A 72,089-nucleotide genomic window follows, 5' to 3' on the forward strand; every position below is an offset into this window, starting at 1 on the left:
CGCTAGCCTATATCAAAGTATAGTTTCGACCCTTGCCACATCAAAACCATTTTTCTTGGCTCGGACCTGGCGCCACCTAGCGTAGATCACGAGTTAGGCCCCTTGTAATGAAAATGCGATATCCAATCATTGCTGTTCTTATCTGGTATAGCTTCAAAAAGATGGCGACATCCTAGTCGATCATTTCATCCCATTACACAATCGTTGAGGGGTTTAAAAGAATATGACTAATAAGGCGCACATAGTGATCAGATCTGACATAATATAATTCTTCCCCCTCGAATCCCCCTCACGGCCATGTCAAAAGAGGTGCTCTGTTGGGGAAAGGTCAGGACTCATGGATGGCCATTGTATTCTGGTAATGTCTTGCTACTGGATTTTTTAAAACCTCGCTTCTGATTTTTTTACCCTGGTGTTGTTGACCAAAAGCGCCCTATTTGGCCTAGCATTAACAATTTGCGTCCGCACAAACCTGATCCAAATTCTGCACATCATCGTCTGAGACACATTGCACATACTAGCTACCTCTCACTAACTTCTAGCAATTTGCAGCATGCCAACGAAGACGGCACATTGTTAACCTGATCCCGAATACTTCACGCAAGAGTAAAGCTTACGTGTTACTGTGAATAATGAAAATCATCAATTACCAATGGCTCTGAGACATTTGACGACATTTCACTGGAGAGTTAACATAAAAAATGACCCCTGTCTACGTGCACGGAGGAATTGCATGGTCCGCGTGCAATGTTTCGGGTGTTTTGGGATGTTAGGATTTAGTTCCGTTCTGGTTCTGACAGTCATGCCAAAGCTGATGTTTCTCCTGACGACAGAATGTAACATCTACGTTTCATGATCCCCTACTCTTTTTGGAGCGTGTAGAGCGTAGAAACTATATATATTTACGCATGATTACAAATTTCACAGGAATAACAACCCACGCTTTCATTAATATTCATAATAAAAAAACTGATAACAGCTGTAAAATGTTGAGGATCGTCATTTAAGACACATTCAGAGAAATATTCCACATACACGTACTTCTAATTGCCCTTTCAGTTGGAGAAGGAGTCGTCCCCGTGATGTTGCACGGGAAGTGCAGTTGGACGGACTGCGGAAGGTGTTTATTGATGAGACCACTTCCTCAATAGCAGATAAAGATAAACAATAACATATTTGAGAGGCTCTACTCACAAAATATCAAAGACATGTTTCTGTAGAATCATAATTATATCTACCTGATATTTCCTTTATGGTGGCTCTGGATTATATCCTCAAGTTGAGTTCTGAGGCTGAATCTTCAAGGGTAGCCATGAATAGATAGAGGATATTTCAAGTGTCGAGTTTCTTTCATCGAGTGACGGGAGAAGGGAGTAGCCCCGAATAAAACTTTCCCAGCGTCACGAGACAACATATCCACTGTCAAACCTTTTGAAAGTTTAAGTGAGGCATTCAATGTTGTAACTTTGATCAGAAGAGTGAGTGAGTATGGTTTTACGCCGCTTTTAGCAATATTCCAGCAGCAATATCACGGGGGGGGGGGGGGGGGGTGGGCGGGGGGACACCACAAATGGGCTTCACACATTGTACCCATGTCGGGAATCGAACCCGGGTCTTCGGCGTGACGAGCAAACGCTTTAACCGCTAGGCTACCCGACCGCCTCTTGATCAGAAAAACATTTGAGCAAGAGTCGTACGATGTTCTTTAAAACCTTGGTGGACAGAGAATGTTCGATTGTCCATTGAACGTTGTGAAATGTAAACACCAAAGACTGGAGCTGACAAAAAAAGGAAGTTTGACTATTCGAAAGTAGTGGAGTTTTTGATCACTCTGTTTGTTTGTTGTTCAACGTCGCACTCAGCAATATTCCAGCTATATGAAGGCGGTCTGTAAATAATCGAATCAGGGCCAGACAACCCAGTGATAGCATCGATCCACGCTATTGGGATACGATGACATGCATCAACCAAGTCAGAGGGCCTGACCACCCGATACCTTTAGTCGCCTCTTACAAACAAGCATAGTCTCCTTTTACGGCAAGCATTGGTTGCTGAAGACCTATTCTACCCCGGATCTTCACGAGTCTTTTGTTAATCTGAATCTTTATGCATAGATCTAAATATGAAACAGATGAAGCGGTTTCTCTGGTGTATTTTATTTCCAGTTTAGGCGGGTAAACCAGTGAAGGGAATAGGCTATTTGATCATTACAGCACCATATCAGATCATCGCTATGCCTGAAGCTTAAGTTTAACTTAACCAAATTCACTTGTTGTGATTTTGCCAATCCTATAAGAAATTCCGATTCATATACTACAGCAAGAAGGGGAACACAACTAGTGCCATACTGATTATGTAACATATACTTTAAACGTAACAAATGCTTGCATAGGAATGTATTTGAAGAATGTTTGGTTGATCCCCGAGTAGACACAAAATCTCGTGTTTGGGTTAAAAGACACATGTTTCACTTGACGATAGCAACTGCCATGTTGCAAGACAATTTCAGCAACCATCAAAGTAGAAATGACATACTGATTGTTTCATGGATTTGCGAAAACCAACATTCACAGTTAGTTGCGTCCGCCCCTTCAAACATGTAGCTCTATCCTGTCCTAATATATAGTGTTCCAAAGTCTGTCTGAATGGTAATGGCAAGTCGTTCCGTTTGAAGGTGTCGTTAAACGGATCTTTCCAAACCAACAATGTCATCGCGTTAACGACGTATTGGTGTAACCACCAGGTAGATATGATATTGTCCTGTCAACTATAGACTCCTCTTCACCCCTGTAATCGAACTGCATAGAAAAAAGTACTGTGATCGTCCCAGTAACTGTTGATTTAGATTGATAAACATCCCACGCCTACGAGTTGCAGTCGTGGAGGATTGGACTAATCAATAACACTGTGTCCGTTAACCATCAGTTGAGGGGAAAAGATGCATAAACCTATCTTGTTTGCGGTTTGTAGTAAATATGTTTTATTGATTGTAAACTTACATTCTGCATGGTCAAAATACAGCACTCAACTAGTTGAATGTATATCATTCGTGTATAAACGTGTCTAAGCATTTCGTGAGACTTTACCTATTTGATACAAACAGCAGTCAAGACATTATAACTATCGTGTTGTATTGTGTTTGAGAAGACATCCAAAGAGAACACAGCAGAATTGTACTTACAAGGGACATTAAACATCTCTCAAAATCTTTTCTACATCTCATTTATATTGAACGAATACATTGAAACTAGCTTCATTTAGCCATGCGTAAATGTTCATCAGATAAGACAACCCACGTTATCATTAATAATAAAACCACAAGACGAAAACAGTTCTAAAATGACAAGGAATACTTTTTTAATGCTTAAAGTGACATAATTAATGGTCCGTTGTTTGAGGATCTGGTTTATTCAGGAAATATGCATCATTATGTGACAGGGTGAAATGCTCGAAAAAACCCTCTGTCTCAGGTCTTTACCCAGGAAAATAAATAGTTCCTATGACGTGCTGGATGTTGTGAGAAATGTGTCGTGGGTAAAACAAATATCTGTTGTTCCTCCCCCCAGAGAAATAAATTGTATAGTCCCATGCACACGCAGAGTCCAAACGTTTCTTGTTGGAACTCTCCTCGTGAACCATAACAGGTCTCACTGCTGACAACGCCGCTGTGATTAAACATGTTTTGTATCATTTTAACCACGGCAACCATACAACCTAATTTATAGGAAATGCATATGAAAGCCTTTAATATTAATGATATGGAATACGTAGTGCAATCTTCATTCATATGCATGACATCCAACCTTTGAAAACCAATTCCTCAGATGACAGAACAACCTCACATTTGTTTTACAATTACATTGAAACATATCGTTTCTGAAGATTACTACTGACATATTATGTTGTGTGTATCCATGATATTGATATATTAACCGAACAAGCATCTTGAACATAATCATTATTTACAAAATGTAATTTCAATGTGACCTATCAAAAATAACTTTTGTTTGACTTTGGGTGTGTATCCATGATATTGATATATTAACCGTACAAGCATCTTGAACATAATCATTTTGACAAAATGTAATTTCAATGTGACCTATCAAAAATAACTTTTGTTTGACTTTGGGTGCCAAAACGTAACCCGCGGATTGGGCAGATGTAGCAGGTGACACATTTGAATCTAATTCTTTATGACTTCAATTGATGGCGCAAGGTCCAATTTAGCCACTCAACGCGGGGGATAAGTAAACCCAATGGCATGAGGTCCCGCTGTTTGCTCATCTCCATACATCCTATCTCACTCTGAAGAAAGCAAACTTTGTCAATTAACGTAAGCTCTTTAGCGGCCATCCTTTCCAAATTACCGTGGACTTTACAAGACGTCTGTATCATGTTTGCCAAGGCAGTGTTACACGAACATGGCAGCCACACATGGTTACCGGGTTTTTTCAAAGACACACGCCGACATGTGGATGAGGGGGTTTCATGACGACAGTGTACACATTTGTTTTGAAGGGCGCCTAAGCCCGAGAACTAACAGGGGAGAGAAGCTGACATGGATGGGTCGCTGATATGTCCACACAGGGGGATTGTGGCTTCCATATGAGGTGCTTTACCAGTCTATAAGTCTGATCGATCGTCTAGTCCTGAATATCTCCGCTTCTCTAGAATCACAGAGTACTGAAGCGAGCATCCCACATGTTTTGTTAAATGAAAGTGTTTTGGAGATATATATATCGATATAGAGAGTATGGTGTTTTCTGCTTCCTTTGTTAATAATTGCATACTATCCAGTGTAGACAATGTTAACGAAACGTTATTTCTGTATTTTCCTCGTTAATCACTCATTCTTTACATTTCAAAGTTATTTTTACCCTAACAGAAAATATTCAAATGTCAATCCCGGGAATATTAAAACATGCTCACGTTAAAGGTTAAATAATTACTGGCAACACAAATATAACTTTGAGATATATTGATAATAAAGGATGTCATCGTGATTTAAAGTGTCTTTGTCATATCACGTAATGTTTAGTTCTTTTCAAACCTTGAGCTGACACAGCTTATATATGGAAAGCCCGGACCACAATCAGTCCAGCATATTATGTTGATATAGCAATACTGTTTAGATTCACCGACGGTTGCTGCATGTCCTAGATCCCAGTTGCGTGGATCGATGCTCATGATGTCAATCACTGGATTGTCTTGTCCAGACTCGATTACTGGCAGACCGCCATCATATAGCTGGAATATTGCTGAGTGTGGCGTTAAACAACAAACAAACAATATTGTTTAGATGGGTGAACGGTAAACATAGAATATACAGTAAATCAGGTCTTCTGTTAACTGATAAAAAGCACACGTGTCACTTGGAAGAAATTTGATCCAGGTTACATAATATATTTGTGCATCCCTGATCATTGAGAAGCAGTAAAGGTCATCTCGTCGTTGCCGAGTTAGCGAGACTGGAAGTGAAGGGAGGAGGATAAAACGATGTAATTACTCTGGGTTAGTAAGAAGAGGCAGCAGAAAGTGGGGCTAGTTTGTCGTGACGCATGTGACATAGCAAGCGGACTGGTTGCGTCACGTATCGTCTAAAATTGTTCCTTAAAACCATCAGTTCATGCATTGTCAATATAGTGCGTAGGTATTTTCATGATTTCGGTTGTATTAACGTCTACAGCTTACTGTGGGAGTAAAGCTGTCAGAAATTTAGATCGTAGCCTTCAACAAAATGGAATTAACCCTGGATCAGGGTCACACACGCACGCACGCACGCACGCACGTACGCACACACGCACATACACACACACACTGCGAATTACGGATCCTCACACACACACTGAAGAGCGACTTGAGGATCCAGACAGACAGACAGACAGACACACCACACGCACTGAAGAGCGAATTGTGGATCCATACAGACGGACATACACACCACACACACTGAAGAGCGACTTGCGGATCCAGACAGACAGACAGACAGAGAGGGAATTGCGGATTTTGACACACACACACACACACACACACATTGAAGAGCGCATTGCACATACTGACAACACACACCGTGACGAGTGGCGGACCCGGACACAGTCACCCGGAAGAGCCAATTGCGGATTTCCTTTTTTCTTAAGAAAACTCCGATGACATACACAGACTTAGCTTCATTAATTAATCATCCGTGTTCGTCATAGGACACCTGAACCTTGTTTTTCCCCAATGTTATGAGATAACCGCCATACGTCCTGGCATGAAACAGAAAGTAGGTTAGTGCGTTGAAGGCGGCACAATCCAGGGGGAGATAATCCATGTACAAACATGATTACTGTTGGAATATTCTCGGCGGGCCATGGGATCGATTATGTCTTTCATCATATGACTTCTTCATTTCAACTATAACAAATTAATCAGAGACATCCTTCATATCCGCTTTGACAGAGATAGTGGTCGATTTATCCTCTTATAGAATACGACTTAGGTTTCAGAAGCAGCACACACTGTTGTTCTGTTTCCAACATACGACCTGGGCCATAAGGCAATCAGTATTGCAATATTGGTTTTCTATGTACATGTCAGTTCTTCGAATTCTCGAGTGAATACTAGAATCATAAATGTGTTAACAACCGAACAGCATAAATGTTTTCTTAAGTTCCCTGACTGCAAGTAATTGTCTGGAAATCAGAAACTCACATCGCCAACAGTATATATGATGTTCATCCATGTTTGGCTATAACAAGTTGTTTTCCCTAATGATCATGGGTTCGAATCCCAAATTCGCCCTTATTTTATTTCAGTATGCAGGTTTGTCATCACCATGCAGTTTCCCATCCCCTTTGGCGCCAGATTGGCGCAAGGGCGACACAGTCGACAAGGCGTCTGCATTTCTCTGTGCAGAGTGTCTTGCCTTAGACAAAAAATCTGTCTTTGGTTCGAATCCAAATTCGCCCTGATTGTTTCTAGGTTTGTCATCGCCAAGTCCTCCAAATCCTTCACCTTCGACACCACATCTACTAATGTGTACGAGTATAGTTGTAAAAAGAATATTTCATAATTCATATGCAAATTAATGGCACATTATTATTTTTTCGTGAAACAATAACTTTACCACATTTCCTTCCCTATCTGAGTTGACCTGATGTTTACAGAGTTTATCTACAATTTACAGGCTGAAGAAACTGATGACGACGCATCTAAACACATGAAGTAACACATCAATATTTAACAAACGGTACTTTTGAAAAGTAATGGACGATGTGTTGATACAATTTGCATATTGTAAATAAAAATTAAATTCGACACTCTCAAAGGAAAACGTATGCTCCCAAGTGGGTAAGTTTCCCAAACACAAGATTGGTGCTGCCAATAGCAGCAAACCGCCGAGCACGTCGTTTGTGAATGTGTTTTGCAAAGTCCAAAGGGAATATTCTGCGTAAAGTCATAGAAGCTTTTACACTTTATATTTTCGACATAAATCAAACACATACTTCAAAGACTGGCAGACAATTTTATAAAAAAATGCAATCGATTTTGTAAACTTGTTTGGCTTGTTCTAGTTTATCAACATTAATGCTTTAACTAAAAACACACCCTCTTAAATTGAGATGAGTTTCCTTTCTTATTGTCTGTCTCTCTCAAAGCAAGCCTGCAAATGAATTAGTATCAATGTGTGAATAGGCAAACACACCTCTTTCAAAGATGCTATCTATTCTTTGATGTTAGATGCATCTGCAAGGGTGTGGTAGAATTAATTTTGTCAGTCTAAACAGACATTACGACCCTAAAGTATTGATCAATCATTGATCCTTCATTATCCAGTGCTACATTTGTTGTAAAGAATGGCGGAACAGAAAGGGATCTTGTTTGTCGGTGTCTGATTATTTGGCTAACATTTGACACATTGTAAACCGATATTTGCTTCAACCTGTCAAAGACATCCCCAGACGATAATGAAACGACTGCAGTGGCACAATAAGCCAAGCAGAACCGGACAGCACACTGCGGTACACACGCCTGCATTACACCCAGCAAATCATAGGACAGATTATGAGATGGACAAGTAATGTGATATATGTATGTATACATGTGTGTATGTGGTATGTGTGTTTATTTGTATGTAGATAATGTGTATGTGGTGTGTATGTGGTGTGGTTGTATGTTCTGTGTTTGTGGGTGTGTGATGTGTGTTTCAGTGTGTGTATATGGTGTGTGTCTATGTATGCGTGTGGTGTGTGAGTTGTATAAATGTATGTATGCATATATGTATGTAGTGTGTATGTTTGTGTGTGGTGTGTGTGGTGTGTTTGTTTCTGTAGTGTTTGTTTGAGTATGTATCTGCTGTGTGTATGTGTTTTGTGTGTATGTGGTGTGTTTATGTATGTGGTGTTTGTGTTGTGTGTATGTTATGAGTTTGTATATGTGGTGTGTGTATGCGGTGTGTGTGTGTTTGTGGTGTGTTTGTGTATGTGTTGTGTGTGTATGTGGTATGTGTGTATGTGGTGTGTGTATGTGGTGTTTATGTTTGTGGTTTCTGTGTATGTTGTGTGAGTGTATGTGGTGTATATGTTGTGTGTTTCTGTATGTTTTTTTGTTTGTTTTTTAGGTGTGTATATGTATGTGGTGTGTGTGTATGTGTTGTGTATGTTGTGTGTTTGTGTATGTGGTGTGTGTGTATGTTGTGTGTTTGTGTTTTGAGTGTGTGGTGTCTGTGCTTGTCTTTTGAGTCTGTATGTGGTGTGTGTGTTTGTGATGTGTGTATATGTGGTGTGTGTGTATGTGTTGTGTTTGTATGTGATGTATGTGTATGTGGTGTGTTTGTGTATTTGGTGCGTGTTTGTGTTTGAGTGTGTATGTGGTGTTTGTGTATGTGGTGTGTATATCTGTGTTGTTTGTGTATGTGGTTTCTGTGTATGTGGTGTGTGTGTATGTGGTGTGCTTATGTATCTGGCGCGTATTTGTGTGTGTGGTATGTTTGTTTGTATGTGGTGTGTCTGTATGTGGTGTATGTTTGTGTTTGAGTGTGTATGTGGTGTGTGTTTGTATTTTAGTGTTTACGTGATGTGTGTATGTGATGTGCGTGCGTGTGTTTGAGTGTGTATGTGGTGTGTGTATGTAACTGGTGTGTATATTTGGTGTGTTTATATGGTGTGTGTATGTGATGTGTTTGTATGTGATGTGTGTATGTGATGTGTGCGTTTGAGTGTGTATATGGTGTGTGTATGTAACTGGTGTGTGTATATGGAGTGTGTGTATGTGATGTGTGTGTATATGGCGTGTGTGTATGTGATGTGTGTGTATATGGCGTGTTTGTATGTGATGTGGGTGTGCCTGTGTGCATTGACTATGAACTAAAAGGAATGTCCCCTGTTTCGGAATGCGTTTAATTTGTTGTCACGATTGCGGAGTGCCTCCAGGACATTGCGATTCCTCGCCCACGTGTTCTAAACAGGAAGTATTTATTGAAAGAAGAGCCAATGATGTTGCGGATATCAATTTCCTTTGACACAAGTATACAGCTTGTGGTATTACCAAGATAGGAAAGAGGTGGTGTTAAATTATTAATTTCAATGAATCTTGTTGGCTGAATAACAAAGTACGTAAACTGATTGGTTAAGAAGTATATGACGTCCTTTCATTTTATTCATTCTATAAATAGATATCCATCAAGCACCTTTTCACGGTTGTGAGTCGAGTTTCTCCTTAGGTCAAGTATCTTTTCACGGTTGTGAGTCATGTTTCTCCTTAGATCAAGCACATTTTCACAGTTGTGAGTCGAGTAACTCATTAGGTCAAGTAAATTTTTATTGTTTTGAGCCTAGATACTCTGAAGGTCAAGTTCCTGTATTTTTGGGAAGTCTAGATCTACGCATTCCCTGCTCAGTCCAAGCGACTTTAGTCTATAAAACTAAGCTTTTATTTAGGCTTGTCCGTCTATCTTAATTCTCCAAGAGACATACTTTAGGGACAGACCCTCAGTGCCCATTTCTCTCATCTAACCAAGCCGTGGAGTGTTGAGTTTATTAACTCCCAGGTGTTAGTTGATCACAGCCGACTTATTGACTGTCTATGCGTCTTGTTAGTTTCGCTGGTATACTAATAGTGAGGGGGGTTTGTGTTACAGATCATCCTGAAACGTTTGTCACGATTCATGTCGTGTGTTATGTTCCTGTGTAGAAGTGTCTTCAACTCACATGTCACGACTCGTTGTGGTGTCGCCTCACTACAATGCCCTCCCACGTGGTTCAGTACAGGAAGTTGACTTCACCGTCGGCCAGTTATAGTCTAGACCTGTCTTTATAGAGAGAGAGAGAGAGAGAGAGAGAGAGAGAGAGAGGGTGAGTGAGAGAGAGAGAGAGAGAGAGAGAGAGAGAGAGAGAGAGAGAGAGAGAGAGAGAGAGAGAGAGAGAGAGAGAGAGAGAGCATACAGGAAACCACTTGTAAGGGCCGAGAGACCAGGGTGGCTTCATGCGGTTAGAGTTGGTCTTCTGCAACCCATGCCTGTCGTAAAGGGTGACCATGCTTGTCGTAAGAGTCCACTAACGGGACCGGATGGTTAGAGAGACAAGGGCGGTCGGGTAGGCTAGTGATTAAAGCGTTCGCTCGTCACGCCGAAGACCCAAGTTCGATTCCCGACATGGGTACAATGTGTGAAGCCCATTTCTGGTGTCCCCTGCCGTGATATTGCTGGAATATTGCTAAAGGCGGCGTAAAACCATACTCACTCACTCACTCACTCACTAGAGAGACAAACAAACAATCAACCAATCAAACAAACAAAGTCACACAAAAAGACAAGCTGCTACTTTCCCTTTCAACTTACTGCACGTCTTTCATATTGGGAAAAGATTACCGAGACAATTCATCTGAACACGAAACATACCATTACCAGACAGATAAATTTATAAAATCTTAATCATTCGAAGTCATATGGAATTCATTTTCTGCCACATTAAACAACCACAGAGTACACATTAAACAGTTACACCAGTACATTTTATCACGTGATCACTAGGTCACAAATTAGGTCATGCTCACAGTTGCCGTAACTGCCTTCGAGTATATAATTTGACGCTTTTAAGCAATACACAATACACATGTATAACATATGCTAACTTTTAAGCAATACACAATACACATGTATTACATATGCTAACTTTTAAGCACTACGCAATACACATGCATAACATGTGCTAACTTTTAAGCAATACACAATACATATGTATAACATATGCAAACTTTTAAGCAATACACATTACACATGTATAACATGTACTAACTTTTAAGCAATACACAATACATATGTATAACATATGCTAACTTTGAAGCAATACAAAATACACATGTATAACATGTGCTAACTTTTAAGCAATACACAATACATATGTATAACATGTGCTAACTTTTAAGCAATACACATTACACATGTATAACATGTGCTAACTTTGAAGCAATACACATTACACATGCATAACATACATGTATGTTAACTTTGAAGCAATACACAATACATATGTATAACATATGCTAACTTTGAAGCAATACAAAATACACATGTATAACATATGCTAACTTTGAAGCAATACAAAATACACATGTATAACATATGCTAACTTTGAAGCAATACAAAATACACATGTATAACATATGCTAACTTTGAAGCAATACAAAATACACATGTATAACATATGCTAACTTTGAAGCAATACAAAATACACATGTATAACATATGCTAACTTTGAAGCAATACAAAATACACATGTATAACATGTGCTAACTTTGAAGCAATACACATTACACATGCATAACATATGCAACTTGAGAACACACACTGAGAAGCATAGTAAATTATTCCTCTATTGATTTTATCAAAGCTTTGATATCTTAGATCAGCGATATTATATTCAAATGATGATCTGTCCTGGCGCTTCGTCAGCACTCAGAGGATATTTTTAAAAATATAATTTGATTTAAAACATAAAAAACTTCACAAAAATCGCATACCACACAACTGCTGATGAATATCTTAGACATCTTATTTTTGGAAATCAGAAAACTTGCTTTTTCGGCAGATATTGACAACATTTCAAACATGGTACAGGGTCATGTGGTTGCAAATTCATTTCTTACCCTAGAACTAATTTATTTTCACACGAAATTACCCAGCCCCAGATTATATTTTACGAACTGTTGCAGGAATGAGTGATGGTTAGATAGATATAATCAAACTGAGCAACACTTCTTTCAATTTACAACTACATAAAAAGCTAAGTCGGTAAACATTTTTGGCCCCTCAGTACAATTTCAGAGAAATAGAGTTCCGACTCATTAAATTACTCCCTCAGAGACCACGCGCAGTTATGCACGTACAACAGTGCGCTTGTACATCCACATGCGTTCATTATTAATTGATTATGACAATGACACATGAAGCACGACACGGGGAGTAATGACGCGCGCTTTATTCTTACAGTTTTAATGTCAGGGAAGGGTTATAAATATCATTTAACCTTTACTTTTAACTTGACCCTAGGGACGTCCATGCATGTACACCTGAAGGTCAAGTTCCATGCATTGCGCACAGGTGACGTGAACGAGAAGCCAGTCAAACACGGCCAGGTTACTTTAATGCATGCGTTGAATGACATGGACAAACCGCTTGACAATAGACAGTCTGGTGTCAGTCCTCTATAAAATTTAGTTTACTTATTCCGAGTGACGGTGTTGAAGGCGTTGTCGATATCGCGTAGGGGGATTTACGGCATGACCTGTCTCAGAGTATTGCTGGGTGCGGCGTTAGGCAAGAAATAGAGAACTGTTTATGCATATGGCGGGTTCTGCCGGTGGAACGGGACGGACTTACCCTTTTCGCGCACCCTCGGTGTCATCACTGATTTTCCCTTTTTTGTACCAATGTGTTCCCGTGTTTTGTCAGGGGACAAAATTGGCTTGCCTTTGCATGTCCTTATGACGGGTACCACCGGTAGGCAGGATACGCTCACCTTTTCGCAAACACCTAGTATGATCACTATTTGATAATGATTCTTAAAAACACATGTTCATGACATAGTCAGAATCGTACTATCGACTCTGAATTATGCAGAGACCTCTATTGAAAATGCAAAGGGTTTTGTCGATATATATTACGTGATCCATCATATGACTTTCGCAGTTTATGTTTCTGCAGATAATAGAGTATTTTCTTTGGTGTTAATGCTGCATATTTACATCTCAGTAAACAACGCCAACTAAGAAGAAAAAACCGACGCACTTTTTGACTTTGGTGAGTCCTGGCTGAGGACCAGGTGGCCCAGTGGGTGTACAGAGTTGTGTTGGGAAACCAAGGCGAGTTTGAATCCTAGATTCATCCCAATAGTATCCGTGGTATCTGAACTCAATACCACTGTCGCTACTCACAAAAAGGAACGGCCTGTAGTCTTGACAACAGGTTACTGGTTGAGGGATTCTGAAGTCCTTGTACACAACACTAACACATCAAGGCTAAATAACGAACACCTTTGTGAAACAATTTACGCTGGAGTTAGCAATAGTCGAGTAGCCGCAACAGGGAGGTAGATGGATAGATCGCACATTCATCTTTGATTTACGACTTCAGGTACTCGTTACGCGGACATGTGGATATGATTATTTACCCAACGTTCTGCTTTTATATATGTAGATTGATCGAACACGTACACCTAAACGAATCTCAATTTTATTACATCCAGTGAAATCGCATCATCTGTTATATTTTTAGGTATAAGGATAGAGCCTTTAGTGACTCTAGACTTTCGAAAAGACTGTATGAAAAGAGGAATGGGTACGCCTTCCCAATAGTCAACTTTCTCTTTTTGTCCAGCAATATTCCAGCATCTCCAGCCTTTGGTGTCTACATTTCACAACTTTTGAAGTTTAATCGAGCATGCCCCTTCTTCGAAGATTTCGAAGAGTGTCACTCTTGCTCAAAGGTTGCTTGATCAATGTTCCAGATATTGATACTCATCTTTCAGCAGGCATTTCTTATGATTTTGGAAAGGGTTTTGCAGTCTTTATTCATATGGTCGTGATATGACAAGTAAAAACCCAATTGTAGGCAGTGTGACGTTGGTTGCGTAGAGCCCTGATGTAGGCTGTGTGTCGTTGGATACGTAGAGCCCTGATGTAGGCTGTGTGTCGTTGGATACGTAGAGCCCTGATGTAGGCTGTGTGTCGTTGGAACCCTGATGTAGGATGTGTGTCGTTGGATACGTTGAGCCCTGATATAGGCTGTGTGTCATTGGTTACGTAGAGCCCTGATGTAGACTGTGTGTCGTTGGAACCCTGATGTAGGATGTGTGTCGTTGGATACGTTGAGCTCTGATGTAGGCTGTGTGTCATTGGTTACGTAGAGCCCTGATGTAGGCTATGTGTCATTAGTTGCGTAGAGCCCTGATGTAGGCTTTGTGTCGTTGGTTGCGTAGAGCTCTGATGTAGGCTGTGTGTCGTTGGTTGCGTAGAGCTCTGATGTAGGCTGTGTGTCATTGGTTGCGTAGAGCCCTGATGTAGGCAGTGTGTCGTTGGTTGCGTAGAATCCTATCGTAGGCAGTGTGTCGTCGGATACGTAGTACCCAATTATAGGCAGTGTGTCGATTGATACGTAGTACCCAATTGTAGGCAGTGTGTCGTCGGATACGTAGTACCCAATTGTAGGCAGTGTGTCGATGGATACGTAGAACCCAGTTGTAGGCAGTGTGTCATTTGATACGTAGTACCCAATTGTAGGCAGTGTGTCGTCGGATACGTAGTACCCAATTGTAGGCAGTGTTTCGACTGATACGTAGAACCCAATTGTAGGCAGTGTGTCGTCGGATACGGAGAACCCTGATGTAGACAGTGGGTCATTGGATACGTAGGAGACTGATGTAGACTGATGTAGACTTGTGCCGGTGGACGAGCAGTTCTTATCATCATAGACGCAATTTTAATTAAATTGTCTTTAAAAATATTACAAGATCCCTTAAATGGCTGGATCAGATCAATCAATAGTAGAGGCTAGATCTTGGATATATGTGTCATATTAAAAGCAATCATTATCTCAAATTTCTATATTTTCATTATTGTCTGTTCCAATAGGAAATGTGCCTCTGACTCCTGATCCGCAATTATCACATTGTGACTTAACACAATCAATATCTTTTGTTCATAATTAACGAGATAACGCGACTGGTAATAAAGGTATAATATTGACATGCCCCCTACCTCATTAAGCCATCCACCTACAGCAAGATCAATGCCACCGCACCAATCCTCATTACACAAAATATCATAAACGACACAAAAGGCATCTCAGCTTGTTAACCCTCTAACAAGTTACAGAGCAACAACTGTTACCGAGTCGCCAGTTGATGGCCCCACACACGCGACAACTGTTGTCTTCCAACACAAGCGATCGACAAATCATTCCGAGGACGAATTCCCCGGACAGCTGCCGTACCGCAACGCCGTGGACAAACCTGCTATGTTGTAGACTAATGAAAAACCATTACACCGACCGTTTCCATTGAAAGATCCTGAAAAACCAGTAACCCTACCCCGATTGTGTCCTAAACGAAACTGCAGTGAAAGAAAGCCCCGACAATTACATTCATTAATCGGTACCTGTTCTGTCTCACCAACCATCCAAACCAGTGCCATTATGTTCTGAAAATGAACACATTATTAAAGTATTATGAAGCAATACACGATGCTTTCAGCCTCTCTGCTAGGCAGAGTCTATTATGACAGTGGCGTACTCGCTTTGAGTCGTCCAAAGAAGAGCTTGCTGAACATGGGACGGTGCCTTTCTCTATGACGCACTGTCACGTGATCAGACCATTAGCATTTGTTTCCGAGTCTTACGCCTCCAAGGGTTGAGGAAAGTTTTATAAACCACGGGTAAGATCGTGCCTCGTCCATTCCCTCCTCAGACCGACACCAACACACATCAGGTAGGAGACGTTTCTTCCATGCAAAAGTCGCCTAGCTCCAGGGTAGCGCTGGCGCAGACATACCTTACTCTTGTTTGTTAGTATATCAAATGGCTTTTGCAGGATTTTATGTCTCAGGTGAAATCGGGTATGTTTATTGTCAGCGATGTGTCTGGAGATAAGTCTAGTTAGAAATTGCCTCATTTTAGGATGTTAGGGGAAGGGGTTTATATGTCAGTACTGAATGGTTTTTTTTCATATAATCTGAGAGCATTTCAAAGTATTTGAGGATATTCAAACAAGAAGCGCATCAGGTTTCGTTTAGGATGTGGTCGAACCTCATTATTAATCTATGTGCCATGATGAAGAACGATCTTTAAGTTCCTGAATATGGGTCACGGATTACGATTTGTGAAGGCTGATTTTCTAAAACTACAATGTATGATATATTAACGAAAGGTAAGTCTACGATTGATGGAAATATAATAAAACTTATTTGGACTTTTCTATAATAACTTCGTTTTTTCGTTCACATTGTAAGGATTAAATATCAAAGGAAGACGAGAGGTAACATGATATGTAAGTCTCTCTTCTGTGGTTCTAACGTCGGCGATTACAATTAGAATTTAATTTGATATCATTTTTGATTGATTCATGGTCGTTTATTTTCAAAAGAACATGATTTATGCTCTTAATGGCCTCTTTATATCAAATTATATTTGAATGAAACTTTCTGGTTTACAAACATTAATATCATTCTGCATTCAAAAGACGTTTATGTCTAATGGTAGCCTGTTAGTTTGCGTGAGTAGGGTCCAGGGAAGGATTAGCTTGTTGGATTGGACTTAGTGGCCATGATGGGGGCTTTGCGACGGAAATCCACATTTCGTTTATACAGCCTCTTCGTGTTTTGATACTTTCCTTGAGAACGAGTGTAAATTGCCACAGTGACTTAAGTCCGAATCCGCTGCATCCACATAAAGAGTACTTTAAAGGGGTCGCAAACTTAAGTTAAGCCTTCAACATGATGTAAATATATTCAGCTCAGAACCTAGTCTACAAAACACGTAGCTGTCAGTATACGACAAGTTCAAAAGAACAGCACTATCAATTACGAGGAATTAGAGTTCTCTGTAGACCAACAATGCCCTGATACACATTTCCGTAGCTAACGTAACGACTATGGAAGGCCAAATTGGTCATGATCTTCGTATAATCGTGGGCATGTGAGACTGACAGAAATAATGTTCAGTGTCTGCAAGTGGCTGGTGTGGATTACCGTGTTTCATTGTGTGGCATGAACTTCAATTTGAGAACACATATTGCTGGCTACTTTTAGCACATGTACATTTGGGGCGTTTATGTTCCAGCATTCAGAATGACGCACGGCATATTCAACCCTTATGTCAGAACTGTAGCAAATAATAATTTAGTAAAGCGATTTCAGAGTTTGTAGTTGAGTATCTACCTAAGGAAACACGAGGTATTATGGCACTGGTGTAGGCCTAAGTTAGCTGTATCACTAAAGACACGAATCACGCTGGTGAAGTTGTTGCAGAAGCATTAAGGACAATGTAAATCATAGAGTATATGAATAATCGTTTAACTGTAAGAAATTTAAAGACTTTCCCCGTAGTTTGATGCCAGGAACGTTTGACGTCTATGTCCGCTTCACGCCCGTTACATGCATCTTGCACGGCCACCATCACGCTTGGCCTGTAGGGACTGAAGTTGAGCAGTTGTCAGTGTCATATTGATTTCATTGTGTGAGACAATCTTTCCAGGAGAGCCGAGGATTAGCGCGGTAAACTGTTAAACATGGTTACAGCAACTGAGCGTGTTTCAAAATGATCTTCGATGGCAAGTCTTCGCGCACTTAATGAGCTGATTTTAATTTACCAACTGTCCGGCGGGCCACTGTTTGCCTGATGGTGTTTAAAACGGGAAGCGTACAGACCTGGTGTCTTCGTTCTTCTGCGACTATCACACGCTACCCCATAAAACAAACAACTTATATGTACAAGCATTAGAAACTTATTATTCCAAGAAAGAAATGTCTATATCGTCGTATTTGAAAGAGCAATAGAGCAATATATGTAACCTTTTTAAAAAAACTCACACATGCAATTAATTCTGTCATCAAACGCCCGACTCGTGAAGATCTTCAAAAGATGTTCTTTATTCTTAATAGTATTTCATGTAAAATGCCCGGTAAATCCCTCGATGGCCTTATTTCTATATATATAGGACATGGGGATTCGATAGAGGATCTCTAGTGATTATACACCATTCCTGTTTGTGACGTGTGTTTGATGTCCTTGTGCTGGCGGTGTCTTCAAGACGCAGCATCACGCACGTCCTTACCAACTGGAACAATGCTGGAGATCCTATTGGTTTGCAACTCAATTTCTACATTTCATCGACATTGTGCGTTCACGAGGGTAGCATTTTTTCAATTATTCATGCTGAGGACTGAAGGCATGTCTCCTTTCATCCGTATATGTAACGGTAATGCTGGCCGATGTTCATAAATAAGCTAGTTCGTGTGTGCTTATTGTGCAACATACTTTTGAAAACATACGATCTCGTGACAGTGAGTGACGTTCCATGATATTCCACTGACAAAGGAAACAGAAACATGCATTTCATCGAGGAGGAAGGTGTCAGTATTGGTTTCGTTCCAATCTTGGAAAAACTTTTATCACTGTCTACAAACATTTATATATTTTCACCCTACCCCCGCCAAACCAACCGACCTCTAACCGCCCCCCCCCCCCCCCCCCCCCCAATGGTACATATACCTTGGGTTCTTACTTTGTATGAGATTGTATGAGACTGTATGAGATTTCACAACCATTATCTTCTCCTGTCCTGTACGGCGTCGGCTGATTTGGGCCTGGTTCTGACTGTTGCCTCCAAATAACGTCATTCTATTTCTCTTATCCAGATAGTTTCCAATGTGCTTATTTTTGCCCCTGTCGCTGTTCCTCATTGGAAAATACTCCCCCCCTACCCCCCCCTCCCCCCCCCCACACACACCCCTCCCTTGCGACTGTCTCTTGACCCTTTTGTTTCCCTGTCCCCACCCCCCCGATTGCCCATGTCTCTATTGTCGCCTCGTTCCCACACCCGCGATTGGCCATGTTTTCTATTGTCGCCTCGTCCCCACCCCCGCGATTGGCCATGACTCTATTGTGCCTCGTTCCCACCCCTGCGATTGTCCATGACTCTATTGTGCCTCGTTCCCACCCCCGCGATTGACCATGACTCTATTGTGCCTCGTTCCCACCCCCGCAATTGACCATGACTCTATTGTGTCTCGTCCCCACCCCCGCGATTTTCCACGTCTCTTTTGTGCCTTGTCTCCCCCTTAATCACCCTCTTCCCTTCCGCATCACAGTGGTACTCTTCACTACCCTCTTCCTCTTCTCCTTCTCCCTCTCCGAGACAGCCTCCGCCTTTAGCGGAAGAGCGTAAGGTGGTTGGTTCCAGCCATTGGCCGGATCATACCAAAAGACGTTAGGAGCAGATACTTGTTGTTTCCCAGCCTGATGCTCGTCATTAATGGGATGAATCAAGGACTGGCCGGCTAGGAGTCAGTATGATGTGTCTGAGTGGGGTTTTCATGATAAATCGTACGCTGTAAAAATAAAGTCCAAAAAAACAAACCTAAAGACGATCTGTGGAAATGTGTTTAACACCTAAACATGTTCAGGGTCAAAGTGTGTGAAAGATCCTTTATCCAACACATCCCTCCCTCCCCTTGAAATTCATTGCAGATGATTTAATAAAAGGGTCGCTTTTTATGTGTTTTTAGCCTAGGGATGCAGAGGTAGGGGGAGGGTTAACTAAAGAGGTTAAAGGTCTATCGTCACAATCAGATATACTTTATATGACAGCTTCCGTTTCCTGTATGAGAGAAATACTTTTAGTCTTACAGCAACGTCCCAGTTATGAAAACGCTTATTAAAAAGTCGGCGGTACGAACCTGCAACCTCGTTATTTTTAGTCCTTCACGCGACCACCCGTGCTACGGAGACAATTATCCTAGTCATCATTAAGTTAGCTTGGTTGATTTGTGAATGTGTACGTTGATATTGCACCAAGTTCGTTGTTAATCCCGGTGGTGTGTGTGTTATGCAAGTGCCTGTGAATCAGATTTGCACATCTAATTTCAATGTATATTATCCATCTCATCCATATTTGACTTCATGCCCAATGATATGCCCTTTCTTTAAAATCATGATGAGATTATAAGGATCCAGACAGTGATATGCATTTTGTCGTTAACATGTTAGACACTAAACATATGTAAATTCTAAACATGTTTAAACGGCCAAAAAGTACTATGGTCTTGTGGTGAGGTGAAATGGGTTTAACGCCGCGTCCAAGATTATTGCACTTATATAGCAACCTACATGCACGTGTGTGTGTGGCTGCTTGTACTAGCCCGGGCTGAAGCCGATTTATAGTGCTAGCTCACTGAGATACCATGCCCAAGTTAACATGAATACCCCACTCAGACACAGTATACTGACTCCGAGCCGACCAGTCCTTGTTTCATCCCCTTAATGCCGAGCGCCAGGCAGGGTAACAACAACTACCATCTTTTAACGTCTTTTGGTATGACGAAGCCGGGGATCGAACCTCGGACCTTCCGCTCGCAATGATCTAGAACGCGAGGTTAAGCCCCAACTCGCTTCCCTGGAAGATAATGTAACCCAAAAGCACATTCTTCCTGGAAGCCTAGACTGCTTCACTACCCCTTCCTCTGACCCCCCCCACCCCCCTGAAGGCTGGGGCGTGGCTAGCGTATAATGTACTGTTGCAGTTCCTTTGTTTCATTAAACACTTATCAAACACAGACCAAACACAAGAAGGTCCGTACATTTATATCACAAAGATATCCGTACCACCTTCTGGACCTGACGTATTGTACGCGTAGAACAGTTAGATCATTAAAAAAACTAAAACCCTAAAAACAAGCAAAAGGCAAGAATATCGAACCAACTTGTTAAAGACAACATTATGGTAGTCGGGTCAAGCTGTAAACCAACCACTGATCATGTAAACGAAAGAACACATTATAGTCTTTTGTTTTATATTTTTGTAAAGATTTGTAAGTGTAAGCACTTGCTTTTTGTGTTACATAGTAGCTACTTATTTTCGCCATGCAGACACACGCCAAGGGACCCTTCCTGTAGATATTTTATCACATCACATTATCGGTCCATGAAAGCTTACCAATATATCAGTCCACCCTAACAAGCCAACCCATCAGGCACGGGGATTTTAAATGGCAGTACCATCCCTCTTGTCGGATCATTATATAGCTATAAGGAGATAAGTGCAACAGATGACATCATTAAGGGGATTTCAAAGATGCAGGCTTTACCGTGATCCCTCGTAACATTCACTCAACATCCAGTGTTCTAAGTAAGCAAGGTTCAACATTGAATAGTTTCGCTGTTATTTATAGAAGACACGAAACATTCTATACAACCCCCTCTGTAAAGAGATGAAAATCCTAGAAGCGCATCTCGATGTTGTGCAGCCGTACGACTACTGTCCGCAGTTCCTGCGTCGGTAAAAAAACAAACATTGTACGAAACATTTGTGGAGGAATTATATTGTACGAATCATTTGTTGAGGAGATTATATTATATGAAACATTTGAGGAGGAATTATCTTGTACGAAACATTTGTGGAGGAATGATATCGTACGAATCATTTGTGGAGGAGATTCTATTATATGAAACATTTGCGGATGAGATTATATTGTATGAAACCTTTGTGGAGGAGGTTATATTGTATGCAACATTTTGGGGAGATTATATTGTAAAATCATTTGTTGAGGAGATTAAATTGTACGAATCATTTGTTGAGGAGATTATATTGTACGAAATATTTGCGGAGGAGATTATATTTTATGAACCATAGTGGAGATTATATTGTACAATTCATTTGTGGAAGAGATTATATTTTACGAATCATTTGATGAGGAGATTATATTGTACGAAACATTTGTCGAGGAGATTATATTGTACGAAACATTTGTGGAAGAATTATATTGTACGAAACATTTGTAGAAGAGATTATATTGTACGAATCATTTTTTGAGGAGATTATATTGTACGAAATATTTGTGGAATAGATTATATTGTACGAATCATTTGTGGAGGAGATTATATTGTACGAAACATTTGTGGGGGAGATTATATTGTACGAATCATTGGTTGAGGAGATTATATTGTATGCAACATTTTGGGGAGATCATATTGTACGAATAATTTGTGAAGATTATATTGTATGAAACATTTTGGGGAGATTATATTGTACGAATCATTTGTGGAGGCAGGGTAACCAAGTAGTTAAAGCGTTCGCTCGTCACGCCGAGGGCCCGGGTTCGATTCCCTTCATATTCCGCCGTGATGTTGCTGGAATATTAAAAAAAGACCGGCGCAAAACCTAACTCACCATAGGTAAATGTTGTTTACTCGGTTGATATTTCCCATATTAAAAACATGAGTCGTGATGAATCATCTATGTATGTATTATGGACTATAGTATGTTATACCCTGGAGAAAGTATGTTAAACCACGAAGTAGTACGCTATAACATGGAGATAGTACGCTATAACATGGAAATAGTACGCTACAATATGGAAATAGTACGTTATAACATGGAAATAGTACGTTATAGCATGGACTATGGTGTGTTATAACATGGAGATAGTATGTTATACCATGGAGATACCATGTTATAACAGGGTGATAGTATGTTATAACATGGTGATGGTGTGTTATAACATAGTATGTTATAGAAACCATTTGTCTGGCAAGTTGCAATGTTTATCCTTAACCTGGAGCGGATGCGGATGACTCATCTCAGTAAGGGGTCGGCAGATGCACGACAGCCTTACACTTGTCTCCGTTTACGGATTCAAGGATTAGTTGAACTCACTACTGAATCATCGATTACTTATTCGAAACATACATGATACATTAAAACATTTCCATGAAATGGGAGTTTTGCAAAACATTACGAATGTAAGATGCTGCATATATATTGTGCTGTGCATCTTTATGAAATGAATACCTATAAAATCCTTGGCCTTTTTCATTTCGGGTAACAGATCAATTAAGAACGTAGAGTCATTAAACATTTACCATTCACGTCTTCTGTCTTAATGTTATAGGTTGTGCTGGGTGGTTTTAGGGCGATTGAATACCACTGACTCTTATCTTATTCAGTAAGCGGTATGTTTCTGCATGATTAAATTGCTTTTAAATTTCTACAATGAACTCGACCTTTATTAAGTGTGGGAGTATGAGAACTTTCAGTCGGATGTACACAATATATATGATGTGTGCGGGCGTATGCATGTCCTAGCTAGTAAAGGGGCCTTGAGTAACCTTGTGGTTATGCCGATAACTGGTTTCAGCTCGTATCTGCACCCGACCACCCCCTACCCCCCACCCCTACCCCGACTTGGCCACAATAAGGCCAAAAGCGACGTAGAACGTTGAGGTTCACATATCGCACCGATGTCGGATATCAGGGCTTCTGCATGACGAGGATTTGACCTTAAGAACACTCATTAACTTGAAGATCGACGCGCATTATGCCAATCACTGGATCGTCTGGTTCAGACTCAATTATTTACATACCGCCGTCATATAACGACTACTGCCGAGAGCAAACAATAAACAAATAAATCATTGGAATCGTTTGACCTGAAACTACCCAAAGTTTGAGACAATCGTAATGCCGACCACTGTACCTTCATGACGATGCAAAGACAATAATGTTGAACCATAAGAGATTTAATGAGTTAAACACATGAAGTTTCACTGTTTTATAATCCAATTTAAACTAGGATCATTTTACATCTCCTTTGTTCTTTGAAATATTATCCCTCAGTTATCTACGGAGTTATCAACGGTGATCAAATTTCAAACACAGACAAAGCCTGCTTGAATATTGAGGCGGTTAATTGATTTGATGGAGATATGTCTTCTAGCACTGATCTCAGGATATGTAGCCTTCCCCAAATCGATTTACATTTCGCTAGAGGTTCGTGTATTTTAATCTCCCAGGATCATACATTGATTCAACACCAAAACTATTCCATTAGATTGGCTTCACATTTGTTCCAACATTGAAAATTCAAAATGTTCTTTGATTGTTAACTGTTGAGCACGTGGTTAATAAAAAATGAAAACTTAAAACGATATATTTAAATATTGCAAAGCATTCCAGGAGAATATCCCATGGAACATGAGTGTAAATATCAGGAATTTAAAGCATTAACTGTATTAAAAATAGATATAATAAAATTTGCGTTTCTCTTACGCAAAGAACATTTTGTGCTGAATCAAAATATATGTTTGTACATCACGTGTATTTTTACGTTGGAATCAATTTTAAAGTTTAAAGGAACTTTACCTTCTCAACCAATAACATTTAATTGAGCGGACGTGCTGAATAGTTCTTTTCCTGCAGAAAACAGACAGTCCAGTGACTGACATCATGAGCATTGATCTGAGCAATTGGGATACGATGACATGTATCAACCAAGTCAGCGAGCCTGACCACCCGATCCCGTTAGTCGCTTCTTACGACAAGCATAGTCGCCTTTTACGGCAAGTATGGGTTGCTGAAGACCTATTCTACCCGGATCTTCACGGGTCCAGTCACGAACTAACCCAGTTGGAGCACTAGATTATACGGACTGATTTCATAGACTCGGTGACATTTATTCATTTTTAATAAGTAGACATATGTCGCATACTCATATGAGGTTTTAACGGATTAAACGCTGGAGAAAATAGCAAGCTAAGCTGTATCTATTATTGACCTCCTTGCAAACTTAAATTAAAGCCGTGCCCGCCTGTCTTTCATTGAATCGTTTGAGAGACTGTCAGCATTTACCCTGTTGCGACAGAGTAGCCTTCTGGTTAAAGCGTTCGCTCTGAACACCCCAGACCCATGTTTGATTCCCTCAATGGTGACGATATGTATAGGTCGTGTTGATGTCCCCCGTCTGTCGTGATGTAGTAGGGATATCGCCATCGCGGAATACTTGGTCACTGAGTCATTCCTGTCATGAATAACGTGTTGAAAGGGATCTTCACATAAAGTATTTTTACAAAGTGCAAAGGTGACTCAATTTCGCTGGGGTTTGTTGCGTGCCTCCGCCAGTCGGGGTCAGATCCAGATTCGGCCATATAATGATCCTTGATTGGACTCCATCCGCGGAAAGAACCAGGGCAGCGTTCCACAGAGCGATATTAACGCTACGATTGTGGTAAGTCAGTGTTAAAGAATGGGGGTTACGATGGACTTAGCGCTCAGATCACTTTGTGGAGCGGGGCCCGGCATTGTAAGCGAATAAGACTTGCATCACTTTATACTTCCCTTCCATATCAAACTAACCCAATGAAATACTGAAATAAATGAAATACTATTGAAAGCGGTCACGTGTTTTAATCTTCAACACAAGTAAGTAGAGCTTTACAACGCTTTAGCAATTTTTTAGCCATATCACGGTAGGCCACAACAAAGATGGGGAGTCTGAAGCTGGGTTTCCAGCTCTAGTGCGGTGTGAGATGCCCCGATTCACTCTGCGTATTTTGAGGGTAAGGTCTAGTGCGTAGTGAGATGCCCCGATTCAGGCTACGTATTTTGAGGGTAAGCTCTAGTGCGGTGTGAGATGCCCAAATGCAGGCTGCGCATTTTGAGGGTAAGCCCTAGTGCGGTGTGAGATGCCCCGATTCACTCTGCGTATTTTAAGGGTAAGGTCTTGTGCGGTGTGAGATGCCCCGATTCACTCTGCGTATTTTGAGGGTAAGGTCTTGTGCGTTGTGAGATGCCCCGATTCAGGCTGCGTATTTTGAGGGTAAGCTCTAGTGCGGTGTGAGATGCCCCGATTCAGGCTGCGTATTTTGAGGGTAAGCCCTAGTGCGGTGTGAGATGCCCCGATTCACTCTGCGTATTTTGAGGGTAAGCCCTAGTGCGGTGTGAGATGCCCCGATTCACTCTGCGTATTTTAAGGGTAAACACTAGTGCGGTGTTAGATGCCCCGATTCAGGCTGCGTATTTTGAGGGTAAGCCCTAGTGCGGTGTGAGATGCCCCGACTAGGCTGTGTACTTTGTGCAGGCCAACACAAATGCTTCGAGTAATCCGTCAACATCTATCAATAATTAACCACAATTGCAAGGGGAACAGTTGTACCTCGTGGCAAGTTTACGCTCACTGATTATTGCCCGGTTTGATTCAATTGATTAACACAATTGTGGAAATTCATATGGTCAGTGTGCAATGAGGAGCAGATAGCCTTCGGGTTCTGTCTCTGTTTTACCTCCACAACATTAATTGTCCCCCGCCCTGCTGCAGGGCAAGACTTAATTGTTTTACTGAATGGCAGGATATTGATTACTATCATATTCATATTGGTTCTGGATTATGTGCTAACGAGATGTGTTCATATGTTGGCATTAATGTTACAGCACCCAAGGGTTGCCGCTTGATGCTTGTATCCCTGCATTACAAGCAGCCATTTAACCCAAGCATTCTCAGCGAGCTCCAATGCGTTATACACCTGAATGGACTCGTTGAAGCGATAATTGTAAAGTTACACCACACGCATTTGAAATGGAATCATTTGCACAATTATAACTTTTGAACGCAAATATGTTCAACAATATGGCCTTACGTTACGTTTTTCAAGTGAGCTGGACATCATATTAAATAATTGGTGGGAATGAGAGGGACGTGGTCCATCATACACAACCGGAAAAAGCTGATGTTTCAATGAAACCTTCAGCCGTACATATAAGTTGAGATGTCTACCAGTAAATAGCAATAGCAAGACAACCATTTCGGTTTTCGTCATAGCACTGTGTTAGATGAGAACAATGAGAACTAGTGAGATCAGGGGAAATGGGGTTTAACGTCGCGTTTAAGATTGTTTCACTAATAAAGCAACGTGCATGCACGTGTGTGTGGCTGCTTGTACTAAGCCGAAGTTGCGGAGGTTTTATAGGGTTGAGACACAATGCCGAAATATAACATGGATTCCCCACTAAGACACAGTATATTGGCTGACCAGTTCTTGTTTTATACCCATTATACCGAGCACCAGGCAGGGTAACAACAATTACCATCTTTTATATTTAATTAACGACACAGTAAGTGAATCGAACCACCGACTTCCGCTCTCCAGGCGGACACTCTATCAACTAGACCCCGGAGGCGGTCAGTGGGGCATGGACTACATAGGCTCGTCACGACTTCAGAGCGTCTTTATGAATAATTAACATAAGGATAAATATAACATGTTGGTTTCCATTTGATCAAAAACAGTGATTTGTATCTGCCATCCATATGAATAACTGTTGTATGCCTTCAATATCCTTGTGACTATCTAGTGCTTAGACAGGGGTTCTTCAGAGAATACTTACTGGTTTCCAAAATCTGGAACAGCTTCAACAGTTACTCGTATTCGATATTGTTGCTAAGCAATGGTGCAAAGTAATAAAATATTTAAACATTATATGCAACTCGATACTTTCGGAAACGTGACATTTCGTTAATTTCTATCAAACTCGTCAGCACACACGGTGCGTGATATCACAGAAACAAAATAGGCATAAGGACGATTGTATCGTTGCATTGTGTGGAACACTTAGGGTAGACACTGGGACAATTGCACAGTTACATTGTGTGGAACACTTAGGGTAGACATTGGGACAATTGCACAGTTACATTGTGTGGAACACTTAGGGTAGACATTGGGACCATTGCACAGTTGCATTGTGTGGAACACTTAGGGTAGACATTGGGACCATTGTATCGTTGCATTGTGTGGTACACTCAAGTAGACATCCGGATCATTTGGTAGTTGCACAGTGAAGGTTAACACTGAAACGCACATAAAGGGAAAGGGCTTGTAGACACTTGATTCCTACATATTCAAAAGCCACATTGCAGTAGTGATCAAATGTTTAGATTGTCGTTCATCTCGTTATCATGTCGCCATTAGTCGCTCCTGGTTCCGAAGACGCCGCCAATACCTCACTCACGTACGTGTCGACTCACATGGCATCGGATGATCCTGCGACTAGGCTGATTATGGGATAATCGTACTTATGTGACGTGGGCTAATTGTTGCACATTTTTTCAATGACTGGTTGGTTTGCCTGGTCAAGACTCGATTGCTTACAGGACATTGTGACTTAGAATACTGCTAACTGCGGCGTTAGACACAAGATATTCATTCATTTAATCCTCCGATTAAACATGGTAACTGATTTTATAAAAAAAATCACTGAGAACTAATTATGTTGAAAACATGTCTTGTGAGAAAGAGAAATGGAGTTTTAGAAGTGTTAGATGATACAATGCATGGGCGAACAAAGGAAACACGTACCGAACGCGATAAATCACTTAGCGAAAACACTGCACATCAGTCTGAAAGTGACACTCAGGCAACACCTTCATCAGAATGAGCAAGGAACGCCACAAGAGTGGCAACAGCTACTGGGTATTTGCAAGGCTGTTGCTGCAATGTCTTAGCACGTGCGTTCTCTAACAAACAGAAGAGGATACTCGCAGTAATTCCCACACAAACATTGAATGCAATCAAGTAAATATAAAGTGTATGATAAGCAGAATCAGTAACAGTGACAGAATTAATGGTCCATTAATCGACCTTCCTTGAAAGTGACGAAGTCGCGTGTTGGGCGCTACTGCGTGAGGCACGTTCAAACAATAAGATGTGTTTTGGTGTTTACTGACAACAACATTCTTGCATAGGATGTTTGTCGTGGACACATTTATATTTCATGATCACTAACTATTGTTTAAGAGTATATAATCAGTCCTTGACTTAAGTGAACTGCAAGGAGCCCATGGCGTCGGTTATCACCCCCAGGATCGTGATGTGAGAGGAACAATTTCCTTTCATTTAAGTCACAATTAAACTATTAATGTCCGTCGAGTTAATAATTAATTAATACCAAATACAAAATCTATATATTTGTCGAAATACTTTTGTAACGATTAATATGTTGGACCTAACCATCTGTTTATTCTCTTCTTTAGTTCCGACTTCTTTCAGTGGCATTTAGAAGTTGGTTTGATGAAGTAAGACTAGTTCATCACTTGCTTGATAAAGGTGTTAGGATCTACACTGAAACGTCGCACTAATTGTAATAAAGAAGTTGTTCATCCATAGAACTCATCTTACTTCTTTAGTTCTGGCTTGGAAAACAAACTTATTTTGATTACACATATAGATCAGGGCTTTCATTTGATTATTAGGGTTTATTATTAGAATGTTTTTTTCTTTGCACAGACAACTTGTGGAATACTTGGCAACACAAAGGCCTAATTGGCGTTCTTCTGAAGGTTTTGATTAAATATAATGCTATCGAACACATGTAACAAGGACGAACTACCTGCTATTAGAACAATCAACAAAGCATCATAAAAGCAGATGTTTTTTAATAGCAGATATGCTTCTTTGAACCTCCTAGCCGTCTGTCTGTAGGCACAGCACGTGCAAAAAGTGTACGGTTGAGTTGGCGTGAACTGTTCAGGAAATGTTCGTGGACGTGGAACTTCCTGTCCCGCTGAAACACGCCTTGTGGTATAATGAGGCACGCGGGCCTTAGCAGGAAGCAATTATCAGCACATGGTGTTAATCATGCAATTCCTCCCCGTAGTCATGCGTTACCCTCCACTCACAGGCTGTTGTTTTCTCATTACCACAGTCTGGGTACTTATTCGCGTACTCTTTATCATGTTCTTTTTCTCACTTTGTTTCTGTCCGGATTTTTTCGCTAACGACACTAATTACAAGCAGATGTATTTGATGTTTGACAACTCCTTGAGCAATGTAGGCAATCTAATTTGTGATTAAGGTTTGAGAAATAGCCTTATTCCCTGAAACCTAAACTATACAAGGTCTAGATTGACGGAGGCGGTAAATAAAACGTGACCATGTACGTCGTCAATCTTAGAGATAAAACATATCGCCTGTAGTTATAACACGCCCTCCGTGCAAGCTGCACTGAAAGTTGGTGTCATTGTGAAACCATTTCGAACAACTGATACTCTTTATTAACTATGACTGTCTGATAAATACAGAATACATACAGTATAAAACTGCGCGATCTGTAATATTTCAGAGTTGAAGATGAATAGGGAACGTCAGATGAGGTGATAGGGGGTTTAACGTCGCATCCAAGATTATTGCACTTATATAGCGACGTGCATGTACATGTTTGTGTGGCTGCTTGTACTAGTCCGGACTGATGCCGATTTATAGTGCTAGCACACTGAGATACTATGCTGCAGTTTAACATGAATATCCCACTCAGACACAGTATACTGACTCCGAGCCGACTAGTCCTTGTTTTAGCCCCATAATGCCGAGCGCCTGACAGGGTAACAACAAGTACCATCTTTTAACGTCTTTTGGTATGACGCGGCCGGGGATCGATCCCCGGACCTTCCGCTCTCCGGGGGGACGCTCTACCATTAGACCACGGAGGCGGTCTAGGGAACGTCAGTAATAAGGTGAATTACCTTGATACAAATGGCGGATTTATGATATCATTGACGTTGTAGTTCAATCAGTATTTGTAACGTGAAACGTCATCATTTGCAAAGTTGTGCTTGAGGGTCACGTGACATGAGCTTGGTACAGATCAATTTAGGATCTGCTGAAGCAGCACATCATAGACGTCACATCTATGTACAAAGACGTATACACGCAAAGATATGGAGACCACTTCTTTGTAAATTGCAAATTACATTCCATACATGTTCACTTCGGATTGGATCTAGTTGAAACGTTTACTTTATTGCAGATTCTATTAACGTGTACATTTAAATCTGAAAGTGGATTATGTTACGTATCTAATCCACTACAGAATGAGCTCCTGCGCTGTAAGACTTTAAGGACATATGGCAGCGTATCATCCTCATCTCCCCGGCCCATCCACACATAATGACTTCTCATGCTACATGTGTATCATTACGAAAATCTCGTAAATGTGCTATATGGGAAAAACTATCACCCTCCGTAATCACTCCTCGCCTTCTACAACGATATCTTTGAAGCTCATAGTTAAACTTTGCTTGGGCGCAGAGGAAAATGCCATTTGGCTGCCCCCAACTGATGCTGGTTGGTATGGCTTCATTAGACAGGGAACCACTGTTGTCAATTTCCGATAAAACCAGGAAGCGAGTCCAAGAAAACTATTGACTAGTGTGTTGAAATAGTTGCCAGTCGTTGTAATTATCACTGTGTCGATTGCATACTGAGTTCGACAGGACAATGACAAGACTGATGCAAATCTCAAGGAGGATGCGTAATGGTAATTCCATCATCTCCCGAGACAGTGGTATTACCACAGTCATAGATTACGTTTAATCCAGTTGAAAAATATTGTTAACACGTGATCAGGTGAAACTGTAATGTCACATCGACAGTATTTCAGACAGTAAAACTCATTTGTAATATACGTAGAATTTGTTTTAAGAATAGATATAATTCCAAAATGACACAACATTGACGGTTATTTGACGCGAGTTTGTTGTCCGTGTAAAACATCAAACAGTGGCAAAGACGAATTCTAGCATCGCCATCTGCCTACAGCGAAACTGACTGACGAAAACAAATGTGTGAACATGTCATAATCAGGGCATACCTATCCAGACCGTCGTCGGATTTGGGCAAATTCAGTTGTTTGAATATAGTATAAAGTGTATACAATGGTGGAACGCATCTCGCCTTATGCCAAATATTGCCGAGATTACAGAACGAACACATTAGCTATATAGGGTTTTGGCTAAAAAATTCGCTAATCAGAGTTGCATCACTCAGTTGTGCCTGGAACCGATGATCGTGGTTTTAAATCCCAAATGCCTGCCGATCCTGATCACTCGTTTGTCCACACCATGTGCCAATTCCTCCAAGGTTGTGCGGGCTTGCTGCGATAATAAGAACCTCTGATCAAAGTGGTGCTACTCAGTCAGAACAGCTCAAGCTTGTTGCCTGGACAGCAACATCTGTGGGATAAATTCTCGGAACAGGAAACAAAAGATAACGAGCGAGAGAAAAAAAAAAGGCGACAATTGGAAACATTTAATTCTCTTGATATTCTGATGTGTGTGTGTGTGTGTGTGTGTGTGTGTGTGAGAGAGAGAGAGAGAGAGAGAGAGAGAGAGAGGGGGGGGGGGGGGGGAGAGAGAGTGGTCGGTCCCTTCGTGGTTAAGAAGGAGTTTTGATTGAGTCTGCTTTGTATAGCAGCTAAAGGAATGACAACATACACTTCACATTATGGTCTATGGATATGTTTGCGAAGTTGGCATGCGTATTTTGATAACATAATTGTTTAAAGTAATAGATGCCTTCCCTAAGACCCTCCATCCAATTGTGAGGTAAAGAGAACACGCTTTTATACATACTTCCAGGGTACATCACCATTTGGACAGTTGCTAAACCAGCCCAGCTTGTCGCCACTAGTACTAAAAGCACAAAATCCCCAGTGCGTGGTTATGATAAGGATACTGACTTAACAACGATCAGATATTCACATTGGGCGATCCTTTTCCATAATCTCCAACAAGACATGTTCCTCTTGTGGTCTTTGTTTGGCTTCATTTTGCTATTTTGATTTCATTACGGTTTTATTACTGTCATTGAATCCAATCATGGCCAACGAGTGACCATTCTGTCGCGGTAATTTCTACCAGACGGCATATCACGTTATTGGCTGCATCAGCTTCGCTGACCAGGGGACATATATCTGTGTATGACACATGTTGAAGACAAGGCAAAGGTTCTGTCAAGCACCGTGGCAGATGTGACATTGCCAGCAATGGTCGTTTAGTTTGTCAGGTGGTTTGCTGACCTGGGCTCAGATTGGATGGACAAGGGTCACTGTACACATTCCGGTCAATATTCTAGGTGGCCAAACATCAATCTGACCTTAAAAGCAATAAACGACAGAAATGGAATGAATTGGATAAAAGTGATCCCGATGTCAGTCTTGTACTCAATTATGTATTAAATCATCTCCATAAACTCACACTCACCAGATTGTATTGAATTGTGGTAGTTCCGCCACAAAAGATGTTAATAATTAGAGAACACATGTCAGTCTTACTGTGTACATTAAGTGTTTCGTGTTTTACATACTCTATTCATTGTTTGACGATCAAAGTTATTTTCCTTTTACGAAAATACCAAGAATTTTTAAATTAGAGTTAATTATCAATTTAAATAAGTCCACGAACTCCAGCACTGTCAATGATATCTACGTGTGTGACAAAAGTGGGGGAATCCAAATGGGCGATGAATGTTTCACCGTCACTTGGATATAGAACTGTGTTTACTGGACCATCTGTCGCTGAAATATGTGTACATGCTTGGGGCCAATGATTCTGTAAACAACAACAGTTGTCGTCATCAACAATGTGGTGTTTCAGACACATGCATACTAATCAGAATCAACCACCATTGCACTTCATCATATGATGCAGAACTTATCAACAGTTGAAGACTACTCTCTACACAATATCTTGCGGGGGCGGGTGGTCCAGTTGTCTAAGGCAATGCGAATTGCTATGTAGACTTGCGTCCCTTAGGCGTGCCAGGATCCTATTTTCGTTTTAGATATTCGGATCCCAGTTATACTTATTTGATTGTCACCACCGCACCCGTACTTGTGGTAAACATCTTAGACCTACGTCACTTCCGGAGTTTATCTGTCAGTTCTGATACGCCGTTAACTGAGATACCTTTCAAAGCGGGGTTTGACCCTCTTGACGCACTCATTTTCAATATCTGACCAATAGCCGCTAATATATGAGATCATCTTGATCCACAACAACTTTGTTCCAACATTCTCACATCCCATGGCGTGATGATGATGGCTGTATACGCCTCTACTATTTAGGTGTCCTTTCACAAATTCGGCCAACGAGCAAGTTTTTCCAAGGGCCAAGAAGCGGCGCTTTTAATTTTCTAATGTCAAAGACAATCTTGTATTTTATATGTTCTTTATTACACAAACGATGGCACGAGATTGCCCACTTTCTCAACGCATTTGAGATACCAGGAAGCTTTGTTGATAAACCACGACTTTACATTATTGATATCAGGTAACGCGACGTGATCTAAAGATATTTTTTCCCTTCCTTTTGATGAAACGTGCTGTATAAAATTGACTTTGTGTGTCAAAGTAGAGAAATTAGCCTAAAGTACTGAAATCTTTCCAGCGCTAAAGATCGGTTAACAGAATCAAACTGAAATCTTTGTTTGACCTTTCTGTATTCTGTGATCTTAATCGCCTCCTGCGCAATGACTAAACGCACAACGAATCTCATTACACCAGACTCTAGGTATTCCGACGTTGTGTGGAACATGGCACAACAATTATATCCCCCAGATGACAATGTATTATCCTTTACAAGTTTAACTCTGATTAAACCGAACTTTGTCTAATCCAACATGAATGATTCCATTGGATGTTGGATTAGCCGATGTTCATTGTATTTGGACTTATGATTTTCGGTTTTTTAAAAACTGTTTTACTGTACCTTGAAATAACACAACATCAGAAACTTGTGATTGATGATCTCCACAATAAAACAGATTATCTGAATGAGTCTTGTGTGTCGGTGATTGTGACTGGTACACCTGTTTAACCATCTTCCCGAGGCTAGGGAATTACCTGACTGTAAACGTCGACTGAACTTATATAGTCAGTTAACTCCCTTGCCTCGGGAAGATGCTGTATAACTAGCTATAGCTGCCAACATTCATATGTCAACCTCTTTCGAGACTTTTTGATGATATAGAAACTACAAAATGCTTTGTGAATATGATATTAATTACACGTTATATTAAACGATCCCGCTAGCGTATCCAGTTCAATAGTTTTAATATTATTTGCGCTGCTAAGGTGACGGCTGTTACACCGGAACATCCTTGATTTACGCTGATCAGTCAGATATAGTTACGGGCGTATTTCTAAAACTCTTTTAATGAGTAAAGTGGCCCTGTTGCTGCAGTCGACGTTCCAAGCCCCGGGTGCACTGGGAGACATATTAACGATATAGTATTAGACCTTGTACCGACACCTGACCTCACGTCGTTTGTTAGGGTGAAATTGAAACATGGCTATCAGTAGCGGACGGTATAAAATGTGTCGAACAGACCTGTCATCTCCCATTGCTACTCCTTGTGCATGTTAGGGTATTAAACACGGCGTGATATTACACCGTCAGTTTGCAATGAAAAACGTTGAAACAGTATCTGTTTACGGCAACGTAGCAGGCAACATGCTCCACGTTGCAATGTACACGCTGTGTATCGTGTTAATGACAGTGGGGACAGACATTGAAGTATTGGGGGTGTCCGTTACCCCCGGGTAAAGGACCTAACAGCTCTAAAGGTTTATGATGAATGCAATGAACACTACTAATCGCACGTTTTATTGAACTCACCGAAATATCACACTACCGTCATTAAATCAGAAGACTCACATGTTGTATGAGAAAATTGCTCGATTTCTTAAGGGAACGGTAAAGTTTTATTTTTTTCGTTAGGGATCAAATTGCATTTTATCGGAATCTATTTGGCTTCGATCTAAAAGAACACCATTAGAGCTGTCGACAGGCAGAGCAGTGATGGCTTACAAGCACTCGGTACGGCTGGCACGTCTCGCTTACGTATTGGTCTCTGATTCCCCTTACTTAAGCGCTGACTGGCGTCAAACTACGTTCACTCACACTCTCTGTGTGAAACAGTTATGTTATAGAACTCTCCATCTCTAAGAATTACCCAAAGGCTATGGTATATTGGTATATTCTTTTTCTGTGAGGTGAGGTGAAATTGGGTTAATTTCGCGTCCACGATTATTGCACTTATAAAGCGACGTGCATGTACATGTTTGTGTGGCTACTTGTACTAGTCCGGACTGATGCCGATTTATAGTGAGATACTATGCTGCAGTTTAACATGAATATCCCACTCAGACACAGTATACTGACTCCGAGCCGACTAGTCCTTGTTTTAGCCCCATAATGCGTGTGTGTGTGTGTGTGTGTGTGTGTGTGTGTGTGTGTGTGTGTGTGTGTGTGTGTGTGTGTGTGTGTGTGTGTGTGTGTGTGTGTGTGTGTGTGTGTGTGTGTGTGTGTGTGTGTGTGTGATTGTACTAGTCCGGACTGATGCCGATATATAGTGCTAGCCCACTGAAATAGTGCCGCAGTTTAACATGAATACCACACTCAGACACAGTATACTGAGTCGAGCAGTCCTTGTTTTATCCCCTTAATGCTGAGCGCCAGACAGGGTAACAACAATACCACCTTTTAACGTCTTTTGGTAGCGGACGGACGCTCAACCACGGAGGAGGTCGTTTTCTGTAGGTAGAGTGGACTCTGCAGTAATGGATAGTGGATATATCTGATTGATGAAAAATAGAGAAGTGTAAATTTCATTTATCAGGACGAAAACAACGTTCTGATGTTAGACAGACAGTATAAGATGTTAACACTATACTGGGATAAGTGACAGTGAGTCACTGCGTTACAATGTATAAGAAGACAAGCGCACAGTACGAGGACAAGACATTCAACACTTTAGCAGAGAATAGCAAGATACATACATTGTGTTTCAGTGGAAATCATTCTTTGTGGTTCAAATTAATCACATTTATTCATCGTATCATTGAAATTTATTAATGAGAAAAATAGGCCTAAATGAAGATAATCCAATAGCGTTCCCCCATTTTGAAAACCACTTTCAAAACGCCAACTCGAATTGTTCGTTAATTCTGCAAAAGATGGCAGACAGTTGTCATGGTGATAATAAACTCTTGGAGTGAAGGACCTTTGCCCTGTCAAACGAAAGATTAATACAATAGCATGCCGTTTGTTGGTCTAACCTTTAAACGGGTTTGTTCTTTATTGTCGATACTGTGTGTACGGTACATCATATCCTTTAGTGAAGCCTATCTTCGATAGTGTATACATTCCATATGCACGATATGCACTTTGGTTGCCATGGCCGATATTTCCAGATAAGTTACCAATTTATTGAGTACAAAGACCGATTCTTGAAACTACATGTTTGGTTATATCTACTACTGCATGTTTGGTTATATCTATCTACTACTACGTGTTTGGTTATATCTATCTACTACTACATGTTTGGTTATATCTACTACTACATGTTTGGTTATATCTACTACTACATGTTTGGTTATATCTACTACTACATGTTTGGTTATATCTATCTACAACAGAACTACATGTTTGGTTATATCTACTACTGCATGTTTGGTTATATCTATCTACTACTACATGTTTTGTTATATCTACTACTGCATGTTTGGTTATATCTATCTACTACTACATGTTTTGTTATATCTACTACTACATGTTTGGTTATATCTACTACTGCATGTTTGGTTATATCTATCTACTACTACATGTTTTGTTATATCTACTACTGCATATTTAGTTATATCTATCTACTACTACATGTTTTGTTATATCTACTACTGCATGTTTTGTTATATCGGACCGACCGTATGCCTTTTCACACGCATAAATTCTGACAAAGACTTCAATATATTGCATGTAGATAATCTGACTTTGACCATATTCTATATATACACCGTCGTCATTATATCGCAAGTCTATTGCAAACGCTGCTAACAAGGGATACAAGTTGTGGACTTCCAAGCTTGTGGTTAATTAGTGCCGATATCATATTGCGAACGGATGTATACGATGTATAACGGGACCATAGGTGACACTGTATTTGATATCCTCGTCCATCTACAGTGTAAGGCTCCCAACACACCTCAGGGAATTACACGCATTGATAACCTAAGCATGAAAACTCAATTATCAGGTCGCAAATGTCTCTCGGTTCATTAACAGAGGTCACATATATGTCAGATTTCGAACAAAGCCATCAGTTAACACATTTCCTGGGGGACGGCCATGATATACCAATTGTCACACACACATTCACGATGAAGTGTTGATACCTGTGATTAAAGGCTGATTCACTTTTACCTTTATTGAGAGATCATGTAGCAGTGAGAGGAAATTTAATCGAGTTGGCACGTGGACCTAACACCGCGCACTTGCTACAGCAGTAGATCAAGTGTAAGTGTGCACGGCGATTGCAACCGGACGGAACCTGGACAAAGTGTATGATTAACGTGTATGCAATACGTTTCATTAGTGTGTCGCAAACATTGGTAATGGCTGCTGACGCAAACTGTCAGGCGATAACTGTTCATGCGCACTAAATAAGAATATGCATCTGTCGGTTACTAGGTTGAGCTATACCAACTTGTCACTGTTTTTGAAGGTCCTTGATGCATAGTCAGGCAAGAGAAATATTCGCCTGTTATTCTGTCAGATGAAGACTTATTTATTAGACTGTTGTTATGTTGGATTCATTGGACTGTTGTTATGTTAGGACACGTTCGCCCGTCGTTATCGTATGATACATAAGCCTACTGTTGTGTAAGAATACGTTCGTCCGTTACTATCTTGGGATACATTAGCCTGTTGTTATGCTGGGATACATTAGCCTGTTGTTATGCTGGGATACATTAGCCTGTTGTTATGCTGGGATACATTAGCCTGTTGTTATGCTGGGATACATTAGCCTGTTGTTATGCTGGGATACATTAGCCTGTTGTTATGCTGGGATACATTAGCCTGTTGTTATGCTGGGATACATTAGCCTGTTGTTATGCTGGGATACATTAGCCTGTTGTTATGCTGGGATACATTAGCCTGTTGTTATGCTGGGATACATTAGCCTGTTGTTATGCTGGGATACATTAGCCTGTTGTTATGCTGGGATACATTAGCCTGTTGTTATGCTGGGATACATTAGCCTGTTGTTATGCTGGGATACATTAGCCTGTTGTTATGCTGGGATACATTAGCCTGTTGTTATGCTGGGATACATTAGCCTGTTGTTATGCTGGGATACATTAGCCTGTTGTTATGCTGGGATACATTAGCCTGTTGTTATGCTGGGATACATTAGCCTGTTGTTATGCTGGGATACATTAGCCTGTTGTTATGCTGGGATACATTAGCCTGTTGTTATGCTGGGATACATTAGCCTGTTGTTATGTTTTGTCGCCCTGTCTGGCACTCGGCATTAGGGGCTAAAACAAGGACTGGTCGGCTCGGATTCAGTATACTGTGTTTGAGTGGTACATTCATGTTAAACTGCGGCATGGTATCTCAGTGAGCTAGCACTATAAATCGGCATCAGTCCGGACTAGTACAAGCAGCCACACACACACGAGCACACACGTCGCTATATAAGTAGAACAATCTTGGACGCGACGTTAAACCCCATTTCACCTCACCTATTGTTTTTTGTGAAGACTGTTGACGCATACCAGATGTAGATATGCTGCTTATTTTAAGGTATGTAGTTTCACATTTACCTTTTAATTACAGACAGGTTATCGGGATCAGTGACATTTAACCCACGATGTGAAAAATAATTAATGACTTACTTAGTTTTAGCATAACTGTATGTTTTGTTTCTACACAATCTATTTCAACAATGCCAAAGGTAAAATTCAATTTAAATTAGGATGGGTTAAAAGAAGATGGCTGGTTTAATCCATAATGTAACGGTTTCGATTGTCAGCGGTTGGCAGGTTGCCATGGAGAATTATTTCATTGGTCGAGTTACACAATGAACATTTTTGAAGTCTTTGGAGTTTAATAGTGGCATTCAAAAACAGTATTGGAATAATGTGGTATGTTGTCTCTTGAGAAGAACGGACGTAGAATGTGTTTCGTGTTGAGAATCACTGCACAACAAATCACTGTTTGAATGCCCTTCGAATTATGTCAAACTTTTACAAAACACTAGAGTGTCACTTTTTATAGAGTCAGTTGAACTTAAAAGAAAAAGGCCACTTTTATGATTGAGAACTCTGGGCGAAATATGTTCAATTAAGCACATTAGAGAAGAATGGATTTCAACAAAAAACACCCTCAGGAGGGTAATGATATCAGAACGGGAAATCACCGCATAACAAGGGATAGTGCAACCGCTGAGTGTTCTTATATGAAGGAGAACATAACCCTTACTCAGATTGTCAGTCAACATCGAATCCGATTTCGTGTTATTTATCCCTTGGGAGAAGTTGATTCAATTCAGACTGAATTGTTTTACTGCCAAATTAGTCGCCCGTTAACTCGCGAGAGTCTGTCGAGACCAGAACGAGAACGCGCTTGTGCCCAGCTAGGCCCTTTGTCGTCATAGGCACAGCACAGCTCCTTGTCCAAACGTATGTCGAATTTGCCGTTGATGACTTTGAATTTCCCTACTTGTTGGGGGAAATACCCCTGTGAAAACTCATCACACTATCACGCGAAGTAGCGTGCTTCGGTTAGAGCTGCCTTGATTTAGAGTGTGAAGGGGATATGGGAATCTCAACGACTTCAGCGTTGATTTGTTGCTGAAAGAAGCACTGATTAATACCAAGTATAAATGTCTTCTTTTTCTGTTTCGAATTCATGTTCCGGTTAAAAAGGAAAAGAGCCTCGTTCAACAGAGCATTGAATAATTATGATTTGGGGTTAACGATCGTGACGCTTTATTGAATAAATTCTTAAATAATGTCGATCTTTTCTCACACATTATGATTTTAGAATTTACATTATGAAATATTAACAGACAGCACGCCGACTGGTTCGATTTGCCAGCGTATTAAAATGACCCCTTGCACAAGACGATTCATAGTCGCATAGTTTATTGCCACGCCTATAACTCTCAGCAGTTTATTGCTGATCATTCGGATATCTCTGCACGTTAATATCTTTAAAGAGATTCATTGACACTTGAGTTCTATAACTGAGATCCTGTCTGTGAAATTGATTTAATCCCAGACACAAGCTGAATATTATATCTTCATCTTTATAAAGATAATCTATTTTGTGCCCTTAACCTTGTCTGGATGATTATGATAAAACCAAGGATATAGTATAAACCATTACATCAGAAAACAGGTTGAATAAACGTAGCATATCAAACAGTGTGTCTACCCCGTGAATGCATAAAGGATTTCGTGAGTGAGTGAGTGTGGTTCTACGCCACTTTAAGCAATATTTCAGCAATATCACGCCGGGGGAAATTGTACCTAAGTGAGGAATCGAACCAGGACTTACGGCGTGATGAGCGTACACGTTAACCACTCGGCTACCACACCACTCCATATGATTTAGAGACAACACACCCAGGCAAAACCATAGGTCGTGCAACCAGCTTAAACTGGTTTTGTAAAATGGCCTCATACAGAAGGTTTATTAAATCAATCGACGTTATGTGGATACAATATTATTGATGTAAATTACTTCCCAATATAACACCTAATTTTAAGAAGAACGGACTAAAATGGCACAACTGGACTGCAAATCCTGATTTTAAGGAACCATTATGTGTGAAATGTCAATTGTTACGGCATCATGATTTTGCATTACGGGACATTGGAAAGATTAAGCAGAACATCAGTTTACGGATAGAACATGTTTATTTCCATAACTCCATCGACATATTGTACTGTCAACACAACTTCATTTGTATTGACACGGCCGCTGCTGACGCACTCGGGCTGAAACAAGCTACACAAGTTGCTCTTTGGAGTCGATGTTTCTTGTTCGCGACAAACAGATCAGTAAATATCAACACAGGGAGTAAGTGATGTGTAAACGCATTAAGAAGATCTCAAGTAGACATCGCTGACCCATAAACGCCATTATAGTACACAAGTGCAGACAACTATTGATTGTTAAATCAGACAACGACACAATACTTCAGAGACAAATGTACGGACGCTTACGTATCACAGAGACATCACGTCCTGAAGAAAGCTCTGGTGATGTTAAGGAAATAGATTTTACCTTTCAAGTGCTAAAATGCTTTTCCTTGCGAAAAAATGCAGACTGTGTGTTGATATGTCATTGGATGGGACAGTAGATTTTTCAACGTCACTATCGATTCTTTCGTGTAAAATATATCTTATTGGACTTAAAAAAACCCAGTTTTTTAACCCTCTGTTCGCTTCTGGCTATTCATTACAATCATACTTCACACAGATTGTGTTCTGCAATCTTTTGTTTACGCCATATAACCCAGAGACGTGTAACGTCAAGTACACTGCAAACACGTTTAAATTTGTTTTTCATTTATATGACAAGTTGTTAAACAGCATGCCGATCAATCATTGACACTACATATCATGTGCATACAGAGTAGCATTACATTAGAAGAAAAAATATTATTCTTCTGACTGCTTTGCTGGAAATGCAAGTGTATTTGTAATAGAAACAATGGACACGCTCCTGAAACGCCGAGAACGGGACATTAAGCAAACACAACTGAGCAATGGGACAAATCACATGAAGTAAGAAATCACATGCAGAATAGAAAAAAGTATGAAATGTTTTAACGATTTGACGAAAACGTTCAAAAAATAATAAAATGCCATTATAAATTCAGAATGCGATTCATATCTAATGTTTGTCTTCACACACATAGTACAACGTTTGACTTTAAAAGCTTAAGACATGTCCATTCCACTTTTGTACTGGATTACAAAGCTCTCTAAAAATCCATACAAAGAGATGTATTGGTGGTCCAGCAAATGTATCACGGAATCCCTGTCTCAAAGATTAAACCTAATCATTAATATAACCAAGAAATGACGTTCTTTAAACTATATGAAACAAGTGGAATTAATGTATGTGAATTATCAAAAACTCAAACGATTTATTTGTATCTTTGCAGTCTCAGACAAGAACATATTTCAATTATGTCAAACCATTTCTTTTAAACTTTGAACGTGACTATCCTACACGATAAACTATAGGAACTATTTTAATTCCTTCAACCATGGTGCATTTGGCACTAAACCGCAAGTGTAGTTACATCTGTATCTTCAAAGGTTCAGGACAATTTGTTAAAAATGAAAGAAAGTAAATGTTATCTGAAGTTTACTGAGAAAACAATATGTGTAATGCTGGATTGTGGATTTGGGAACAGTCAATTCAGAGAAAGAGTAGGCATCCCCATGGGCACCAACTGTGCTCCTCTTACTGTTCATCTGTTTCTTTACGCCCATGAATCAGAATTTCTGCTCGAATTGGCAAAATTAAAACAAGGGAATTTATGCAAGAATTTTAACTTAAACTGTGAGTATTTGATGATCTGATATCGTTCAATAATGGTCAAATAGCTAATTCCTTTTCCCTGATTCAGACTGACAAAAATTTCCCACAAGACCGTGCGAAAAGAGTGATGACTTAAGCTTTCCATAAGTCAGCATTTCGTTCATGTCGAACAATAGTCCAGTAGTTTAGACTGAAGTAGGTTTCGTCGCTGTTATTTTGAAATGTCAACTCTCTGTTTTCAGACCACCGATTGACAGAGCCGAATCACCACACTATGTCGCCCATCGTGGAGTATCTATGGAAAGTCAGCCTCGCCATATTATTTATACACACTGTTTTCGTCACAGGTAAGCTTGGATCTCTTTGATAATTATGCGAGTTAATTAGTTGCATGTCTTTCTTTTTCTACCTTTTCTAAGACGTAGAACATGTCTGTATTGTTTTAAATCCATGTTGACAGATGAAAACTGAATAAAAAATAGAACCTAGGCCTCTCCAAGAGCAATTTTCGTACACCTGTGTTCGTTTTCACATGAGTTACGCAACATGACAGATGGAACCGAGGTGGGCGTCTCTATGTCAAGTGTTGTTTGCACTTTTAGATTCAGGTTTAGAAATACAACAATCATAACCATTCACAGATCTTCATTTTCACCTTTTAATTACTTCATGTCAAAAAGGTCCGCATGGTCCCGAATACGATGGGCAATTCGAGATACACATTTGGTAGAAGGGAATCATAGGGGGAAATAAATACTTTTCGGCCGCTTCCTACATTCCAGTTATCATGCTCATATTGTATCGATACTCTGGAACGAACTGAAGTCATTGGCATAACGATTGAACACTCTATCCACTGGGCTAGAACTGGAATGAAACGTTCGTGAGAACCCCTTTACACAACAGGTGTACCTCCACAGCAGGATAGGTCCACAGTGCCTCCTGTTTATCGTGCCTTTGTGATTGTGTCTCAGGTCGCTGCTAATGCTGTGGTCTAAACTAACATTCATTCACTCACTTGACGTTGGAAAGACGGTGATGATGAAGAGATTCGATTTACAAATGGTGTAGTCATCAAAAGACCCGTGAAGATCCGGGGTAGAATAGGTCTTCAGCAACCCATGTTTGCTGTAAAAGGCGACTCTACTCGTCGTAAGAGGCGACAAACGGGATCGGGTGGTCAGGCTTGCTGACTTGGTTGATGCATGTCATCGATCCCAATTGCGAGGATCGATACGCATGAGGTCAATCAATGGGTTGTTTGGTCCAGACTCGAATATTTACAGACCGCCGTCATATGGCTGGAATATTCCTGAGTGCGGCGTTAAACAACAAACAAAATTTATCAACAAAATAGGTAGACAAACAAAACGAGGATAAAGAAGGTAGACGATTTGAAACGTGAATGGTGCCAAGCTTAACAGCAATATTGAGACACGTCTCTTGTCGACACGTCTGACCATGCAATCTCCTACTATGACCTTTACATGAATTGTTAACTCCTCCATGCTCACTGACACCTCCTTTCTGTCATGACAAGCGTGTGAGTGGCGGACGCTTCTGGTACAGCACAAAATGCTAACCATTTTCGCGAACATTTGGTGTGATCACTGATTTCAGTGTTCCATTCATATAATTTCCATCGCTGTTTTGCCTTCACGCCCCGTGGGATTTGTTTCGGGAGGTATTCGAGTCTGTTTATTCTCTGATCCTTTTCTGTCGGGATGAAGATATTTATCACTGTTCTATATGACCCTGTATTAGAAACCATAGTGCAGACATATATAAATGTAGCACCAGTAGGTAGCATCTTTAAAACCCGATTATCGATAAACCAGAAACGCAGTTGCCAAGGTAATGAGAATGCATGTACTAATGCGTCTTGGGGGATGTGATGTTATCGAGGGTAAATTAATGAAATCGGCCGCGATGACGTCACCACGAAGTAACTAATAGCAGTGGGATCCGGATGAGCAGAGTTTATTTAACCGAATTATGTCGCCTACATCTTCCGTAATATCGTTACCGGATTGCGTTCAATTTACGTGTCCAATAACCCGTAGACAGAGTCAGTTGCTGTCGCTCGGCCCAGTGATGACTAGGCCGTATACATGTCGTTAAGGCTGCGTAAGTGGTGATCATGGTGTGTCTCGTTATTCCATGTCACAGAGCGTTCCCCAACACTTTCATCTCATCAAGTCTTGGCGAATATTCTATTTCTCTCAATTAATGTTAACGAAACATACAAAACATATACAGTAAAGTACGGTTATAACGAACTCCAAGGGACTACTAATTTTAGTTCGTTATAACAGTAGTTCGTTATAAGCATATATACAGCATAACTACAGCTAATAGTCTGGATAAAAAAAGTAAGTTCGTTATAAGCGTGTTCGTTATAACCGTAGTTGACTGTAGTTGAATCAAATCTAAGTTTTCACAAATATGTTTTCCATTTCGAATATATTTTTAAGCAGTAAACATTTTAGACAACATAACGAAATAAAAACACACAGTCGACTCTATGTATATTAAACGGAGATATTTTTCCAACTTGCTATCTTCACAATTTGACAGCGATTCGCAAACAGATGCTTACAAAATAGTCGATATCAATGGATTTTTCTCTCGGTAAATATTTCCTATGATTATTGAAATTCTTTGTGTCGCTATCTATTTATTTGATGCGGATATATATATACTGCTGTCGGAGGGTATGTATTCTATTGAAACGGCTTGCGTTGTTTTTTTCTTAACCGAAATCGCCACGACGATGCTCCGTGTCCATAGTCAACGTGGCCAGGACTATATCTTAACACTAAGACCATGCTCCAGGGGGCCTTGACCGCATCACGTTGTGGCCAAACTACCAGGAATCTTCCTGACATACTCGCCCTCTTCATGACCCGGGGAAGTGGATCTATGATGCGTAAATGGAGGACAATTTGGTATATTAGCGAACATAATTGCACTGATTTGTTTCCGACGTTGATCAGACAGTCTGTACGGACAATATTGAGCCGCTTCGCCCAAAGTGTTTGGTGATCATTACACAATCCAGACATACTACAAATCAATTTATTCATTTTACCCACGAATTATCCATGATCACAAGATTTGTCACGATATTTGACTATTGGACTTGCCGTCCTTGCACGTGTTTCTGGCATTAACTGCAGAATTTCTGCTTAGCCTACGTCGACGAAGTTACAATATCTGCTTCTCTAGCAACAACGAACGTTGACACCGCTCCATCTCAACTTCTGGCAGATTGCCTTATGAGTTTCTTTGAAATGGATGCAAGTGGTATGCAGGTTTCGTAGTTCATAATGGCGTAATTTGAGTGAAGTATGAAAGTGTTACATGTGGTCGTATCTGTTTTCGTGAAGTCCAGAGTTTTTTTAAAGAGTCGTGAAATCACGCCCGCTAATAGAACATGCCACTACATCTACATGTCGACATGAATACCATACCATGGTCTGAAAAGTACATATCTAAAGGAATTATCTTATGCATCCGGTTGATTTGGGACATTACACATCCACCAACAATAACGCGGAAGCGGGGATACATATTGACCTATTCTGTCAGCATAAACTGTTGAGAATATTAATAAAGTAATCATGAAATGGACCGAATCATATCCTGGGGACATTGGTGGCAAAGTAATGAAATGTACAAAAATAATTGGATCATGCTATTTTCTGTGTTGCTATTGTTCCCACGCACTACCCTAATTGAAGACTGATAATTCATCATGATGATTTAATTATTGATATTGTACGTTAGTAGGTACTCAAAGCTAATACTAAATGTGCATTGTGTATCTTAATGACTTTCTATTTGAACCTAAGAACAGATTCGTCACTTTGATAAAACTTCTATCTCAAATACATATTTAATAATCTGTTTTGGAGAAAATAGTTCTTTGTTATGGTCATTAGGTGTGTTTCAACAGAACCAGACTTAGAGATGCATTCGTGCCTTCAAGGCTAAACCGTGTCGGTTTCCTTGTGGATGAGTTTTTCGGTATCTCAAGAAAGTTTTGTGTTATAAAACGTATAATACCAGATTGCATCTGAAGCCTTGGGGACTTGCGACAGTCACTTGTTCAATACAATCAGTCATGTTTTGCAGTTATAATCTGCCCAAGTCATTCAAATTCCCATTTTGGCATATTCTCTATCTAATATAATATTCTTTATTATATTGACGTCATGTGGATATGATACAGGTTAACGGGTTTATCCTCCGACAGAAAAAAATGTCTAATTTTGCCCACAGACTTATGTGTTTTTTCTGATTTTAATACCAAAGTTTAATATTGACCCAACCGGGAACGGGGAATAACAAGAGTTATATGAATAGATGTATGCCTTCAGGGACGTGTCAAAATATTGGAGTTTTTAGATTATACAATATCCCCTTTTCATCTCTGACGTGAACGTTTCATTGACAGTGTTTTTGTTAGTGATAGGGAGGAAATTAACGTCAATAAAAACTGGGACAAATACAGTTGAAAACCAAACACTTTTTTTTCTTCATCGCGGGGTTTTCGACAGCTTGTTAAAGCTGCACGTAGTGAAATGAGGGGAAAAAATGCATGATGTCTATTTGATGGAGAAGTGATTATTGCCAGCATTTTTATGAAAACTGAATTGTATATGTATGACAAGGGTCGCGGTGAAAATCCGTGACATGTTTGTTTTCAAATTAACGTTCTATCTGAAGTGTTGTTTATCGTTGACATTAAACGTCAACAGCAGAGAATACCCAGTCTCGATTGAGCAAAAGGGGCAAAATGGTGGTGGAAATTATATGAATGGACCACTGAAAAATCATTGATGACACAGTCGCCATGTGACCAATGTGAACGTGAATAACAATAATGTGAATGTCATGTGAATAGGGGCTTAGGGTGATGCCAGGAGACAAGGCAATGTCAATTCCCTTATGACCTCCGCCTCATCTCTCCTTCACAGTTTCTGTTGACTTTACAATAATTGGAACTGCGTCTCTACACCGCCATGTCTGAAACAGTCAATTGTACAGGCGTCTCAAGCCGAAGATGAACCGAATCCTTAGGACACATTTCTGAAGTATTTGCACATACTAATTTCTTGTAATGATTCAGATGCAAGTTTGCCATGGGTTAAAATACTCCAACAAAAGAACTTAATCATTTCGACTGTGAAAATGCGGAGAAGCTATCCCTTCTGACACGTGTGTTATTGCGAGTCCCCGAACATTGTCAGCTGGTTTGATTTGTCTAGTGATTGGAGAGAATTGGTAAGAGGGCAAACAGCAACAGCTTTCCTTAAGTCTACTTTCGCCAGTCATCCCGAGAAATATTTACGTTAGATTTGCTTCGTTTGACAGAAATCATTCATGAAGATCCTTTTTGTTAGAGGTGCTGACCCAGTGAATTCCGTTGGGACTTGAACCCAGACATAAAACCTCCGCCCAAGATTGTTATCCCGAGTATAAACCTTGTGCGCAATATGCATATTAACAAAACCCGCTCAAGGGCATTCAAGACTATTTTTATCTCAAAACAATAGAAAATGCAATGAATTATTCAAATCTATGATAGGCCAAGTTCTTGTGTTTCGCAGCGAACTAAACTGGACTCATTGTTTGAAACATTAAACACCATATGGTATTTTTAGAACTGTGTTCTGTATTTTATTCAACATTCCCATTTGTATAACTTTGTATAATATCAACTTTATGTTATTATTCCAATTTGGTCGGCAATAAAAATTTGAGATCGATTTCGACAAATGGACAATAGAGCTCTAATGCATATACTTACATAGCGTTACAACAACTGAAGACGAGTAGACGCAAAATGGATGGCCGCCAATCATGTACAGATATATGGTTTTATATTTATCAGAGCACATAGAAATATTGACTCGCTTGTTATGTTGTGTGGTTACGTAAACAATGGTTAGAGGCAGCTACCTCTTATCATCAGTGGTTTGTTTTGTAAAAGTGTTCACTGGTGTGAGAAATAGATGAGAATCCGACTGCTGTTTTCCGACATGAAATATTCGTTTGTTAAATGTAGCTGGCAATTTCCCTGTCAACTATGCTGGGTACAAAACAGAACTTGTACTGACAACAGAACTTGACAACAGTCGATGCTTCTGTTTTAAAGTTCAAGGTGTCTTCTACTTTAAAAAGATATGAAAGTGGTTACTATACATCGATATGTTAAATATACTCATCACCAAAAGAAACGCGAACCATAGAAATATATAGAGAAGTATGTACGCTAAGAAGACACGTTTCCAATGTGTACCACTTAATGACAAAAATAACAATCAGTCAAGTGTGACCACATAGTGTTTTTATTCTTATCACGATATGCTGTCGTGTTTTCCAAACTTTACACGCTAATCCTATACAAGCCAAATGGTGCATCTCGAGTGATGGATCTATGACGTCACCCGTGGTGGGTTCATAAGCGTCGGTTCACACACCATTACAGAATGTTCGTTGAGTATTTTTATATAAAATATTCATCACTTTCCGACTTATTTCATTTTATCCTACCTCGCCTAAACAAGTTTTCTCGGTGTCTCGTCCCTGGAGGTTTGGTCATATTTGTCTCTGTAACACTACTGATGTTAAATTCCTTTTAATGACGAATGCCGAGACCATAACAAGAGACGGCTAACGACATCAGCATGGAGCCTTAGGGACCTGTGTATAAGTCATTACTTGTTAATTAATGCCAATACCAAGATCTCCCTCGGAGCCATCAGTGTAATCACTTATGTTTGTAAGTACGAGACGCTGAGGAGTCTGTCTTTTATGCACACAATACTAAATACACGAATGTAAGGCAAGAGCCGTATATCCTATCATTCACCCAAAGCCGCTTCGGAGCTACAAGACAATTGGAACCATCTTTGTATGAAACCAGATTATTCTTTGGTGGTTTTGGGACTACTCTGAGGCTGCAGATATTGATTTATCAAACACATCCAAGGAAAGCTATGGCATTATTCAGCAAACAATCCGTATTAACTAAACAATTCCTGTTGCTGACGGTAGGTATATTCATATATTCACAAAGCACGAACCTAATATCAACCATTGCACGACGTGCTCACAATAAGGTTAATATTTTAGTTCTGAGGAAAGATGTTCTTTTAAACTGGAATAACACCTAAACATGTCTGAGTCAACAAATAACCAAAGGGTATACACGAGGCTTAATGGCGCTCTGGTTTTAATAATAATAATAATAATAATAATAATAATAATGCGACAAAAGCCTTTCCATATCCAATAGAAATATCAGCATGAGGCAGAGTCGACTGTACGATTCCGACTATATCATGAAAATGTGTTTATGAATCACTAACAAATAGTAATAATACCAGGTGTCCGCGAAAAGCCGAGCGTATCCTGTCCCACCCGTGGAACCCGTCACAAATACACGCAAAGGAAAGTCAATTGTTCACCCGAAAACCCGAAAAGTCAAAATAGGGAAATTTATCGGACATCATTATTGTCACTGATGCGTCAAATTTGGAAATGTCCTCGACATGTCTATAAAAGTTTCTTACGTGTATCCTAAACCGTGACAGAAATGTCACATATGCCGATTTCCTTATCCGCTGAGAAATAATCTGGCTTCCTTCATTATTTTGCCATCGTTTTCTAATTAATTTCAACGTTACTCCTTTGAAATAAAAATGAAATCCCCTTAAGTGAAAGTCCAATGCACAGAACGTCCTTGTAAGGCCATTTGGTCTCGATAAATAACGCAAATGGCATGAATACAATCTCTTGGAATGACTTACTTGGATAGTGTAGCACTCAATCTTAACTATCTCCGCCGTGAACGCAAGACAAACGACAAACTGATTAGCTTCTCTGCCAGAGATGCAGACCTTGCTGGTAATTGTCTTAGTAAAAGCCATGAAAAGACATCACTATTTGATGTTTGTAATCAGGGGGAAAACGCGCAATTTGACATGTGTCATTTAGATGCCAATTTCCTGACTTAAGGGACTCCGAACAGCTCGAAAGATCATATAACTTGTCAAATACAACGGACTAGGGTGGTATAGGATGAAAGAGAGAAGTAGCATACACCTTGCCTCGTTGCTCCAACGTGACATCGTTGACAGATCTCACAAAAAACACTGCCTCACTCGATCACGGAATAATTGTATTATTCTAAACATATTCCACAGGATGATAGTAAACACTTGACACCTTGCTTATATGATGTGCTTAACATGTGTACAGAGGAATGATTTTTCTGAAAGCTAACATGAAGTCGAAACGTTTCATCTACCTGGAGCCTACAACCAACGTAGGTTATTAAATCAATGACGTTGTTACGAGGTTCCTCGTTTCAATGCTAATATCCTTTTGATTTTTTTGAATGAGCATGTTTTAGTTTAATACACCAGAGGCTGGCTCCATTTCAGTGACTGACGTTATTAATTGTTTGAAAATATGCTCACATATATCGGTCAAACTGACGTTTGCTATTGTGATATGCATGTAGTTTAACAAGAGGGTAAATGGCTCACAATGTTCATTGCACGCAAGGGAATAATATTGTGGGTGATATGCTCGCTACTGCCACTCACCCACGAGGAAGGGTAGCAGGGAAACACGATATTCACAGTGCAGAAACCCATTACGATCTGTGCTATCGTTACCTCTTGTCCATGTTTATTCAAGTGAGACAATGATTGTTGAGAGCTAAGAGGTTGAGAACCGTCAAAATGACGTTGATGTATGTGTCCAGTTGTCAACGTGGCGGCCAGCATGACATGTTCTGCTCTGTGTGTTTACATAATCAACTATCATGGGAGACTGCCTTTGGCACCGACATGAGCTGTGCTCCAGTCACAGCATAGCGTGTTGGCCTCATGGGGATGCACGGAAAGGTAATACCAGTGAACAGACACCGTGCTCATAAACGAAGGATAAAGGAGTCTAAGAGTTAAACCATGGTCCGCGGTTCTAAATGGTCGCAACTCTTGCGCATAAAATCACGGAGCCACTGACGTAAGGGTTAAGCATGTTGGTTCATCTAAAGGAGGCAAAATAATTCTTACACAACGTCAGGATTTTTGATTATTGTAATTATCCGAAAAAAGAGTATTCCAATTCCGAAACGTACCTATACGAGTTGGTAAATTTTAGTCAGGTATCTTGTTGACAAAGCCATCGAAATTGAAATCACTTTTGTTAATCTTAAGTCGTAGGATATAACTATTTCCGTTCTATTCCTGACCCACTGTCGGCACTCCTAGATTCCACACTCTCCTACCACTAGCTCATCTGCCACCCATGTCCATCAAATCAAGATTTGGTCTTAGATACAACCAGCTTGGTATTGAGTGAACTATTTCAATCACAAGTGTAATCAATTCTAATCACCCCGACAGTTATCTAGTATCATGTCAGGGCCTTCGAAGTACATATCTACAGAGGTCAGACGTGGTCCTTCTCTTCAATTTGAAAGTAATTTGAAATAGAAAATGTATTTTTCAATCTTCATGTACGTGATGGACAGCAGGTATTGCATGTTCCCTTTTGAAAGGAGCACCCATATAGAAATATACTCCGGAAACAAAGATTACGTCGTCCACGTCGGTAACTACAATAGCCAGAGCTATAATGCAACATTGGAAATAATTTCATCAATCGGTTCTAAAGGATGTGACCTCTTTGAATGGGAATGAGTGAAGAGTTAGCAACACTCCAGCAATGTGAAAGTGGAAGAACCTAAGAATTGGTTCATACACTGAACATTGAATCAGACACGGATGTGATGTTCCTCTTTAAGTTGCCTAAGTCGTGAAACTGTCGACAGGAAAATACAAGATAAGATAAAAAAATGGCCAGGCAACAAACTAACTTTTATTCTGCAAAGTATGGTGGGTTCTATGTAGACCATGCATACCGTTTTCGCGAAAACCCGGTGTGATCGTTACAATTCAGTGATTTATTCACAGATAAATATACTTTTTATCATTATTTTACCTTTAACGCCCCATTGGAATCTGTTCCTACAGATAATCGAGACTGATTATTCTTTGGCGTTGACATTTCATATTAATAAGTGTAATACTAACTCAGTAACGATTGCATATTGTATTAAATAAATGACCATAAAACTTGAATTGATTTAAGAAGAAACCAATACAAACTTACCTATTCAAAGAGTGTTTTACCCCAGGATGAGCACGGTGTTTTTTGTCAGCAGTACAAAAACGGTCAGACGATGACAAACATGAATATAAGGAACGATGCAAATATGATCCTACATTGACGTTCACGTCCTTTAATGAAGAAGATCTAGTCACTAAACTCCAAAATAATATGGTTGCGATTCGCTTGTCAACTTTAAAAATGGCATTGAAAGTTACTTGAAATATTCATGAACCTTTCGTGTAGACAGATTAATGGCACATTATCAAGTACCCACCCATCATGAAACATAAACATTAAACGCATGAGATGGTGCAAGACGGTAGACAGGTAATTTCCAACATAAATCGAAACAAAGGCCGCCAAGTTACCATAACATGCGCCAAGTCTCTTGATAGAAGCACCGTTATCCTACGGTAAAATGTCTGCACAACTCGTAAGACTGCAATTGATAGAAGAAATGTCACTACAATTAGAAAACCTCTGTTACTAGAGCCGCACGCAATTGGTGCTACAAGCATGACCAAACAATAGTCGTCTTATTTGAAGGAAAGGACGAATACTTAAATTGGTCTGAAAGCATTCCCGCCATAATGACAGGGCGGTTTCCACCACACAGCGGACGCTGACCACTCAAGCATTCTCTGTGTTATATTTGCTCACCATTATCTGACCAAAAGAAGTCGACTTTGTGTAATTGCCGGTCTGACTTGATCACTGAAAGGAAGGATGAAGAGTCCATTCTAAATTGCAAGGCTAAAGGGTCTCCTAACTTCGTCAAGAATGCATTAAGGCGAACAGAAGTAGACGCTTCGGCATACCTAAAACGTCCCTTTTTGACACATTATGAGATATTAACCTAGTAACTCTGAAAAGACACAAAAGACTGTACTATTTTTGATACACGTTTTCCAATACATCCTCTGAACACATGGATTCAGCTTCGTAGGCATCATTCCTACGTCATCACATAATGAAAATACATCCAGACAGCTGATGTCGTTCATAAGGATCTATTATTGCAGTTCTAGTACTTCCGATATCTGAAAATAGAAGCTTATGGGTACAGCCTGTGGAAAATCCTTTACATATCCGATTCCCCATCGATTCGTGGTGAATTCAATGTTAATTCTGAAACCAAAGATTTATAAGATATGCCTTGTATGAAGGAAGAAGAATACCGGTGTATGGCCTTGTCATTTGCTGACTCAGTTTAAACTTTATACTGTTTGCATGATTTGCCGAGGAAGACCCTGTCTGCTCTTCAATCACGCTACTCTCTGGTTGCGGGAAACCTGGTAACAGTCATTAGCCGTTCTGATTGTAGTCTGTTAATACCACAGTGGAGGCGAGATGTGCTGCTCTGCTTGGTCTACTGCAATCTCTGACATTTCCAAAAACTAACTCTTTTAGCTTCAGGGTAGCATGGTGCAGCAAAGGCCTACAATGTCTACAATGTATGTCATGTATTGGCTTATGCCAATATGTTCACTTAATTAGGATTTGCAGGTCGTTATGCGACATTTTGACTACATGTGGGAGGCAAAGAACATGACATTGGCATTTACGTTTTTACGTTGACTTTGAATTTACCCTTTTCTTGTGTGGAATATTAGGGAGTTCATTATTAAAGGACTGGTGTTAAAGGACACAATGACAGTGACTTTTTAGATACCATTCCTTGTCGTCACAATGATAGTGTTCAATTCTCTTCATGTTTTTACCCATGGTTAGATAAGTAATTTTCTTATTTTCTTAAGTACATATTTAATGTGATATATTTTCTTTTTTTCATATTTCAGTCCTAATGATCATGAACTGTGCATCATGATTTTTTCTTGGGATAATAAAGTCTTATCTTATCTTGTTTTAAAACATTTATAGTGATGTTTGTAATCAGCAGCACTATCACCCCAAGAGTTTGGGATCCCTCTGCTGGAATATTGCTTAAAACTGCGTATAAACTCACTCGCTCACTTTCACCCCAAGCAATATTTTTAAACGATCGTGTTTGTTTCAGGAAATGACCAAACAAGTGACGACACTGCCGCTGAGAAACGGAGAAGTCCAGGCTTCACCCACATGTTCGTTGGGAAGCGATTGCCGATCGAGCTTGAGTCCAGGAGTCCAAAGTACGGCTACTACTTCGTCGGCAAACGCATGCCTACGGCCTTTCAAACACGCCTCAGCCCCAAAGTCGGACGGTGGTTCGTTGGCAAGAGGCCCTACGCCCACCGAATGTTCGTCGGCAAACGTGACATGGAAATGAACGACGCCAACGCCCTGGACAACGGTGAAGACTGGGAAAACAACGTCCCCTACGGTGACTCTGATCTCGCGGATGGATACTATGAAAACAACAGGCTGGTTAACCCCTTTGTTTACTACGCCTTGGGAAAGAACAAGAACAGTGGAAGTGCTCCCTAAAACGGGTGCAGTTGACGCTGTGCATCGTTTCGGAAGTGACGTAATAGGCTCCTCTTCAAATGTGAAGTGGACGTGGACAGGCTTAAGATTCGGCAAAACTAAAAAACACGTCCATCTCTTACTCTCTCATTGAAACTGAATGCGTGCTATTTTCTGACTATATTCATGCTATCTCTCATGTGCGAACAAACATTAAGAGAACTATTCACCGACAATTAAGACAGTAATGGATATTTTTCGAATAAAACATCATAAAAATGTCTGTGTTGAACCCTACTTTGTGAAATCCTGGAAGCGTTTTACTACAAAGAAACACCCTGTTTACTTGGACAAGATGTCTACTCTGAGAGCCCAACAGTAAAACATGAATATATAAACACAAAGGAGTGTGAAGCATAAACGATAGTGTTTACCATGGCATCTGCGGTACAATACTTTTGTTTCTTGTCTCAAGTCCCATCGTTCGCTGACTGTATATGGTTCATCGCTGAATATTGTCATCATTCAAATCGCCATTAGCCAGGAGAGCATGTCACAAAAAGGTTTCGTGTGGACAATAAAATAGTTGAGTGTTACAAAGTGACTACTTGTCGTCATATTTTCAATAGCTACCGATACAAACGCTTGCATTTGTAAACACAATTTGAAGTCCAGCATTGATTGTTAGTGACCAATCAGCGGGAAACAACTTTAGATAATACTGCCATATTGGCACTTGAGATGGTGCCCCAGTATAAAATATAGGAAAATCCTAAGTGATCCGACAGAGATCGCATTTCCAAAAATGGTTTGTTTTGGGGATAATGGACTACAAAAGTTAAATTAGAAAGGAGGCGAAAATGGCTCAGAGAACATTTAAACTCAGGGATGCTGTTGAAAGAAATATAAACTAATATCTAAAGATGAAGGCAATGACATCGGGAGGTTAAAATTCAGTATTGCCCAGGGTCAAGGAAGGATTCTGCTGTAAATTGCTTCACAAAGTGAGAAGGTCATTCTAAGCTTAAAGTCATATTTTTCTTTTCAATATGTTTTCATGAATTTGTAAATTTGCTTTATAATGCTTAAGCTTAACATTGATTTGTGACTGTTATGATAGATGTTGAGTTTATGTTTTAAAATATATATATTTATTTATTTAACTTTTGGTAAACGTAAACAGAATGAATATTTTGATAACATCCATAAAAATTAGAGGAAGACAACATAAGAATACAGATATTGAGAACTTCTATTTTGGAATACATGTTCTCTTATTAGTCATAATTATTCAGAAATTCAAACCGGAGAAACCGTACACGTGATTTTTATGGATGAAAAGTTTTGACGGTGTTTCACGATAGTATTTTGTGCAATAAACTTACATTTTATCAAATGTTAATCATTAAACCTGTGATATTGTACAACATTGTATCTCATGTTATCACAAGTTCATTTGTAGAAAATAAAACGACTTTCCGATAATCACAAAAGGAGTTATGTTATTTGCTAGGCATTACTTGGAAGTTGACGGATGACAAGGTAGACATAATTTATGGATAACAACTTCTTTAATCCTATAAAGGCGACGTTTCGGTAAAGATCCTTATACTGTTGTCAGTCTTGCCTTACAACGGTATAAGGATCTATACCGAAACGTCGCCTTTACAATATTAAAGAAGTTGTTATCCATAAATTGTGTCTACTTTGGAGAAGTTATGTTATGTCATATTTCATCTATTAACTCAAAGTCTTTCGTGAGACAATATTACCGTTAGATTATGTGTGTCAGTATGTAATATATCACACGCAGGAGGATTGGATGAGGAAAACTAAGGAAAAAGAAAATGGTAACTAAACAATTGTCACATGATGTCATCACCTCTCAAATATGTTTTATTTCTCCGATTTTAGTTCTAACAACCTTTTTGACCTTTTCCTGAAACAAAGCAAGACACAAAGAAGTAGTTGTCATTGATATTCATATGAACCTTGTCGTCTTAAATTTAATTCTCCATAAATTCAGGTATTTAGTTCAAATGGCTGACGCAGTCGCTCTATTGACAGAAACGCACGAGTACCACTCAATCACTAATGATGGCTTTAGTTGTAAATGCAAAGCATGTACAGCCTTGTAATATCTCCAGCGGTTCGACCATATAGGTTTTCGTTTTGATACATGACATCAAGTATTCACTGAGACAAGGATTACCAGTATCGTTTTTGAACACAATCAGTAATGGTCAAATTGTATTCAAAAGCAGGAATAAATAATATAATCCTTGTTGTTCCGATACACAGGTATATTTCTATCTTAAATAGTATAATTTGACCATAGATTATCATATTCAAATATTGATAATCTAGATCCCAGTGAAGGAACATTAATGTCGGTACTGTGGAACTGTGGAACTGTGGAACAGTGGAGAAATTGGAGAATAATTTAGAAAGATTTAAATGAGGTCGATATTTTATTAAGTCCTTTTGCAAACTCATACACACAAGACATTGCTGATTGTTGATATAAAAATGGTTCTTTCTTTATTAGGGGGTACAGGTTAACAAGTCGTCTACAACGCCACAATTCGCTGTGCAAAATAGTCATCTTTTGTCACTCTGGGATCCCACGATAGAAGGTTCGAATCCTCGATGCACCTTAAAAGGCATCCGTGATTTGTCACCACCGTGACCACGTCATGATATAACTGAAATATTTATTAAGAACTCACTCACTGACTCGTCTTACCTAAAACAATCAAAACATTATTTTATTTGTAGGTTTTCTTGTAACTTTACATTTCCCCACGCTATACAGTTCTCTAATACCCATGACCTCCTCCTGCATGCAAGAATCCTATGGTCGTGCTATTGAGGCCCGGGTTCGCCTTGACTAGGACACTTTATCAGCTCCATACCCGTGCTCGTGTGTAAAAAGGTGGTAGAAGTAAATATAATCGAGAAATAAAATCAGCAATCTCTACTGAAACTTATCCTGCCCCATTGTGGCACGGAAACAAACGCATGCAAAGGAAAGTCAATTGGTTAACTGAAAAGTCAAGGAAACATGGAACAAGTCAAAATAGGGGAATGCATCGGACACTGATGCGTCAAATTTGGAAATGTCCTACACGTCTGCATAAATCGTTTTGAAAGTTTTTTTAGGCCTTGACTGTAACCCTGAAGAAGCATTTTGTGAACAAGCGTCCCACAAGAATTCTCACATTGAATATATATATATATATATATATACTTGTTAAAGGCGTATACATACGTATGTATGTATGTATGTATGTATGTATGTATGTATGTATGTATGTATGTATGTATGTACGCCTTTAACAAGTAATATGTTGCAGCTGATTTCCCTAAGAAAAGTTTTTGAAACAATGATCCCCGAGCACCAGTGGCAAGTGTAGCGGTAGTGATAGCGGTACAGACAACTGGGCCCACTTGCACAAAGCGATCTTAGCGCTAGGATGATCGTAACTCCCATACTTTAACATAGGCTTACAATAGTCGTAGCGCTAAGATCGCTTTGTGCAAGTGGGCCCTGGTACATAAGACGTGTTTATGTAGGTGCATGTTAAAATTATGATACGATACGTACTTAGAGTTTCGCAAAATTAGGTTCAATAAAAGGAGATCCGTGGGTTTCTGCAAAACTCTCCATTTCTTGAACATTATTGATTAAATCTTCTAAGGGGTAATTGTCTTGACGTAGTGGACAGATTTGAACTTCAGCAGTGTCAACAACCACTTCATCAATTTAATTGATCATCACAGTCCTCAGCAGGATGTAACAACACCTGTGTCAACACAAAAATATTCAATCGGGAAATAATCGCTCAAACACAATAAGATTGATACGATCCAGGGATTTCGCTGATAAATATATTGTTCAATTAAAGTCCGCGGGAGAGGTAGCATTAGCTCCGTGCATTCCATTTAATGTCGTCTTTGGTTTCTCAGGCAAATCCTGACGTTCATTAAAAATGTATGTTCTGTAGAAGGAAGTAAGAAACATAAAGAAACCTCCAAATAAATTCTTCCTGAAACTGATGATTAAAAGTAGATCTGGTTCAGGAACAAAGCTTTGAGGTATCATCTTCTATCAATCAAGTTTATAGGTTAACACAAGTCTCTTGTCATAAAATATACTTGCTCTTAATCACCCTTATCAAAACAATCGATCGCAAATATCAACTTAAAGACGAATGAGATCGTCAATGAACATTTACTTTCGAATATTGCATTTGTCAAATTGTAAAGCTGTACAATTATGAGCCACATTAGTTGTTACTCGCGAAACTAATGGGAAATATGTCCTATGTCTCTATTTTTTAAATGATATGATTGATAAATAAGGGCGTGTTTGTTACGGATAGGGCGAGATGGTTTAGTATTAGTGAAGCCACGTGGGACCACGTTCTCCCATCTGGTGTTCGAAGGTTCTGAGATAAGCTCCGACTGTGGTCCGACTAGCGCTACGAGTAGATGGACATTCGAGCTTCTATTATTATCATTATCATTATATGACCATGCTGGTAAAGCTGGGGAGATTCAACTGCGTTTTTGTCCCGCATTAATATGCCACGTGGTTATGTAGCTGAAATGGTGGTCAATTAAACTTAACTCGTAAACTAACTTATTCATAGATCAGACCTTTCAAATGCAAACTGAATCTTTAAAATCCGTACCTTCACATATATAGTTTCTACAGAGATACAGTTGAACTTTGTATATTTGGACTTTCAAATGCAAAAACATGCTGTAGTTGAATCTTGTTGATCCAAACTTTACATAAACTCAGATTCCTGGAACTCTGTAAAGATGTTAGATGAGCTGCTTATACCTAACTTCTAATGTGATAACCATTTCTCTCAGGGTTCCGTAATTACCGTTATCTGAAATGCGTCACCATAATTAGATGACATATATCATTTCATGTGAAAGTATGCTTATACAGGATACCAATATAGAACACTGATAACAGGACGTAGATTAAAAAATCAGTTTGTAATTGTTGCATGAAGGTCAGAGGAATAGTGTTTCCTGAAAACAGAACTGTCATTTCTATTTACTTCATGATAAGCGTTCTCTTCCAATTCCTAAATTTCCATTTATAACACGTTATTTCCACACTGGTATTTCGATTTAAGCCGTTGGTGTTGTTTGGGATGACCTTTGTATTTGATAATCGTTTTGTTGGAAAATACCACAATCGTAACGGCGGCCTGTGGAACTAAATTGATAATGAGGTGCACCATCATTCATTTCCTGACATCTCGACTTAAGCATAAAACGTGAAAGCTTTCAAAGAAACATAAACCACCAAACAGAATACATTAATTCTAAAGTGCAATAAGGAGGGCATGAAACAGTAATCCTACTGAAAACCCTGCAATGTGACATTTAAGAAGCGTATATGGATATTTTGGTCATCAAATTCATCCTAAAAACATACGAAGAGTCGTATGACTGAACTGACTAAGTATTTTAGTCAGATACAATTTCCTAGTTTTACTTGAACCATATATTCCCGTGTTTGTTTCGGCTGAACAACTAACTTGCCTTTGCATGTGTTTTGGACGGGTGCCACCCGTGGGGCAGGATGCGCTCATCTTTATAATTACGCGAACCCTTCGTTTCATTACTAGTTGATAGTGCATAGACATTGTAAGTTTTCTTGAAATGTGCGAATTAATATATTACATCACAAGGTCAGTGAGACAGCCAATCAAAACAGTTACAATGACAACTTGTTTCTTAGACGTTGGCGTAGACAATTGTCTACATTCAGTGTCAGTTTTCGCGGCTAGCCATCGGTCCAATCGCTCGAGTTTTGCCCTGTGCAACAGGAAGCTACTTAAGTTCATGAGACGACACGTATGAGTCACGTATGAGACACGTATGAGACACGTTATAGAGTTTAGAGGTGTGGCTAGTCATTCTCGCTGTTTGGCTCATATGAGGCCAGCTTTCAGAATTCAGTATTTAAATAATATCACAAGGTAAGGTTGAATTAAGATCAGCATAAAATATTGGCCTATTGTTCCATACTTTTCTTTGCTTGGTGAAGTGTTGTTGCACGAACTTCTTGCTCCACGTGTCAGGTCTCCATTGTGTTAAGGCGTCGTTACTCGTCGTTAGTGGTTCGTGATATAGAAGGGATTTGGGATGTCGACGTGTTAAACATCTACAGATACAGAGTTTATCAAAATGTACATTAAAATGGTGTCCAAAAGGCACAAACAACATGAGGTGTCACAGAACTAGCCTTACCAAATACAGCCCTCTTTCTGTGGCTCGTGACATTCAAAAACCTATTGTTGATCATGAATTAGAGGTAAAATCGAAAAATGCGACTTGTTGATTCACTGCAAATCTATTAAACTGTTAAAGGAGGCCTTGTCCTAAACATCACTTTATGACGACCTAGTCAGAGGTAGTGTCCCAAGGAGCCTGAGTAAAAGCAAAGGAGCGGTTTACAATGTTGACTATGATGTGAACATGGCCATGGGGTAAATATACTGAACCGCAAAAGAAACGTCACCGTGGATAGATATATATGAGAATCTCTTTTGTCTAAACACTGTAAACATGCTTTGAGACATTTTAAAAAGATGAAACTTGGCAAAACTGATCATTAAGGTTGCAATTAAAGTGTCAAATGTTCTTAAGATGAAACACAACACTAGTCTCTGAGAAAATGGCATCACAAGTCAGTATCTCGTGTGGCCGCCATGTGAATTGATGACAGCGGTGCTCTCGCAGTGTGGGAGCAGGCGTTATCATGCTGAAACTCGTGGTTGCGGCGACGTGCCAAATAAGGTATGGCGTGTGGTCTCAAGACTTGATCAATGTACGGAGCTGCTGTGACACAATTGCCTCTCCCTGGACCGATGTTCTGAAAGACCACAGGGCCGACCCTCTCTGTGCAAGACCAATTCCACCCCACACCATGATGCTCGGTCAACCCCACGAGTCTCTCTAAACAATACAAGCATCCGAATAACGTTTCTTTCGGCGTCGCCAGACTCTCTCTCTATCTGCCATTTGATGTTGAGATACAGTAACGGCTCTCGTCTGGAAAGAGGACTCTTCTCCACTGCTGGTGGCGCCAATGCTGGTGCTGCGTTGCCCACTGGAGACGGTCCCGGCGATGACGTGGTGTCAGAATGGGTCCTTGGATGAGCCTGTGACAAAGCGATCTTGAAGATGCTGTCGCACAATCTGACGATCATGACGTCGGGAGGTGACCCTTGTCCAAAGAAGAAAAGAATGTGTCTTATGCCGAGACTGCTCGAATTGTCAAGGTCAATCTTTCACCAGCAGTCGTGCAGCGAAACCACCCTCTGTAGCAAATACTGTCCCTTGTTCCTGCAGCTGCTTTGAACATGGTTCAAAAGTAGATGAAACACGGATCAACTAATTCAGGCCACACTGATACCCTTCCTCTCGCTCCAACTCCCGTTCTAGGGAGTCCCCCTAAAAATGTTGTGACCTTTTTCCTTCAAGTCATTGACAGTTGTTTCAACACAACTTGCAAAGAAGAGCAAATAGATTGAATGGTATTTGCTGCAAAAATACATTATTTCGTGATGTGTCAAGAGAAATCTTGAATAATTTGCATGTTGATAAAGAATAATGGATAAAGCTCTTGTCTACCTTACTAACTTGCAACGTCAGGTCACCTCCATGGAGGTGACCTTAAACATTTTTATCCAGCATTTCACAACTGACAGATATTATTTACATTCAGCATACTTTCGTGTGGCCTGAATTCTTCTTCAAAATTAATGCCAATACCAGTCAGGACGGAATACATAGCAATTCTAAAGAAATCCCGAAGAAGAGGTCGCACTATTTTTAATCAGTCAGATGTATATTTCAAGAAACACACATTACTAAGAAGTAATGCGGTAGATATATATTATGGTGAAAGGGAAATCCTAGTCATGTATACACCGGAACATCAAATGTGAATGAGTAAACGAAAATTGTTGAGGCTGCTGAATGCCCATATTTCATTTGTGGTGATTTCGACAGTCTCGGTGAATAGTGGGGCGGATTTCAGATTTCAGATTTCAGCGGAACAGTCGTTGAAGCATTTTTTGAAGCAGCTGATCTAGTTATCCTGAAAAATGATTTTCTTTTACCAAAATGGATCTTTTTGACCTTTGGAAGATGGGCCTTCCTTCAGACCTAGCCATGGTTTCCTCTCACTGGGCAATTAAGTGCAACTGGGATGTTTAGTTACAAAACTATAAATACTGTTTATACAAATTTTGTGAATGTCGGGTGCTACCAGTGGGGATCGACATGCTTACCCGTTTCGCGAACACCTTGTGTCACCACTGATTTTCAGGGTACCATCCATATAATTTTCACAGACTTTTTGCTCTTAACCCCAAATGGAACGGATGCTGTTGGTAGTGATCATTTCCCAGTGTTTGGCTACATTCAGGTGCGTCCACTACTGTCATGTGGTGCTCATGTACTTACATGGAAGGCCAAATGAGTTCCCCCTCTGTGATGAACATATCAGTCTTGACTTGATAAACCATTATGTTGATATCTCCAATGAAATTATAACTAAACAGATTGTTGAAATAGAACAGGCATTCATGGTAATGTCGTCTGCTGTTGTATCAAATACACATCCAGCCTAAGTCCCAAAGCCCTGGTGGAGTTCTTACAATAAGGTATGCCATACCTCACTCAGATGTGATTTGGCTGTGTTCCTGAAACATGCTCATGCACTGATCCTTATGTAAGACTACAGACAGAAATCCAGAAATGGTTCAATTCAAATGACACAACAGCAGTCTGTGACTGCGTCAGGCAAGTATGATGCAGTCTAATAATACATCATCTGGTGGAAATATACTTTAAAACAAAACATATGTATCGCTTTTAAATAGTTTATAATTTCTTTTTTATTAGATTGTTTGTTTTTTCAATTGATAGAAAAATTCTCTGAAGAAACTTGTGTTTATTCCATGTTTTAATCCATTTCATGCGTATCATGTACAATGTCACATATTTGTACATATTAATTCTTATGTGCAGCAAATAAACTTGTATTTCAGGTCCCAGTCCCCCTTAAGCTTTACCCGGGGTTCGATCCCCGGCCGCGTCATACCGAAAGACGTTGTTTTTAATTCTGCAAAAAAACAAGCCGCAGAGATCGATCAACATAGACTTGAACACAGGTCATTGATTGCGCAATCTTCCTGGCTAATACATGTTTCCAAGTTTCCTACACTATTTAAACGCATCAACTACGCCCTTAGACACTGATTTTCGGTAATTTCGACTTTTAGTTTGATAATAAACACAGTTTCCCCCAGTAATCTTTCAAGAACCCCAATGGTCAGTTGTGCCTCGATCGGTGTAAACACTAAACGTAGTACCCAACTGACCTTTTCTATTTACATTCTTATCCTTAAATGCCTACAACGCATAACGTTTGGATCCGTTTGCGCTTTCCTGCCGAGAAACCTACCATGTATATGATAGATGTATATTTCCATGGACCTATGGACGGTACCTGAACTATCTGCTAAAGATCACAGTTTTATCAATGAAGTTCAGAGAAAATAAGCTTTCTCCCGTTTCTGCCCATGTTTCCTTTCGTCCTTATTTTTTTAATGGCAAAGATGTCACAATTCAGTTTTACTCGAAATCGTGTACCAAAACTGTGGGTACCCTGATTAGAATATGCTGACAGAATCCTATTCCGGTCGTCGGTGACAGGGTTGATGACATTGTACCCCGACGGTTGTTCATAATATCTACCACTGGATTGTCTGGGCCAGACTCGACCTTTGACAGCCCGCCGTGATATGGATGGAATATTGTTGTCTGCAGCTTTAAATACCTTTCAGCTTATGGTTAATGATAGCATACAGAATTATTAATATATAACTTTGGACGCAACAGTGAAAATGATGACCGAGTCACAAGTTTGACTTGTACCATATGTTCCCTGATCAGGTGAACAAATGACTTGCCTTAAATTTGCATGTGTTTTTGACGGGTGCCACCATTTGGGCAGGAAAAACTGACCTCATCGCGAACACAATTTGATAGTGATTCATAAACTCATGCTCGTAATGTTGTCAGATTCGTACAATAGACTCTAAGAATATCGAATCGGTTTTGATGCTTTCATCTGGTTCTGTACTATCAAGCACCATAGGAAGTTTTCACCAACCGAATTGTCGTTTTCATCAGTTGAATGGTGACGCCTTCGTTTGGCGGTTTCACTTATCAAAATACCAAAGTAGCATTCCCCATGGAGATATCAGAAACGTGTAACTACAAACATGAATACTGTTTGTCATATTCTAAATATGTTGACTTGATGTATGTCTGGGAAGAAACAGAAAGTGTACGCTTGAAAATTAGAATTTACCAGACCATTACAAACGTTATCAAAAGGTTACTAGGCTTAGAAAAGTCGCCGAAAAATGCACATCTTAGGTCCAAAACACCATCGCATAATCGTTTCTTGTTTATTTCATTTTTTGCCACCAATAAACATGGATATTTTCTTTCTTTAGTCGGGCAGTTAATATGTATCAGACAGAGGCAGCGTCCCGTTGTCGGTCTGTTAGGATGCTGTCGACAATGTTTCACTGCTTTTGAGTTGGCAGTGTGTTTATACCCTGACGATGTATCCCTGAATGCCTGAAGCCCGGCAGAATGGACAAAAAACCAATTGTTTTAGTAATCTGTGCGGCCAATCGAAAAGGGATGATCGATATACGTAGAAACATGTTCCAAATGATACCTCCCACAGCAGGTGGGCATTGTGTCCCATTCGTGGAGCAGAGAGATCTTTTAAAAAGTGACACGGCGAAGGCATAATTGATTTCCCTGTGTTCCTTAAAGTGTTGTGCCATGGAACAGCAAATCATCCAAAGCCTTCAGCCAGAAGCTCCTATGTATTCCTACTCTTGCCAAGAAGGCGTAGCTAGCCAACGTGTAGGGCGCGATGTCCTCTTTCTTCTTACTCCGTGTTCTGAGGAAATGTTAGAAGCCCATATTCATGTCCTCTGAGGTGGCACTTTGAATGATTAAGATGTGTACCATTGCAATGAAATGCCCTCAAAATGTTTTTCTTGGGCCTATAGGACTAGGAACACGTTAAACGACACCATAGCATCGGCAACGAAACGCCTGCCATTCGGTGATAACTAAATGTAGAAAACACAACTCTATCATGATAAATTTCAAAGATGTTCAAAGTACCATGCAAACACTTGTAGACTTCCCAATGGTGTGAAATGTTTTGACAAATAAACGCAATCCCTGGATGAAAACAACTCCAGGCAGAAAACTATAGATGGCTTTGCTGGAAAGCCACACATGATGCCATGGTGGTGTTAACTGAATCGATGATATGTTATTATAATTCACCAACGAAAGAGTTGGTGGGTTTCAATGTTATGCTTAAGGGTTGTTTCGTTAGAAGAGAAAATTGAACTAAATGATTCCACAAATCGATCGTGTCTTTTTCTAATTGGTTTTCAAACAGTCTCTGGAATATTAATGACAGACTTCAAATCCGTAATCGGATTTGACAGGTTAACATTGTTCCCGATCAATTATAAAGATACGTATATTGGGAGTGCTGTACCTGAAGCTGTACACTGAAGACAGCCATTCTATGCTCATACAGTGTGGTTTACAATATGAATTCCGCGACAGTTAGCCCTGTGAACGACACTCTGAGCAGTGTGAGGAATGCCTGTCAGTCGCTTGCCTTGTTGATTCCCCTCATGGTTGAGGCAATGCTTGATGCCCCTCGCTTTGATGTGGCTGGACTATTGCTACAGGTTACACACAACCAAATGTTTTCCCATAGACTTCTATAGTAACGTTATATTATTTTAAAAATAACTAAGCATTCAACAGCTATTACCTGTACGTGTGTGCACAGTTTGGCCTTGGAGCAGCAATAAAAAAAATAAAATGACTAGCTTAGCCAGCTCCTTTTCCAAGTACAGGAGGCTAAACACACCACCCCCAGTTTCGCACCAAATGTCACCTACTTGAAAATAGATGTGGTCACATTCAGCATAAGTCATCATGTTGAAAAAGACAGTACTAAATGTAGCGGCCATAAAATTTCCGAGTCCCGTGATGGGATTCGAACCACGGACCTTCTGATCAGAGGTCGGACGCCTTGTCCACATGACCAAAGAGGTTAACCCCGTCAGCAAGCTGACAAGGTAAGGATGTCATCTGTGGGATGACTCCACGCCCTGCTACATACTCCCCCGTCAACAGAAGGCACGTCCCGGGCCGCATAGTAGGGTACTGAGGCTTATTTTGCTCAAATTTGATATGAACGTGCTCAGCCCCACGTTGGGCGCCAATGTAGCGGCCATAAAATTTCCGAGTCCCGTGATGGGATTCGAACCACGGACCTTCTGATCAGAGGTCGGACGCCTTGTCCACATGACCAAAGAGGTTAACCCCGTCAGCAAGCTGACAAGGTAAGGATGTCATCTGTGGGATGACTCCACGCCCTGCTACAGAAAAACATGGTCAGTTTTAATAACTGGATAGATGTACATTTGAAAAACATAAAAATCTTACAGAATATCCTCCAATCACAGCCTGCAGATATCTCTCGATCTGCACTGAAGGCTCCCAACGAAAACCGAACTGTCCAAACCGGTTCTGATTTTGTGTAGTAGAACCTAAATGACGCGCACACTCAAAACGATGGACTATTTCCAGGTTCAGGAGTATGGTCTTAACTCACGTTTACCTTAAAGGGGACGAGGGGCCATCCCGGCTAATTTGATTCAAGTCATTCCAAATCCAAATTTATTTTATGATGTTGATAATTGCGTCACTTATCGAATACATTCGTCGTAAGAGGCGACTAACAGGATCGGGTGGTCAGGCACGCAGATTTGGTTGATGCATGTCATGGTATTCCAATTGCGTAGACTGATGCTCATGATGTCAGTTACTGGATTGTCTGGTCCAGACACGATTATTTACAGACCGCCGCCATACATCTGGAATATTGTTGAGTGCGGCGTTACAAAAACAAAGAAACAAACAAACGCATATTTTCATGGATATGGTTTTCAGTTTCACAAACTACAACGTCTTGACCTAGATTGGAATGAAGACCATAAGCAACCATTTTGACCAACCAGTAGTGACTTGTGACATGCATGATAACTTTCTGCCATCCCATGCTAGAAAGGACCCAAATCAACATGTTCAATATTATCATTCATAACATTGTCTTCTGTTACGCATTCAAGTGCATATCAAAAGTTTGCGTGCTCCAGTAGGAGGAACAAATACTACCACTTTCACATAGCTTCTTCATTTCGTGACGGAGACCACTAATTATTAAAGTAATGAAACTAATTTATTGTTGTGATTCTAAAATGTAAACCCACTGAACAAACGGCTTAGTAATCAGTCTGGATAATGAGTTGATCATCCTTCCAAATCAAACAGGGAGATTGTCAATTTTATAATAATCTTTGAATTTTTAAAAAAAAATGTATGCTGCTCGATACCGGAAACAACGAGGTGTTTTGAATAAAAATGTCCTTCTATTCGTGACTGAACTGAATCTTAGATGGGCTATTGAAAAGGAAACAAACATAGTTGACGTAAAAAGTAACTCTCCTTATTACGACCTGATGCTCCATACAAAGGGACACGATTGCCCGATTGCGATTGCCATTGCACTTAAAGCAGAGGGAGATGCCAGAAAGATCACGCGTTACGGTATTAAATAGAAATAAAGTGATGTATGATTATAATTAGTGGAATTAAGGCGATTATTGAAAACCTACTGCTTCAGTAACGACAGGACAGTGCACAGCGGCACATCAGCGTTGGCGCTTGTTTCTGGGGAGGAAGCTATGATAATTTGCACAAATTGTATTTTAGGACAAGGGCAAGATGAGGTATAAATGTGTCGCTTCCGTTTACACTTTGTTTCATGTGAGCGAAACACGAATACCAATAGCCCTAAGGCATAAACGCTTTTTACCAAAAAGATCTGCTGATATGACTAAGTTAAACGTTTAACCCTAATACAATATGAGCGAGATTTGGCGTCGCTTTGAGAAATAATACAGTTCGGAACGTAGACATCTCACCGTCATTGAGAAGCGGCACACCCTCATGATTAGGTTTCTAAGATCACCGAGAAGAAGTAAATATATTGCAGAATATCTTGTTCAGCCAATATGAGTTTGTATCTCCTTGAGCAGTGCCGAAATGTCAGTGTGACAGGTTAACGTGGGAGGGAAGCCCAAATAGGTTCACTAATGGACATCAGACAACAACGTGATGAACGTGCAGTACAGTTCGCTGGAATAGTGTTAAAAGCGCCGTAAATCACTCACTCCGTCAGCGGGGTTCGTCTGGTGAGGCTTCCTGAGTATTTATAATATGACGTGTAACCTGGATGCTTGTTAATAATACTTATTAATGATGACGAACCAAAAGAAAATATTAACGAATATGGATTAACAAAGTTGACACAATTTTTGGAAAACAACTTCTTTAATACTGTATAAGGATCTGTACCGAAACGTCGCGTTTACAGTATTAAAAAAGTTGTTATTCATAAAGTGTGTCTACTTTGTCATCCGTCAACTACAAAGTAACGCCTGTCAAACAAGAATATTGATTAAATGCTTCATTTCAACCAAATACCATAATAAAAACAATACAAAATTTAACTTCGAACCCCAGATTTGCCCCTATTATGATTTGGCTTGTCAGTTAACACCCGCGGTCTGTTGGCTGACATTGAACCGACACACCGTGGTTTGTGCTGTTCGAAGGGCGATTCCCAAATTCAAACACTGATGATTGTCATTGTCATATTGATTTTAAACAACCTAGTTTCCTTTGGAAACCTTTATATCCAAAACGATATTTGGCATTTATCTATGTATACCTCACGGTCAATGCAGCTGAATCTAGATATGCACAAGGTAAGCTTAACGAACCACTATTGGGGTACCCGGTGCATTTAGCATGGTGTTGACACCACTACCATCAATGTGAATTTGTCAGCGTTTCCTCGTAGGATGAGACCCTACATATGCGAAACTATCAACTGCTAAAGATAAAATGTTGTATCAGTTGCATCTGCCCATGAAATCTACTAAATTATATATATATCTAGATATGCACAAGGTAAGCTTAACGAACCACTATTGGGGTACCCGGTGCATTTAGCATGGTGTTGACACCACTACCATCAAAATTATATATATATCTAGATATGCACAAGGTAAGCTTAACGAACCACTATTGGGGTACCCGGTGCATTTAGCATGGTGTTGACACCACTACCATCAATGTGAATTTGTCAGCGTTTCCTCGTAGGATGAGACCCTACATATGCGAAACTATCAACTGCTAAAGATCAAATGTTGTATCAGTTGCATCTGCCCATGAAATCTACTAAATTATATATATATATATATATATATATATATATATATATATATATATATATATATATATATATATATATATAAAATAAAATAATAAAGTCCACGTTAGTCCATCATCTTCTTTATATCAGTATATGCTATTATATATTATGCTATATTACATGTACACCGAGTGAACATTTACCTCATTTTTGTATATATATAATAATATATAATATTACGGACAGTAGGGCAATATTACTTCATATTAATGTTACCCTCAAGACAAAGACAATTTAATTGCGTATCTAGTATTATTCAGTTCTTGTGTCTAGCGATCAGTATCAGTATCAGATTATCTCTGGCACTGGATGAAGAATCCCCATCACAAACACAGGGATAACGTTTGATAAAACCACAGTTTATACAATGACAGCCGTTTTGTGGTCCACTGGAAATGTCAAATATTTAAGCTGAGAAAAAGTGTGAGACTGGTATAAAATAGACATAAAACTGTTGACAAGAAGCGTGGTATCTGATCAAATGAGAAGGAAATGCATTGTTTCCAACTTCAAGAAGAGTGTCTAATATAACAGTGAGCAAGTGAGTGTCACACGATGAACGCTGTTCCTATTGTTTGCATCTAGATCAGACAGAAACAGCTGGGATTCAAACATTACACATCCTGAGAACCCCTGGAATCAATCAGCACTTGATTCACAATTTAGCATCACCTACACATTTAGTGCCGTCTAAGTCCGAAACATGCAAGGATTGGAAAGAACAATGTCCAGTTTAATGCTAATTCTAGTTCATTTGAACACAAGTTTCTTGAAGTATGCAGAG

General features: G+C 39.9%; 1 protein-coding gene across 1 annotated transcript; it reads left to right on the top strand.

Moving 5' to 3' along the window:
* Positions 1 to 15,852: 15,852 nt before the first annotated feature.
* LOC139450416 (enterin neuropeptides-like) lies at positions 15,853 to 56,076 on the top strand. The gene is made up of 3 exons (XM_071232107.1): positions 15,853 to 15,962; positions 43,440 to 43,544; positions 55,412 to 56,076. The coding sequence occupies exons 2-3, from the start codon at positions 43,472 to 43,474 to the stop codon at positions 55,816 to 55,818; spliced, it is 480 nt and encodes a 159-aa protein (XP_071088208.1). The 5' UTR covers positions 15,853 to 15,962; positions 43,440 to 43,471; the 3' UTR covers positions 55,819 to 56,076.
* The last annotated feature ends 16,013 nt before the right edge of the window (positions 56,077 to 72,089 follow it).

This window comes from Haliotis cracherodii, unplaced genomic scaffold (genome assembly GCF_022045235.1).
Source record: "Haliotis cracherodii isolate W230 unplaced genomic scaffold, xgHalCrac1.p SCAF_8, whole genome shotgun sequence".
Taxonomy (NCBI): Eukaryota; Metazoa; Mollusca; class Gastropoda; order Lepetellida; family Haliotidae; genus Haliotis; species Haliotis cracherodii.

Coding starts and splice junctions, on each gene's coding strand:
- LOC139450416 (XM_071232107.1), top strand. CDS start 43,472: ATGTCGCCCATCGTGGAGTATCTATGGAAAGTCAGCCTCGCCATATTA. Junction 43,545..55,411: donor ACACACTGTTTTCGTCACAG/GTAAGCTTGGAT, acceptor TGTTTGTTTCAG/GAAATGACCAAACAAGTGAC.